Consider the following 72,089-nt stretch of genomic DNA (forward strand, 5'->3'; position numbering starts at 1 on the left):
GTGCGGCTGTCCCAGCTTTTTTCCTTCATCCTAACCCGCCAAAAGATATTTTGTTCACCCAGTCGGAGATTCAGGCCCCGTACACACGGCCGAGAAACTCGACGGGCAAAACACATCGTTTTGCTCGTCGAGTTCCTTGTTCGGCTGTCAGAAAACTCGTCGAGCCAAATGTTCCCATTGCCCAACGAGGAAATAGAGAACATGCTCTCTTTTTGGCTCGACGAGTTTCCCGACAGGGTTTCTCGGCGAAAAGTGTACACACGACCGGTTTTCTCGGTCTCCCATCGAGTTTCTTGCTGAATTCTGCCGAGAAAACCGGTCGTGTGTACGGGGCCTTACAAAGCTCAGCTCAAACTACTCTGGAGTTTAGTGTCACTTTAAGATGAGACCACATGTATACCATTTTTATTACTTAACCCTTATCATAGCAACGTTTATAACATGAAAACAATTAGGTCATGGCTGCAATTCATAAGAGCTATGACAGCATGTTATTAGATAAGTGTCAGAGTCCTCTAGCATAGAAGAACATTTTATAACAACCATTAATTCTGTCACCTCTTCCTAAGAGATTCAATGTAAAGTTACATGCTGCTTGTGTAACTCAGTCACGAAGTCTTGAATAACCTTCGAATACAGCAAGTTTGGAACTGCTGAACGCAAATGGAAAAAATACGCAGTTATGCAATTATATTAAACAACGTACACATACATAAAAACAAAGAAGCAAAAGTCTCCCTGGGAATGGACTCCACACTGTGCAGCCATTGTGCTCCGAGATGACTCCTGTGCATAGTTTGTCACAGCTGCGGAGATTTCCTCGGGACTCTGGAATGTATCTTGCGGTTGGTGCTGCTGTGAGGCCCTAATATGTAGTAACATTTGTCCTGCACATGCTGCTTGTTCTGCCTGCCAGTGTACCGCTGACTGGCATATTGTACTGTGTCAAAGGAGATTTGTAATAGCTACATGTACACATGGGAACAATTCTCAGCAAACATTCCACCCACACAAGGAGGCATGTAGCATGCCATAGATATAGTATAGGTCTACAAAACTGGGAGTGCCCTGCTGTGGTTGAAACCCACATAAAATATAGTGGAGGTAGTGTCAAAATATATCTTTAGCCAAAATGTATTTTTGTTTTCTTTACCCCTGCCTTTTCTGTCCCCACTACAAAGATCCTTCGCTTTTTGCCTGGCCGACACAGAAAATGAAAAATCCAAATTGTCACCAAGAACAAGAAAGAGGTAGGGGGTAAGTCATCCAATGGGGACACCTGTTTTTTTTTTTTATGACAACTGTCCAAGGGTGCACTCACACTGCACACAGTTGAACTGACCCATGGCCAATGTAAAATAAAAAGACCCAAATAATTAGGACACCATTGGCTGCTTGAGGCCGATCGACTCCTTACATTCAGACATAGTTTGTGTATAACTTACTAATGTGCAATGTGGGGATTGTCTTTAAATGTTGTTTTATGATACCTGTTTTATGTTCAATAAACACTTGTTATTTTTTACTATACCGTGTCCAACCAGTGCCGTGAATAGTCCCCCCCAAAATCCCCTTCCCCCTTTCCCTTGACCTAATCAGTGACCCATGGCCAAGTTTGATTATCCACCCCCTTGCTGGCCTGCCCCCACATTGGGTTGCTCCCAGGCATACTTATAGTACATCATCACTTCTGCTATCCAGACCACAGTGATCCCTGCTTCTGTGCTCAAGAACAGTTTGCACTCACACTGAAGAAAGCCATACTGGACCACAAATGAACAATGCTGGGACCACCTCTCCCAAGTGGTCCCAAACATTGTTCAGAGCACACTACACAAACTGGACCAAAAGGGGTGAACCGTACCTGGGCTCGGTCAAGATTGTCACTGTGGGTGCACCCCAAAAGGGAAATTCACCTATTTTTTGTTGCATCTTCAGGAAAGGAAGTGAAATTCCCTCCAATGAGACACACAGCATAAAATAAACTGAAAAGGTATCAACCCTGCCCTAAATAAAACAAACACATAGGTAGGCTGCATTTTCTGATGCTTTAAAAATGTTAGTTGCCATCATACTGATGTATTAACCACTTAAGCCCCGGACCATTATGCAGCTATGGGACCTGCCCCTTTTTTGCGATTCGGCACTGCGTCGCTTTAACTGAGAATTGCACGGTCGTGCGACGTGGCTCCCAAACAAAATTGGCGTCCTTTTTTTCCCATAAATAGAGCTTTCTTTTGGTGGCATTTGATCACCTTTTGATCACCTTTTTGCGCTATAAACAAAAATAGAGCGTCAATTTTGAAAAAAATGCAATATTTTTTACTTTTTGCTATAATAAATATTCCCAAAAAAGATATAAAAAAAACTTATTTTTTTGCTTCAGTTTAGGCCGATATGTATCTTTCTACCTATTTTTGTTAAAAAAAAATTCTAGTAATGGCAGCGATCAGCAATTTTTATCATGACTACGACATTATGGCGGACACATCGGACACTTTTGACACTATTTTCAGACCATTGTCATTTTTACAGAGAACAGTGCTATAAAAATGCACTGGTTACTGTAAAAATTACACTGGCAGTGAAGGGGCGCTGTAGGGGTTAAGTGTGCCCTAAGGGAGTGTTCTTACTGTGGGGGGCGTGACTGTGCATGCGACGTCACTGATTGTCTGTTCCCTGTCATAGGGAACAACGATCAGTGAAAGGCTCACTAGGAAGCATGGGCAGAGGTTTGTTTACACCTACCTCTCCCTGTTCTTCCTCTCTGTGACCCGATCGCGGGACACCGGCGGTGATCGGGTCCGCTGTTCCAGCGGGGACTGTCAAGGAGAAGATGTCCGCGCTCCCGACCCACAGCTGGGATCTTAAAGGGGATGTACATGTACTCCCTTGTGCCCAGCCGTGCAATTTTGTCGATGTATATCGTCGTGCAGCGGTCCTCAAGTGGTTAAGTTACGAAACATAAGCTGGCCGTACACAGAGCATATTTCAGCCAGTTCCTCATTAACCGGCCAAAATTCGAGCTGTGGATGGCCCCATTGTCACCCTCCTGCCCAATATACTTTGGATGCATCCACTGGTTCAGCAACCATTTTTCTGCCTACCTCCTTTTGATTTTCAGATGAAACACATAAAACCACTAGAAGCAAGAATGATGTCCAGATGGCCATACTCCCAAATGATCCACTTTATTGTACATTAGACATCCAAGGCAGGACAAGACACAGTGGAGGAGAGGTTGACACTGTTAGCGCTTATTTATAAAGCATGGGGTTATAAATGTACATAAAAGTGGATCGTTTGGGGTGGCCATCTGGACATTTTTCTTCTACTGCAGCCATAGGCGTGCACAGGGGGTGTGCCAGGGCACACCCTAATCCTGAGGTTGGCAAACCGTCAATCATGATCTACCTGCCGATTGTGGGCAGGTGACAGGTAAACCGCGATCCTTCCTTGCCGAGCCTCAGAACCTGGACAGAAAGGGCAGCGTGGGGTGGGATAAAGTGGAACCGATCTGTATTTTTCTGCAACAGCTGAAAGTAGGCTTCTCCTCCTCTCCCCGACATTCAGCTGCTACAGGAGCAAAATACAGGGGATCGGTACCAATATATGCCACTGCCGCCACCCCCCCTGTCCCTATTTCATCTCCTTATCCATCCCTTGCTCCCTCCCAGGATGGATAGTGGGGAAGAGGCCAGTAAATATGTCACATATGTATTGCAGCCTTGAGGTGCACACCCTAATGCAATAGGCTGTGCACACCCATGACTGCAGCATACGAGCTGGGTGAGTACCCCGCTACCTTTTATTTCCCAGATACAGCCACTGCTGTATTCTGACAGCTGTTGCAGGGGAGATTCTTCCATCCATGTGGCTTAGCATGGGTGGGGGAAATGATAGGTTTGTCTGACAGAAAACGTAATGTATGAGCAGCTTTCCTATAGAGGCAGAAGGTTCCGATTTATTTTTCATTGACTGCTGTGCCTTAACAAAACAGAAGTATTGAAAGTCGGCAGTAGCTCTGCTATGGCACCTCATTATTTCTCTCATGACAGGTGTTCATTAATGGGGAAAAAATATACAATACATTGTCATGGCATAGTAATGGGGGGGGAGATCTTTCTGGCTCTCAACCTAAAAGGGAACCCTGTCCAGATGGCACACACAATTGCCAAGTTCATTTGAAGCGGTAAGATCCATGTTGTTCCTTGCTTTCCCACTTACGTAAATCGCTGACCTAAAATAAAGTGTAAACATCAAGTGAATGAATGAATGAATGAAAAACGTATAAAGCGCGGCGCATGCGAACTGAATCGCTTCTGGGCGCTAGTTGTTCATGTCTCATGACATCAAAAGAGCAGAGTTTTGATCCGTCTTCTGAAAGTCAGGTGGTTTTCCTCCAACCGAATGCTGGTTGGTAAAGCGTTCCATAGTCTAGGACCCTGAAAAGCAAACCTTCTTTCTCCTTTGGACTTGTATTTGGTTTTTGGTACCCTGACCAGATTTTGGTCGGTGGATCGCAGAACGCAATTCGAATTGTGAGGTTCTATCTTGTCGCAAAGATATTGCGGAGCCTTCCCATGGATGCACTTATGTGTCAGGCAGAGTGCTTTAAATGCAATTCTGTCTTTTACTGGCAGCCAGTGAAGGGTTCTCAACGAAGGTGAGATTGATTCCCATTTTTTTTTCCCAGTCACCAGTCTGGCGGCCGTATTCTGAACGACTTGAAGACGGGAGATTTGGTACTTTGGGAGTCCGAGGTACAGGGCGTTAGCATAGTCCAGTCTGGAATTCACGATTGTTCCCACCACGACTGCTACGTCTTCTTTGGGGATAAATGGAATAAGTCTGCGTAGTAGGCGCAACAGATGGTGCGCTCCGCTGACTACTGACCCTATTTGTGCGTCCATTGTCATGAAGGTGTCGAAGATGACCCCGAGACTTTTGACTTTGGAGCTAGGGGTGATGATTTGGCCCAGAATGGGCGGGGGTGTCCAGGTTGTTGCCAGTTGACTCTTTCGGCTGGCGTGAAACATAAGGAGTTCTGTTTTTGAACTGTTGAGTTTAAGATAACTCTTAGTCATCCAGTTTTCTATCAAAGAGAGACATTTCTCTAAACTGAGATGATGATCCTTTTTGTTGCAGATGCGAAAATACAGTTGCGTATCGTCTGCATAAGAGTGATAGAGTAGTTCTTGGCTACTGATAATATCAAAGAGAGGGCGAAGATAGATGTTGAAAAGCACCGGTGACAGGGGGGATCCTTGGGGGACTCCACATGACACCGTGCGCTTTTCCGACGTGAAACAACCCAATTTAACTGTTTGTGATCGGTTTTCAAGAAAGGAAGAAAACCATGGTAAATCACCTTCTGCGACTTCTGCTACCTTGGCTAGTCGCATCAGTAACAGTTTGTGGTCTACCGTGTCAAAGGCTGCGCTTAGGTCCAGCAGAACCAGGAGACAAGATTCTCCTTCGTCTGCGGCCTCGAGGGCATCATCCCATATTTTGAGTAAGGCCGTTTCTGTCCCATGTCCGGGACGGAAGCCTGATTGTAATGGATCCAGTAGATTGTGGGTATCTAGATGCTGTTGCAGCTGTTGTACCACTACTTTCTCCATTATCTTGGAGAGAACATTTAGGCCTGTTATGGGACGGCGGTGAGTTGGGTCCTTGGGATCCAGGTTAGGTTTTTTCAAGATGGGCTGGATTGTGCCCTCTTTCAACAGGGATGGCACTGTGCCTTCCTTAAATGACTGGTTTATAAGCTGTGTGATGGGTGGTGCCAGGATGTCGGCACATTCCTTCAGCAGTTTGGTGGGGATGATATCATTGGGCGATGTGCTGTTCCACAAAGCACCAATGATATTTTTTGTGGTATCGATGGAGATCGGTTCCAGAGTGAACTTTGTTGATTGTAGAGCGTTTCTGTGGGTGTTTTGTGGTTGACGGTGGGGTTGAGGGGGGTATTGTTTTGCATGATGCTTTCCCGGATTCTTTCAATTTTGTTGATGAAGAAATCCGATAGTTCATTGCAGAACTCTTGGGTGTCTGAGTTGGGGACTTCAAGACATCCTGGATTCATGGTCTGGGTGACCATCTTGAAGAGTTTGCGGGGGCGGTTTAGGGCGCTGTTAATCGCCATAGAAAAATGGTGTTTCTTGGCTTTGAAGATTTCTTTATGATATCGTGTTGTTATTGCCTTGTAGATGATGAGGTTATCCTCTGCAGGACTTCTTTTCCAGGCGGCTTCCGCCCTTCTGCGCTCTTGCTTCAGAAGCGACAGCTGGTTGTTGAACCAGCCGGACTTTCTTTTTCGGATGCAGGCTTTGCGTTTCGGTGCTACTAAATCGGCTGACTGTAGCAGGGCTGCGTTTATGGCATCCAGTGTATCTGCGGCTGTTTGATGTGGATGGATTGTTTTGATTCTGTTTCCCAAGGTAGATTTGAAGAGTTCCGAATGGAGCTTCTTCTGAGATCTAGCCCAGTGTATTGTCACCGGCTTGGGTGCTTTTATCACTGGGGGAATTTTGGAGATTATGAAATTAATTGCATGGTGGTCTGTCCATGGCAATGGTTCATTTTCTAAAATGCTTATTTTCAGATTTTGTCTGAAAATTAGGTCGAGTGTGTGACCTGAAGCATGTGTTGGCCCGCATATAAGTTGCTGTAGCCCTAATCCCTCCAGGTGATCAATGCAGGCGTCCGCAATGGGATCCTGTGCAGAGTTGGCCCACAGATTAAAGTCCCCGAGCAGCAAAAGGTGTTTGCTGTTAAGGGTATAAGTGGATATAAACTCCGTTAATGATGGCAAAAACTGCGATTTTGGCCCAGGTGGCCTATAGCAGAGGAGAATGTGAGCACAAGTGCTGTGCATGCTGGTTCTGGATCAGTAACACATTTGATAAAAAGGATGAAGATGGACTGCACCACAGCAAGCACTCCCTTAAACCATGCAGCCCTCATTTCTTTGTTCTGGCAGGTTCCTTTAGACCTTGACTGGACCATGCTACAAGGTTGTACAGCTTGGTCCCTCCTTGTCAATGTTACATGCAATCAGACAAATCATTAATGTAATAGAACAGCCTGGATAGTCAGCATGTAAAAGGTAGAGCACTGAAGACCTGCTAGTGAAGCCAAGAGCAGCTCAGGGTCATTCCAGGACAGCAGGCAGATTATTTTCTTGGAAAACTAGTCTGCTCAGAGTTGCTGAAGAAAAATCTGCTGATTTAAACGACCACTAATCCTAAAGTGCAGTGTGCTTCATACACTGATGACTAAAATTACAATTCACAACTGTAAAAGTAAGCGTTTCAGGAGTTATTCCTGTAAATTGTGAATTTATGGCTCTGTTTCCAAAAGTTGATCACATGACAGGAGGCTACCTGGGACACTTTCAAAAGGTGTTCTGCAAATACCCCACCCTTGTGTTTTGGAGCAATATGGCGTGAAGATCAGTTTGTTTTCCCCCATAGATATTAAGGGAGCACAGTTTTTTCATTGAAGCCTATAGTTGATCCCAAAACTCCAATCTACCTAAAAGGGAAGCACCTGTACTTCTTGAGCTGGGGGTCTCCAAACTGCAGCACACTGGAAGATTCAACCCCACCTCCACTCTGATAAAAGGAGGAGCCTGATGGGAAAGGGGGAGGGGCCCCAACAACTCTGCTGTGGAATCTGACATAGGGGGATTATTTACTAAAGCTGGGGAGTGCAAAATTAGGCTCCCTTCTGCAGAGAAACCAATCAGCTTCTAGGTTTTATTCCCAAAGCTCAAGCTGAAATTAGAAGCCTATTAGCCACCATGCACAGCTGCATCAGATTTAGTAGATCAAGGACTGATGAAAAGGGGCATGCTGATGGGAGCCATGCTGCAAGGAGGGATTCTGATGTAAGGAGACCTTTGATGGGATTGAATTGCTAAAGGCAAGTGCAGTTGCACTCATTTCCCCCAGAGCTTAGTGCATGTGGTAAAACACTGCCGATTTCCATCATCCAATCATGTGCAAACAAAAATGTTTTTTATTGTCCTTGTACCGGATTGGATATTCTTTACAATGAAAAGCATCACCCCATTCACTAAGCTTTGGGGAAAAGAAGTGCAACTGCACTTGCAAAGTATTTGCTTTTAGTAAATCAACACTTAAATGCATTGTGGTTTCACTTAATTTCCTGGGTTATTCTAAATCATATTGTGCCGACTACAAAAAGGCTCCAAGTAAAATGTATTCATTTATAAAAAATGTTTTTTCAGCTCCTCTTCAGTTTTTCTTCTTATTTGTAAAACAGATCACAGTGCGGAAAAACCTGCTTTTTGTGAATGTTTTACCGCACTGCAGTTGTGATCTGCAGCTAATGTCCATGTTAAGTTCATGACACCTCAAACCCAATGAGTTTGCTTGCTCTGGATTGCATAGTACAGAAGTACCATGCAATCCGGGTTGCAGTGCTTTCAAAAGTAGCACTTGCAATTTTTTTAGTGTGGTTCAGTGCAACTCATCTCCGCATGTAAAATTGCACAGAAACACAGGATGTTCCTGCTTTGAACTGGCCCTAGATGGGGCTTTACATTGCAAATGTGCAGTTTTACCTTCATTAACACAGATTTAACAAAGGTCTGGGTATCATTTGTACTTTGTCCAAACTAAGAAAACTATTCTAGAATAGAACTTCCTTGGTACACATGGATTTGTTTTTGCCACTCACTTTTCAGCACCTTTATCCAGAAGCAAGTCAGTTTTTCTAATGTGTTGTAGGGCAATGATGCCAACAGGCCACAAAGGAATGAAATTTTGACTTAAAAAGGAGAAGCATGGTACACCACAATATAATGCTAATTACTACTGTAAGGGTAGATTTTGTCTGAATTCCTGACATTGGCTTTGAAATGGTAAAAAGGAGCAAGCTAGGCAGGACATTTCTTCCTTCCGCTACACAAGGCTGTTAATAGATGATCTATGAGAAGTCTGCACATAACTGCTTCTGACCTCACTCATCCGAGGGAACATGTAGCAATCAGTATTATTGCACACAGCAATGGTGCCATTCACATTATTCCCCCACTTCATGTCTCTATAGAAAACACGATATATGCAGTATACAAAGCAGTACGTGTATTTTTGCTCAGTTTATTTTGTAGGAAATGCATGTAATTGGCTGTTAACTATGTAAATTTAGGCAACAAACACTGAAGTAGAAAAATACATAAAACCTGAATTACAATAGACACCTTCCTTCAACTTGCACCTATGTGCTGCATAAAACGGCAAATACTGCTCCTGTAAAGGAATGCCAATACTATAATCATACAACTGTAAAAAAATAAAACTATTAGCCAATGTAGAAGGTCTGAGAACACACCATACAGAAAATAGATGAAACTATTTTAAGCTTTTCCAAAGATTTTTGGGATGTTGTGCTGGAACAAAAAAACAAACAAAAAAAACCTGACTTGTGGTCGAGCAGTTTTACCAAACATTACATCCAATCCAGTCTCCGGTCTGCCTTTTCCCAGCCTAAAATTACTGATAACACATCCATCACTCTGCTACAAAGCAAACAATCATATACTAAATAGGAGCTGCTCTCCTCCTGAAACTGGCAGTTGTTTGGCTGAAGGTATTGAGCTCAACGGCATAACAGTCACTGACCTGGAACAATCATGCAACCAGGCAAGTCAGAGCCCTTAAAAGGGTTGCAAAGGAAAAAAAATGTTTTCCCTAAATAGCTTCCTTTACCTTAGTGCAGTCCTCCTTCACTTACCTCATCCTTCCATTTTGCTTTTAAATGTCCTTATTTCTTCTGAGAAATCCTCACTTCCTGTTCTTCTGTCTAACTACATGCAGTAATGCAAGGCTCTCTCCCTGGTGTGGAGAAAGCCTCTTGAGGGGGGGGCGAGCAGGAGTGTCAGGACACCCAACACAGCTCCTTTCTCTATCTGCAAAGTAGAGAGCATCCTGACCCTCCTGCTTGCCCCCTCCACACCAGGGAGAAAGCCTTGCATTACGGTGAGTAGTTACAGACAGAAGAACAGGAAGTGAGGATTTCTCAGAAGAAATAAGGACATTTAAAAGCAAAATGGAAGGATGAGGTAAGTGAAGGAGGACTGCACTAAGGTAAAGGAAGCCATTTAGGGAAAAAGTGTTTTATTTTTTACAACTCCTTTAATCTGCAATTGTGTTCCCAGTCAGTTGCTCCCAAAGTCACTGAAACCAGCAAATCGGCATTATGGAAGTTTATTTCTCTCCGTAAATTGCACATTAGTGGCTATTATTGTTTCAGTTGACACAAAGGGGTTTATTTACTAAAGCTGGAGAGTGCAAAATCAGACTCCATTCTGCAAAGAAACCAATCGGCTTCCAGGTTTTATTGCCAAAGGTTAGTTAAACAAGCTGAGGTTAGAAGCCAATTGTTTTCTATGCAGAAGTGATCACAATTTTTCACTCCCTGGCTTCCATAAGTAAACCCTCAAATTTATTGGTCAGGTTTAGAAGGTCTGACCTGTACGGATTTATTTCATGGACCTTTACAAGAGAAAGTTTGCTCAAGTTTAAAATCTTGCTCCTGAATACCAGAAATGCCATATATTATATTTTAAGCTATGCCAAGCCCATAGAAACATCTTGCAGCTGACCATCCCAAAGAAATGTGAAACTGCAGCTGACACCTAGTACTGACAGCACTGATTTTTATATAAGGAAGCAGAACCAATGGTGGGAAGGAGAGGGGTTGGAATTTTCCATAACTTTAAAGGCTGCCATACACGACTCAAATATTGGACAATTTAAGCCCCTTTGGCACCAATGGGTATCAGATGCAGGTATGCTTGGGTATTCAAGCAGTCATGGGTGCTGACTGTCAGAATACAAGAGTTCACATGGAAGATTTGTCCATCCTTGTTTAGAATGGGTAGAGAAATCTGCTAAATGTCTTTCAATTAGCTTGCCAGCTCAAAGAAAGAAATCCATGTATGGCCACAGCATGGGCTTTCACTCAATGTATATTTTACTTATGGATTTTGTGGCATTTTCCAGTGCATGCAATATGTATGACATTTTGAAAAATTTGTTTTCCATTTCAGAAAAGCTTATTCACTCCAACGTGTAAAACCTCAGGAAAAGTCCCCAATGCTGTATTTGTGACGCACTTGCATGTACTTTGCTTAGTCAGTTGAATAAATGTAGATCTTTAAAAAAAACAACTGAAACTAAATTACAATGCACACAAAATAATGCAGCTTTCATGTACAAAAGGCATTTGAGCTGCTCTTCAGCATACAAGTGAATGAGAATGCAAAAGTAACAGTGGTAAGGTATATGACCGATCCCTTAGGACCTGCATTATGGGGTGAATGGGCAAAGCGTTTTGAAAGAACCTTACATAAGAAGCTGTCAGTCATCATTCATCATGAACATATATTCCCCAACCCCACTTCAATGAGAGCCTTGTATGATGAACGTTCACTATATGTGCAGGAAATTAACCATTTAGACAATCACTGTGTAAGCATTGGCCAGACTAGTAAACAGAGAGTGTGTTCAGCCAAAGGAACGCTCAAGAGGCTGATGTGTAATATTTTGTATACTGCATGCTCCCCCGCAGTGACAGCAGAGCCTCAGTTACGGCACAAATTAGAACAAAACTCTTCACTGTGCGGCAGCTTCCTGCTGGCTCTGCTACGTCTTTGGGAAGCCTTTGAACCACTCAAGTCTTTGGAAGAACAGATGCATTTCTTTTTATATAGAAAATCCTAGAGTTTGGCGCCCATTGCTTTGCCAAACCGTTTTAATGAAAAACATGTTATAAAGTTTTACAATAAAGTTTAACAATGTAAATACAAATCACTTTTTTCCTCCAAAACAATAAATAAATAACTTAACGGTCTTAATGGTTCATATAAAGAGGTGTTAAAGAGGACTGGCCTCTTCTTCCAATGATCGGTTTAGTCCAGGAATAAACTTTAAGAGTCTTTTGCGAAAGCTTTTGTGTTTTTTCCTGGGTAAAGATGCAAAGTTATTCTGCTCTTTTGGCTTATCCCAGTTCGTTGTGGGGCTTGCGCACTTTACACTTGAACTACGAGTTAGCGGTGACTTGTAAGGCTTGAGTGTGCTTTTGTTGGGAATGTTGTTTATTTCATCTATAGAGTCTGAGTTGAAGTAGCACGTCTGATACACAGCATCCTCATTGTCCTCGGCAGTACTCAAGCAACTTGCACTACTGCATATACTTCCAGTGGCCAGGGTGCTTGGCAGAGGTTCTTTGGTGCATTGAGGCACTGTCCCATAGATGTATGACCTGACAGATTCCAATGTGTCATATACGCTGGGGTCCTTCACGACAATTCCTAGAAAGTACAAGAAAATAATCATTTCTGCAATCCAACACAACAATCTCATAACTGCATCCCAAAAGAAACCCCTCCTTTGCAAGTGCCAATATGCGCACCATCTCACAGCAACTGTTCTAAAAAACATGGCCCTTCAAGCTTGCGATTTGGTCTATGCTGAATTTTCTGTCCAGGGCTAGCCATACAATCATCTGAAATTCCAACAGTGGGAGGCCATGCAATACTGAAATTGTTTTGGCCGAGTAGCTCCTTCAGTCAATTAGCTGCAGGCACTGTTCGGGTATTCCTTCAGCCAGTGAATTTGTCAACCCACACCATTTGTGTGTATGGAGAACAAAACCCTGAACTAAAGAAATCTATTAGTTTATGGGCTGTTTAGGCATCTCCCTATAGTAGTTGAAAGGTAATGTTAAAAATGGTGTGACTGAAAAAAATCAGGAGGTTGTAGGTGTGTTTTACCCCTCCCTCCTGTTCTCAAGCACATCTAATTCCAGCACATACTTTCTGACAAATCACCTTGCATGTAGGGGATGAACATAGTACAGAAAATGACTGGTGATTATGTCCAGCATGGTTGATAAAAGTGCAAATACATAAATATATTTTGACATTAAATGCCATTAAAATACATTGAGTCATTGTATATTTCGAAGACCTGTCAAATTTGATTACAGTGTACTTTCTTTACAAGGGCACAGATTGGGGGCATTCTGTACAGGTTACCCTGTAAAATAGAGGTTTCATTTTGGGTCAGATACTCTATGGCTCATCTTTGAAGACAACAATCTCAACCTTTTTAACAGAGGAACCCTTGAAATAACTTCCCAGACCTCTGCTATTACTATAGCTCCCGATACATGAATGTGATGGTCACTGGCAACAATGATCCTTACATTAGGGAAAAAGCCTCCCCCTTACAGATCAATAAAAAGATCATTGCTGTTAGTGGTTGCTTATCAGAGGCGCAGAAATTGCTCATGGCTTCAAGATAGTAACCTCTGGAGGACCCCTAGGGTTTTTAATGGAACCCCAGTTAGGAAAGCTGGTCTAAAGGAATGAAGACTGTAGCGTCTCATTAAAACATAGTTCAAGGCAAACTCCTCAATTTAGAAATTGGACATGGCATCACATATAGCAATTAACTGAAATTTTGTATTTATGAAATGGATACCATAACGCAGCAACATTATTAATATAGATGTGAAGCTGTAAATGGGAGGCAACTCATCAAAAACACACATGGCATGATAAAACATTTATAGCCATCAGTTACCGTTTTAAAAATTGATCCCCAGGCAGCAATGACAGAAGTCTATTCAGAGTCATGTGTTTTCAATCTATATATATTCCAGATTTTGTAGTATGAAATATGGGTTTTACAAGTGTTAAATCACAGCCTCACAAAACACTAAAGAACTTTAATTTCTCCAATATGTTATCCCTGGCATTGCATGACATGTTAACCTGTCCAGGTCAGCACTCCCAGTCAGACCATAATATAGTGTTCCCTAAGGCTGTCTAAAGCACAACAAAGAAAAAGGGCACAGAGCCGACATGTTTATGGAGTTTCCACCAAACATTTAACAATCCTACCATGTTCTGAGTCAAAGTACACAAGGGGCCACACTCATACCAACTGTTGGCGGCAGCACCTATGCCTGATATAATGTGATGTGATACCTTTCAGTCCGCAAAACAAAAACATTGCAGTAGGGACAAGGCAACGGCCAATAGGCAGACTAAAGAATGCATGGATCATTGCAAAATTGAGTAAGCACTATAGTAAAAAAAAATCTCCCCACTTCATGTCAAACTATTGTTTTAAAAGGTAGGCATTTATTGGCATTTATTGTTTTAAAAAAGTTTTGCACAGAGCAGGTACTATATATTTTTAAATATGTGAGCTAGTCATTAGAAATACCTTTAAAGTAAACAAATTGGCAATTGGGGAGAAAAGACATTATGTCATTGACTACAAACACTTATATGGGGCCATTGCATAACAGCCAAAAAGGAGCTGGGGGAAGGGGGGGACACTGGTATTTTGGGTCACACAGGAAGGGACAGTTCAACCCTGCCGAGTGGACTTCCCTCAAAGACATTGGCCCAGATTCAAGAAGCTATTGCGGTTGCGCGGCGCAATAGCCGTTTTGCTCCCGCGTAGCGAATGCCCCTGATTCAGGAACATCGCTACGCGGACTGCAGCCTAGGATATGACAGACATAAGCCTCCTTATGCCTTCATATCTCAGGCTGCATTCTTGCGTTGGCCGCTAGGGGGCGCGGCCATTGTGATCGGCGTATAGTATGCAAATTGCATACTACCACCGATTCACAAAAGATGCGCGGGCCCTGCGCACGCAAGGTACGGAGTTTCCGTACGGCGATTTTAGCGTAAGGTTGCTCCTACTCATAGTAGGAGCAGCCAATGCTAAAGTATAGCCGCCCTTCCCGCTCGTGAAATTTAAATTTCACGTCGTTTACGTAAGTGATTCGTGAATGGCGCTGGACGCCATTCACGTTCACTTAGAAGCAAATGACGTCCTTGCGACGTCATTTGCCGCAATGCACGTCGGGAAAGTTTCCCGACGGAGCATGCGCTGTTCGCTCGGCGCGGGAGCGCGCCTAATTTAAATGATTCCCGCCCCCGGCGGGATCATTTACATTAGGCGCCCTTACGCAGGGCAAATTAGCATAGCGCCCGCGCAATTTACGGAGCTACTGCACCGTGAATCGCGGGCAAATCGAAATATTTGCGTGGGCGCAGAGCAAAAATCGTTGCCCTTTGCCCACGCAAATATTGCGCGATTCTACCCGAATCTGGGCCATTGGCCTTTACGGCTATTGATCTCTACCTGGAATACACCAGGATTAATTGCAACCATGTACGATTATCAGTGACAAAAAAAAAAAAAAAAGGGAAGTTACATTAAATTCTGGGAAGCCTTACTAACTTACAGCACAGATCTGTGAGAAAAGAAAAACTGAACATGACTCACTAAAACAGGAACATTTTAGGGGAAGAAATAACTTGTTAAACAAAATACCATGAGCTAAAGGATTAATTGGTAACACATTGTAACCGGTTATATGACCCCTCTCCTGCAGGGTTACTAGCTCTGAAGTGGTTTGCTCCCAACATGCAATAACCACATGTGGAGTAAGCAGCAAGGAATTAAATACAGGACACTTACCATGTAGGAGTCTCTGCTCCTGCACCATGAGTGAGCGGTATTCCTCCCATTTCTCATACAAAGTTTGCTGTAGGGCAAAGAAGGACAATAAAGGACAAACATCTGTTAATTTTTACTCTTCTCCAATAATCTGGTTTACCAAACACATGTGCATATTACTTTGGTCTTAGCATTTTACACAGTTATTTAATCTGTAAATAGTTTGCTAAACTTAAGGCAGCTATTAAGAAAACAGAACATAAAAGAAGAAGTATTCATCAAAGGTAATTTAAAAGCGACTAGGGTATATTTCCCAAATTTTACTTGGTATCAGAAACCGAACACTGTTGACAGAACAAATTGACCATTTTATTTTTAAAAGATAGATTTATGTTCCTCCTTAGATCAGCCTTTCACATTCCAATGTACAACATAGCTCTGACTTGGAAGGGGAGGAGAAAGCAGGTCTGCTGGATTCTCAAATGGTGACAAGAAACAAGCTGACAGGAGAAAGTTAAAAGTATGAGCACATTAGTCTGTTCTTTTTTCATTGTTTATCAGGGGCTGACAGCAGGGCAATGACCTAGCTGTATTATGCAACTACTGTAAAGAAATGTTAGGTCACCAAGACTGCTCTGCTGGCTAAGTCTATAAATAATTCTGCAAAACAATCAGAATTTCAAGACGCATGGCACCGAAATGCTGGTGGAATCAAGGTTTGGTGTGAAATCTATACTTGCACACAATAGACCAGGGATCCTCAAACTACAGCCCTCCAGCTGTTGCGGAACTACATATCCCATGAGGCATTGTAAATCATTGGAAATGGAAGAGGCAAGTGTATACAATATACCTTACCTCTCATGGCAGGTCGATTTATGCTCCATGGAGTTTATAACGCTCTGTTTACACCTATGCAGGTACGACCGTGCATGTGCATTTTTGTGTCACATTTAGGGCAGCCCATGCATTTCAATGAGCTGTCCTATGCTCAAAAAGTGCACGACCCAAATATTTTTTTTATTAAACGCACCATGCCAAACATATACCCAGTGACATGAACAGCCTCAGATTATACACAGGGATGAAACAAATCTCCCTACATACGTTTTACATGTATATCTGCGGTCTTCAATTTTTTGTGCATTGCAGGAACGCAAGCAATTTAGCATGCATTCCCCCAATGCACAAATGTGAACCTAGCATAACATCTGTCTGAAATCATATGACTAACAGATTAGTATGAACAGATGATTAATGCTCAGCATCAGCTGCGGAAAACATTTAGGATGCCAAACATTTTTATTCAAGACTGAAAATATTCTAGTTAGTCCATGTGGCCATGCTCATCTCATTACTGCTACATACCTTTAAATACTGAAGCCTGGCCTCCAATTCAGCTCTTCTGATGGAAGAACCATAAACAGTCTCCAACCTGTCAATACAGACACACATTAAAACTGCATGCCTCAATAGTAGTTTACATGGCATTATATACATATGGAAAAAAAAAAAAAAAAAAAAAAGGGTTTTGTGTAGACGATCGATATTAAAACTATATATTTTAGTCTGTATTAAAAAGAAAAAAATATCACAATTTTTATGTTAAAAAGGTTACCTTATTTTGTTCCCAGAAACCTTTATCAACTCTACAATGTCCTTGTGCCTGATTCCTTCCACATTGAGGCCATTAACTCCAGCAATTATATCACCTAAAAAAATGAAATGGGACATGTGTAAGGAGGACATCCTATCATCACTCTTTACCCAAAAGATCAAAGTTGTTTAATGATCTGCTACATACATATTGCACTAGCTTTAGGAAAAAAATCTCAAAATAAGAAGGATAAAAGGTGTGAAATGAATGAGAAACCTGAAACCATAAAGTGCCAGCTTATGTATAATAAAAATACTTAAGGAGCCTTTAATGGTGCCATAAACCATTACTCCAATATCCGGTTTTTCCAGCCTTCGCTAATCCCAGAGTAACTCTGTACCGTCATGTTACCAACAATCTGATAAAATCCAGTCACTTCAGGTATTCCCCATTGGGCCGACATTCAAGTTGGTAAGGTTGGTTATAAAAACCTCTGTACGTGATAAGCTGGGGTGTGCCAAGGGATGACATATCAGGTAGCAAGGAATGAAGAAGTCCTTATCTGATCATTGTTATTAGGGGGTTAACAAAAGCTTTGCTTTTTCAAGTTTTTTTTTTTTAATTGTTAAAACAAACTACAAACTATGTGTCTTACTTGCAACTACAGTTTTGAGCAACAAAAATGACAATTTTGTTACCATTGTTGACCTATTTGACTTAGAACATTTACCTAAATGTGGTGGAGGAGTTCTCATTACCCGTTCACCTCCACTCCCTAGGCCTTACCCTACCTCTCATCCTTGCCCCCACTAACTCACCCTCTTCCCCACAATACTTGTATACTCCACATGTGCTGCCCAAGTAAGGGTACAGCAAGTATGTCTGACACCAACCTCAATTAGCTTGTGGGACTCACTTCTCCGTATTTACCCTATAGGGAGGTATTCCCATGACCATACATTATATAAAATTGCAAGCCCTCAGGCAGCTTGATATGCACAAATCGGGAATTGCAACTGCCTCCACTGTGTTGTGAATGAATGAATGATTGTATAGCGCAACTCATGCGAACTGAATCACCTCTGGGCGCTTTTTACAGCCAGAGTCTGCTTGGCTGGTGCGGTCATTTTACCCCGTAGGATCGTGACACACTTGAGACACAGTCATTCACACAGATATACATATATATACTGGGCCAATTTGGACAAGATCCAATTTACCTACCAGCATGTCTTTGGAGTGTGGGAGGAAACCGGAGTACCTGGGGGAAACCCACGTGTGCACAGGGAGAACATGCAAACTCCAGGCAGATGGTGTCGTGGTCGGGATTCGAACCAGCGACCCTTTTTGCTGCTAGGCAAAAGTGCTATACACTACACCACAGTGCAGTTGTGGCTACACTACTCATGTGACAAAATGTGTACCTATGCCTGGGCACCTATATATGCACAAAAACGACCTCACCCCGTCGCATAAGGAGCGTCACGAGTTGCTGAAAGAACCCGAACGGCGAGTTGGCGCCATACGGCGCCTGCGTACCGACGTTCGGCTTCTTTCAGCAACTCGTGACGCTCCTTATGCGACGGGGGGAGGTCGTTTGTCATCACGTCCATCACCTGCTGGATAGGAACGCCCACTCCCGCGGGAGTCCAGACCCGGAAGCCAGGGAAGAAAATAGCTGTACGAGGTATGTACAGCAAACAAAAAAAAAACGGCATACTGTGAATGTAGAGAGTGAGCTGGATGCAATGTTAGAAAATAGTTTTTAGGGTGAACCCCCACTTAGATACAATTTAGTCATTAATTTCTTGTGGGTTTATTATCTGGATAGCCACATGTTATATTGTCTCACATTATCTAGGCTACTTGTAGTTACCAAGATTGCTAAATTGATTGGAGAAATGGTAATCCCTAATAAAAATGTTGTACGAGTTGCATAAACAAAACACGACAACACATGGCGATTACCCAACTTTGAATACATAAATATGCTCAGCTATCTATAACTCTTTTGGCCTCTGCTCCTCTTGGCTGCTGTCACTGAATGTCCTCTGCACTTCCTCACAGATAGAGGATGCTAGGCAGGGACTGCAGCTTCATGTATTCCCTGAAATCTCAATGAAATCTGGCAAGTTTGATTAGAGCAGGAACAGAAGTTCGTGCTCCGTACATTACTGCATGGACACAATTGGAGGCTCCTTTCCAAGCCCTAGCTTGCCTGAGTCATTTCCTGCAGAGAACATGTTGGAGAACACAGAAAAAGCAACAGGGACTCAAAGAAAAACATTCCCACTGACATAGGCTTTATGCGAACACACTGTGCTTCAAAGTAAAAGATGGTCAAACAGACCACTGCTACAAATAGGAAATTTACTGAAAAGTGAGAAACATAACAGAATAACTGCATAAGAGAATCAGCTTTATTTTTTGGATGAAGTGGAAATAAAGCTGAGGAGAGAATCTGGGTCTCTCTATACCATGTTATGCGAGGACTTGACTAGAATATACCAAAACTGGAGTTTAAAATCAGACTAAAATCAGATCTATTTTTATTCCTGTCTTACAGGAAACAGAAAAAAAATACACAGGTTTCATTGCAATAGTGTCAAACCACACGTCTGCTTATTTATGCGACCAACGGTGAATTACAGATAGGAAAAAACCCCAGCCCCCCTAACCAAGCCACAATTTCAAACGACTGAAGGTGGAGACGACAGTGCTTGAATAAAAGGCATGTGGGACTTTATCTAAGAACTGCTGTCAGGAAGGTGTTCGATTACACAGGAAGTCACCAGTAAACCACTTGCATTTCTTACCAATGACAGCAGCATGATAATATGAGGAAATTCCAGATAAAAAAAAAGCATGCATACGCAGTTTACGTTCACCTCTTATCTTTTGGCTGGCGTGTCAGCAATTACCCCGAGGTAGAAGAAAAGCTGACTTACCAACTTTGAGGCCACACAGCATAGCGGGGCTTCCTTCATGTACCCGGCAGACAAATGTAAACATTTCCACTGTATTCTTGTCTTTATGGTGCAATCCATAGGTCTGCAGAAAACAAAAAAAAAAAAATTTACTTCAGATTTATAGCCAACGACACAGTGATCTCCAAAATGTGACTAGGCAAGATAATGGATTTGGTGTACATTACAGCCCTAAAAATAAGCAGCATGATAAAACGCAGGCACACCGATTCTATGGCAAAAAAGCACAAAATACTGCCAGTGACAATCACAGGTTCACATATCCTACCAACTATCCAGTTACAACTTGGTTTATCTTTTTCACTAAGGCCAGCCCATACACTGTTCAGCAGGAACCGGCCGAGATTCAAATTATTAATGGGCAGGCTGAATGTACCAAGTTGATCGATTAGAAGCGAATCCAGCAGGCTGGTTGTAACAATTATCGCAAGTGGCTGCTATAGCAGCTAGCGATAATCACTGTCCTCTCCTGGTGGGGACAGGTTCCCCTGCCGGGAGAAGACAATTGCTCAGGAGGGATTCCTTTGTCAGCACTGTGCCGAAGGGACAATCGTGCAAATTTCGTTCCTGCAATCCGTGTGCTGCATGATCTTGTTTTACTGCATGATTATATCTTAAAGTGGATGTAAACCCACATTTTTTTTATTTGTTTTGTGGTCACAAGTTTTTTTCTGAAGTCATGTGGTTACTTTTCTGGATTTTGACTGGATGATAGTGATCACAGCAGAATTTAGTGTAAGGAATACACAGGAGAAAATACATGTTGACAAGGGGAGTGTAGAGGAGGGCGGGGAGTCTACTGACATCACGACTCCACCCATGAGCTCCAGACAACAGACCCACCCACAAAATCTGCAGTTTTTCAGTTCTTATAACAGACAGAGGGGAGACATTTGACCGGTAAGGATACATGCAGGAGACATGTATATCCTTATAGATAACCACCATGGCAGTAGTTTAGAAAGGATGAGAGTGGGTTTACATCCCCTTTAAGCTAAGAAATTGTTGAGTAGTATTTTTTTGCGGGACATGGCAAAAGGTAAGAGTAAGGCCGGCCAGCCATACACAGTTCGAATCCCTTTCCTGCTGAACCAGCTGAGATTCGAACCATTATTGGACATGCTGAATGTACCAAGTTCGGTCAATTAACTTGGGTACAACCAGCCTGATGAATTATTTTACCATTATCACTAGAGGCTGCTATAGAGGCCCCACTGGGAGTGCACAATTGCTCGGCAGGAGGGATTCCCATCAGCACTGATGGGGGAATCCTGCAAATTGCTTTCCTGCAACCCATGGTTGCAGGAAAGCCATTTGCACCGTGTATGGCTACTTGTACCACTAAATGTCAAATTGTTCATACCCATCCCACTAATCATTCCTCAGTCCGTTTGTTGGCATCTGCTGGAACTACACACACTAGATCAGGGCCCCAATCCAGCTGAAGTGACTTACTTCATGTCTATGGACAGAGGACAACTGCCAGCTGGTCAATGTAAAGCTGCAATCTTTTCAGTACAAGTACATTAGTGACACTTTAGCAAAATGGAAATAAATAATTGCAGATAACCTTTGTATGCAGCACTGGATAATTTGATTTAGGAGACCTAAGAAAATAAACACCAGTCACAGGAATAGAAGGAACTAATGACAATATGCAAACATTTCGCCTGGCCACTTCCTAGCAACTGTGACAGGAGGCTGCCCGGGATGAACACCTCACCAGCTGCTTCTATTTGTTTAACAGGTGATAATCCAGAGCTCTGTGTAGGTGAACGGAAATCTGCAGTTACTTATTAACTGGCTGTTATATCCATATTTACAATGTACACTGAATAAAACTATTATTATATGTAGTCACTGCTGGTTAAATTAACTCTCTAGCACACAGATTGCATGACTTTCATTGGTACATGTAACCAAAGCCTCTTGTAATATGTTCAGTTCATACAAAATTAGTGCCATAGCAGAGAAGTTGAATTTCACATCAAATGCACTGGGCAACCTTGCCTAGCACAGTCCCAATGCAATACCGTGCAAAAAACCTTGTTCCATCATTTCAGATCATAACACTATGCTTTAGTGGGTGTGTAAAAGTAAAAAAAAAAAAAAAGAAGTACAGCATTAAACACTTTTCAGCAGAGCACAATGTGGCACAATTCCCCAGTATGCAGCCAACAGAACTTACTAAAATATTTTGTGACATTTCAGTAAAGTTTGCACAAAAGAAAAACAGAAAGGTAAACAATGTAACATGTCTGGATTGGCACATCAGTACGGTTACTCACAGGGCACATCAGCAGCCATGTGTTCAGCACGGCCGATGGTGTGAATGAGCCATTAATAAAACACCAGTCCTTTTAAATGGCAGAATTGATGGCTTGTCAGCCCAAGTTTGAATGCAGTAAAGGCTAGAGCAGGGGTCTCCAAACTGCGGCCGAGGGCCAAATGTGGCCCTTTGCTAGCCTTTACCTGGCCCTCCCACTGACACCAACAATGGGGCAATATTTCTTCCACCGATACCAACGAGGGGATACTATCCCTACCAATAGGGACATTATTCCTACTCCTATTGAGAACCAACCCTAAAGGCCATAATTATTCTCACTCATGCTGGACCCGTGACATCTTCTGGCCCTTTGTTTGAAAAGTTTGGAGACCCCTGGACTAGAGGAACATAACATTTCCAAAAGTAGATTTAAACCAAATGCTGGTCGATTTCTAAAAATACCAACTTTTACTGACATTTTGGATCTGCCGGTTAATGACCCAAAAGTAATGGAGCTTATGGTTCAGCTTAACCTGGTAACCATCATTTTCAGAAAGAAAAATGGATGATTTGTGTCTTTTTTTAAACCAGATTAACTATGCAACCAAGAAATAGCAGCCTCCACGTGAAGGGCTCACAGCCATTTAAAGCGGGGGTTCACCCAAAAAAAATATCGTTTTATAGATATATGTTCTCCGCGGCTTCCGGGTATAATCTGCGGGACTGGGCATTCCTAATTGATTGACAGGCTTCCGACCGTCGCATACAGCGCGTCACGAGTTGCCGAAAGAAGCCGGACTGCGAGTCGGCTCTATAAGGCGCCTGTGCACCGACATCCGGCTTCTTTCGGCAACTCGTGACGCCCTGTATGCGACGGTCGGAAGCCTGTCAATCAATTCGGAACGCCCAGTCCCGCAGATTATACCCGGAAGCCGCGGAGAACATATATCTATAAAACGTTATGTACGGCAACGATTTAAAAAAAAACAAAAAAAAACACCCGATTGTGCTTCTAACAATTTGCCTGAATCTAATGTTAAAAATTTTTTTTTTGGTGAACCCCCGCTTTAAGTTAAAGTGTAGAGGTACATCTATATTTGCGAGTCTGTAAACCTCTAGGCTGCAACTATACTGTGGAACCTCAGAAGAGATGATGAAAAAGCCCAGAGGAGGAAGCATTGCAGAAAACACATGCTGAAACATCATGTTGGGAAATGTTGTGGCTCACATGGTGGGGTCTGATGCACGATTAAAAAAAAAAAAAAAAAAAAACTTTAGGCAACTGGCTGGCACGCGAAAAAATCCTTAATGTCTAGACAACTCTGAAAGATGGAGCAATATTCCTTGTCCGACCAAGGTTTTGTATTGTCTCAGTAGAAAAGTTAGGCAGACTATGTGTAAGTCAAAAACAAATAAAAAGTTGCAAAGCCAAAAGTAAGTGTCAATGCACTGGGCAAGTGATAAACAAGGACTTGCTAATTAAAGACTTCTCAATTACTCACCACATGCAAGCATAATAAACCTAACCTGAACAGAGGCTGTGAGGAACTAGACATGCTTAACGTGCCTAATCCGTACCCTAAAAAAAGGTAACACCTTTCGCCTTAACATTCTTCCTGAAAAATACCAGAGCACTTTCCTGTATATGAGGATGCATCTGCTTACAGACTCAAAGCTATATATCTGCAGTGTGAAATCTAAGGCACTTCTGACTTTGTCTAAGTTAGAAGAGATACAAGCACCAGGTACATCTAACTGATCACATCATCCGTCATATTTCAAGTGACAGTGGACTCGAAGAAAAAAGACCCAGGAGGAATCCACTTTAAAAAAAAAAAAAAAATGTGACGATCCACAAGGCTTCTGCAAGAATGCATTACAGATGAAACATGGAGCTTTGAAAGTAAAGAACACTGTGCCTACTGTACTTCTGAACACAGGTGGTCACTTGACTAGCATGGGTGCTAGTCAGAGAATGCTTTGCACTCAAATGCAAAGCATTTTCTGATTGGACGAGGTGGGAAACATGTCATCACCCTGCCTCTCCACCTTATCCAATACACAGAATGCTTTGCATTCACTGAGAAAACGCAATGCCGAATTGACGAACGTCTTCCCAATGCAGCAGGTGCTCAGCACGGAACCCGGAAGTTACAGGAGATCACAGTGGTAGTGGTGTCTACTTCAGTAATTTCCAGCTTCTAGACGGATTTCACATGCATACTTCTATTGGTTCAACGTAACCATGTAAAAGAAACGCCTGAATTTGTTCTATAGAAATGGTAGGTATCACATAAAATACCATCTGGGTTTAAAAATCGCACGCGTATAGCTATGATCCCTGAGGAAGCCACGTGATCGGGACGATACAAGTTGAAGGAGTCGGGTGACGGTACTGTATTCATGGAACATACGAGAGCTGCTGCCCCATCAGATCTTTTAAAGTGCACTGTTTCACGTTTTAATGTAAGTGGATATTATGCAATAAATGTGAACTCTTTATATACACGACACAATGGGCGGGTAACTTTTATACTGAGGGGATGTGGAGGAAAGGAAGTCCATACAAAGCCAGCTAAGGAGAGTGGAAGGAGAGTGGAAGGAGAGTGGAAGGAGAGTGGAAGGAGAGTGGAAGGAGAGTGGAAGGAGAGTGGAAGGAGAGTGGAAGGAGAGTGGAAGGAGAGTGGAAGGAGAGTGGAAGGAGAGTGGAAGGCTGAGGAGCCTGGAATTAACCCTGGCAGGGAAAGGTCGACTTTAGACCTGGAAACGGGTCAAAACTGGAGGTGAGCACAGTGGTAAAAGGTGGTAGGAGTCACAATTGTATTAAATGAAATCCACAAGGGTAAAATGGTAGAAAAAAAATTGCAGGATATAAGAAGCACATTTAAACAAAAAAATATTTGAAAGAAAAGCACTACCAATTGAACTATAGTCATCTGGGACTGTCACACCTATTTTATTGTACACGAGAAAGTTTGTCACTGAATAATGAAAAGTTGTGGTTTGAAAGTAAGGTTTTCGTTTAAAAACATTAATTGGATTGCTCACGGATAGGCGCAGCCAATGTTTATTTAAATTTTGTTTACAGTTGTGGGAACACAATTATTTGGTTGCAGCCATCAGACACAAGTTTAGGGCCAGTTCACACCACATGCAGTCCAGTGCGTTTTTATATGCATCAAAACCGCATGGAAAGTAGGTTATATGGTTTTCAATGGCATAGTTCACACCAGTGCTTGCAGTTCCAGTGCATTCTAGTTAAAAAAGTAAAACAGGCTGCATTTTACCTGCACTGGAACGCTGTAAAAAGCATCAAAAACGCACCTAAATGCACCAAAAACGCACTGGAACACACCTGTCCTTATCCAAGGTTAAGGACCAGTTCACACCAGACAGTTGTGTGAATTTTTTTCTGCACTAAAAATGCATGCACAGTGTTTTCCATGTATTCCAATGGCTCTAGTTCACACCATGCAGTCAGTTTTCAGTGCAGAAACTGACTGCATGGTGTGAACTAGAGCCATTGGAATACATGGAAAACACGGTGCATGCATTTTGTGCAGAAAAAAAAAGAAAAAAAGCACACGAAATTAACTGCGTCTGGTGTGAACTGGCCTTAATAAAGAGGGGTAAAAAAAAAAAAAGCACTGGAACGCAACAAAAGTGTGCATGAAAAAAAAAGCACCTGAAACACAAACACGTATTGCGTTTCTATGGTGTGAACTGGCCCTAAAAGTGAGGGAAGCATTAGGTTGGGGAGTGCGGGATAATACACACCTGTTTTATTAGTACTGACTGGTGCTTTAGGCTGGGTTCACACTATAATACACGACTTTCATCCTACTTTGCTCTGCGACATTGGTCCTACATCCATCCGACTTTCATGAACAGGATACTATTTTGATCCGACTTTGCCCTGCGACTTGAAGTCAGACTTTCAATGAGCGGGGATCCCACTTGGATCCCTGCCAATATCAAGCACGGTGTTCGATATGAATCTTGAGGGGGAACTCCACGCCAAATGTTAACAAAAAAAACGGCATTGGTTCCCCTCCAAGAGCATACCAGGCCCATGGGTCTGGTGCGGATTTAAAGGGGAAACCCCTACCCTGAAAAAACGGTGTGGGATCCCCCCAAAATCAATACCAGACCCATATCCGAGCAGCAGCCGTCCGGTCAGGGAAGGGGGTGGGGATGAGCGAGCGCCCCCTCCTTAACGGTGCCAGGCCACATGCCCTCAACATGGGGAGGTAGGTGCTCTGGGGAAGGGGGTGCCCTGCGGCTCCCTCACCCCAAAGCACCCTGCCCCCATGTTGACGACAGGGCCTCTTCCCGACAACCCTGGCCGTTGGTTGTCGGGGTCTACCAGCCCCCCACCCTAGGTGAATGGGTATGGGGTACATCGTATCCCTACCCATTCACCTGGAGAATAAGGGTCAAAAAAAATTAACACAACACAGGTTTAAATCTTATTAGTCAGCTCCGGGGGCCTTCTTCCGATTTCTCCACTCTCCTGGAGCCTTCTTCTGACTTTGGGGGTCTTCTTCCGTCTTCTCCGTGATGCCCGGTTCATCTGCCGGGCTATGCTCTTTGAGGGGAACCCATGCCGTTGTTAAAATTTGGCGTGGAATTCCCCCTCAAGATCAGCAGAGTACAAGTCGCATGCCAAAGTCGGAGCGTGCAAGACTGCGTTCCGACTTCAATGATATTCAATGGAGTGAAGTAGGATCAAAGTCGGACCAAAGTAGTACAGGGAGCATTTGCAAAGTCACTCCGACTTGTGTCGGACCAGTTAAGACGGCTCCCACAGGGAATCATTTTCACATGTCATGCGACATGAGCTCCCAATGTCGGAGCGTTTGTCAGACTAGTGTGAACCCGGCCTTAAAGGCTTCAGCAAAGTGTCCTAAAGCTTGCTAATCTTAGCAATGGATTTAGAAAACCTTGCTGTACACACCGATCTAAGCTGAAGCCACATGTACAGACCCAGTTCTCCAATGTTGTGATGGAATCTAGCATATAGACTTCACCACACTGACACCTTTCCACCATCTTTGTAGAACTGTATTGAAGATAATGATTGGATGGTTTGAAAAATACCAATTGATTGGGCCAATGATCAATTCATATAAACAACCCAAAACACAATCAATACAGATTTTCCCAGTGAACGTTTCAGCACCCAATCAGATGTCATCAAAGGTAAAAAGACTGATGCTGAATGCATTTCCTTTGATGTTGTATTATACAATAGCTTGATATACGATAAAATGATTAGATCAAGAGTTAGATTGAATAAAAAATAAAAATCCAGGGAAAGCATAAGACTTTAGGTGGCAGCAGGACATTATGCAGATTTTGTAGGAGTAATATATTATTCACATTAACATACCAGATAAATACAACACAAAAGCCAATTATATTAGCAGTGCCTTCAAAAAAACACTGAAAGGTTTAGAAACTGGACTCACCTGAATCTCAAACCCAAACGTTTCAGAATCTTCCTTCTCCAAAGTAAGTATTTTTCTGCAAAGAGAGAAAAACAAAAAACGTATTGTTCCCATTTTTTGTATAGTGTCCGTGCCCCCCACCCCCTTCATCTTCACAGCAGTATACCAGTAGACAAGACAAAGCATATGGACTGAATTGCACAATACTGGTCATTGTTCTGTATAACAAGGCTTCGGGCCTCTCATTATCAAAGCCAAACACCCACCGTGCCTCAATAGGCCTTTATTGGGAGTCTCTTAAAGTCCAGTTTTGCACATATGTTGCCAATTAGATGCCATCATTAATGGTATTGTTTTCACACTTTGTCATTAGCAAACAGACTTTAGGAAGAAACACAAAAAAAAGAATCTAACATACATAAGTGACCTGCAGGCACCTTATTGTAGCTAGGGAATGTTCGAAAGCTCAATATTAAATTAGAGCATTAAATGTAATGCAACAAGAGTGATGACTCGATCAAACTTGATCTAAAGGCAAAACTTTATTGCTTTAGAATAGAGTTGTTATATTTTAGGGTTCGTTCACACCAGTCGCTGCATTGCAATTTTTTTTTTTTTTTTTTTAAATGAACCTTGAGCCGTCACACATCTCATAAAGTTCAATTGCCAGCCGTGGGAGGCAGTGGATTGCCTCGCGCTGCTGATAAAAAAGGTACTGCGTTCAGCAATTGTCAGTGCACTATGCCCACACAACCGAAATGCAGTGGCGTGAACCGGGGGCACATAGAAGGCCAAGAATTCTGCTTTGTCCATGCAGTGGGATTGCACTGGAATAGCCTCCAATGCAATTCCAATGCAGGTGGTGTGAACCTATCCTTAGGACCAGTCAGGTAATTTGCCGTGTCAATGCTACAGATATCCACTGTCTCGGTTTATCCTGGTGACCATTGTAACTGGGACAGAGTAGAGGAAAGTGCACATTTTAGGGTTACCCAACAGGAAGAAAATGCTCGTTCTGGTGACAACTGTCTGCAAACCGGTCACAAATGGAGCAAATTTTGGCCATTTCCTGATGAAACTTTCCAAATTCTTAGCAGTAAGCAGCCCTGACAGCATGCCCTTGCCTGGCATCCTTCAATCTAAAGAACTGGGGCTGCATCCAATCACTGTCCATGTATTCCTACAGCTGTGGGTGCAGGCTATCAGAAAATAGCCAACAGAAGAGATCTGGCCAGCTATGCAGTCTAGAATGGATAGATCAATTGATTGATTTTTCTCATTCATCTTGCGTGTATAGCCAGCTTTTGAAGGAACTTTATTTCACGCGTTTAAGAGTTTTCCCTTCACTTTTTGTCCTGTAGACACAACAGGATGTGAGATGTTTAATGTAACACAGATAGGAAGGGGAAAAAAAAAAAAAACTTGGCAGGTTTTTTTTTTTTTACTTTTTCCATCCAAAAATAAGAATTTTATGGGTTTAGATTTACTTTAAGATTTGTGGCTTTCTGCAAAAGATTTTGCATATTTAAATACAATTCTAAGAGGAGCATTGAAGGTGCAGCATCTACGCTTTACACAGACTGTCTAGTACAGTGGTTCTCAACCTGGGGTCGGGACCCCCTTGGGGGTCAAATGATGATTTGCCAGGGGGTCACCAAATCCTGGGCTGTTCCTAGAGCCCGCAGCCGCCCATTCAGTTCATGGCATGGCTGGGGGGCAGAGACTAGAAGTCAGCTGACGTGAGGTATGTTAAGTGGGAGGGGCTGGAGGAGACCCTATCTCCTGATTTCAGCATAGGTGTCACTGCTATGAGACACCACAAAGTCTGAGACACCGTGAATGCGGAGTAACACTACCTGTGATTATAGTTGCCATTAAAAGTCCCCACTACAGTTCTCAGATCAGCAGATGACCTTGATTAAGAGTACCTAAGTTGACTGATCAGAACTCCCCCCTCTGTATGAGTGGAAGGGACTCAGGGAGCGCTAAATGTCCATGGGTTAGTCGCAAAAATTACTTGCCTTGGATGCCGACAACCCACGGTACGAAAATAATTTTACCATTAGGGGTCCCCGCAACTTGGGGAATTTTATCAAGGGGTCACGGCACTAGAAAGGTTGAAAACCACTGGTCTAGTATATTTAATGGATAAAAAGGACCAGCAAACACTACCTACTTATAGAAAGAGCAAATGTATACATTTTAATGAATACAGTGTCTATTGTTTTCTATCAGAAAGACCTTATCTTTGAGATAAGAAGATCACAGTAGGAAACGAAGCATCCTTGCATAATGAGCAAATACAGCCATCCGCATTGTACAGACAATTACAAACTACACTTTTTTATTTAAGGCCTACCAATCTCAAATAATAGTACACGTGTACGACAGGGGGTGTGGAAGTCGTCCCAGCTGGGAGAACACAATGATTAGGTTTAGTGGCAATACTACCCTTGAGTAATCGCATGTAAAACATGATGGGCTGGTCGTACACCAGTTGACCGATTGATCAAATTTGGTACATTCAGCCTGCCCATACATGGCTTGAATCACAGCCCTGCTGAATGGTCTATGGCCGGCTTAAGCCAGGTCAGAAGTACCATATGCTTCATTTTACATCAAATAGCGAGACAATCTGATGGTTAAATCCATAGTGACAAACATACAGCAATACAAATAATGGCAATGGGATCATAACCAAGGTGATCCTGAAATGCTGAAAACACTGCTTCAACAACCACCTTTTTTTATTTATTTATTTTTAACCATTTACACCTATATAGGAGAAACAGATGGCGGAGATCACTTACCTGTGATGTTCAGATGTCTGGCTTGTGTTCTTCCAGCCCATTTGGGAACCCTAAATGTAGAAGAAAAAAACCATCAAGACATATACAATAATACACACACACACACACACACACACACACACACACACACGTTGGCTTTATTTCTGTGCCCAGCATAACCAGCAGAGATCTAGCTAGCAAGGTGCCTGCAGTGACCAGATCTATCAGCAGTTAATTCTTGGTCACACAAAAGGTTTTCCTTAGACCACCAACATATGAATACTTAAAGTACAGGCAACGTTTGTTTGGCTGTACTTCTGTGTATCACAAGAGTGCAGTCCATTTTGTACTCCTGTGACCTATTTTCAGCTGACAGCAGGCTAAAGTCCACCATTGGCCAATGTCACAGAGCTGGCCCAAGCTGGGGAAAGATCTAAGTCATTTGGTCAGGATACACCCAGGAGCCTGGACTAGCACCTGGCTAAGGCCGGCCATACACAATTCAAATCCATTTGAACCATTAAGTTTGATTGGTCAAGTTGGTTACAACCAGCCTGCTGGATTCTCTGTCGATTGTTGGGTAACGGCTGCTATAGTTGGTAGCAATGATCACTGTCTTCTCCCGACCGGGACAGCTTCCCCCACCCGCTGCAGACAATTGCTCGGCAGCACTATTGATGGGGGGAAAAAAATCATTCACTCCATGTATGGCAAGCCAAAGCCTCTCTGCTGTGCCACTGGGTGACCGAGCCAACCACTCCCTGCCCTCCCTAGCCCAGTGCTCCAGTGAGCACTGGAGGGGCAAAGAAGGAAGTCGGTAACTGACTGCCACAGTTCTCTGCCCAGAGTGGCAGGGAGAAATGAGCAATCAGCAGTGTTTGTTCACTCAGTTCTCAGCCTCAGAGCCGGCGTAGGACAGATGCAGCATTGGATCGATTTATTCCAAAATCGTACGTTCATAGCAAATTAAGGTTGGATATACTTTAAGACGAAATTTTGTATGAACGTTTGTTCAAAATCTAAGCGCATGGTCCGCTTTAGAGCGCATGGTCCGCTTTAGAGCGCATGGTCCGCTTTAGAGCGCATGGTCCGCTTTAGAGCGACTGCAAAAGGATCAATGGGATAGTCCAAACTTTAATAGCTCCAATTTGTTTTACATAATAGCCAATATTGAAAAAAGTCTGGGGTCCTAGTGACCTTTGTCACTTCTTGCTTCTGCAAACTGATCAGTGTTTCCCTTACCTAGGTGACCAAGTCTGCAGAGGAAAAATATTTGAGTGCAGATTTGGTTTCTCCAACACTAGATTAAAGCGATAAGGCTTTTTTTAAATTTATTTTTAAACAAAAAAAACATGTCATACTTGCCTCCACTGTGCAGTTCGTTACAGAGTGGCCCCGGTCCTCGACTTCTGGTAGCTCCTCCCCACATCATATAACCCCCTAGGAGAAGAGCTCTCCCGGGGGGGGGGGGGGGGGTTACCTTGCGGGCGAGCTCCCGAGGCCAGCATTTGCATCTATAGACACAGAATGTCAGTCACATGTGGTTGGACTTTTACAGGTTGGAACTTTTGACAGAACACCGGTCTCGTCCCCACGTCATTGGATTTGATTGACAAAAGCGGGAGCCAATGGCTGTGCTGCCATCAATCCATCCAAAGAGCTGAGACAACAGGCAGAGGCAAAGAGCATCTCTGGCGGGGGAATTCAGGACTCGGGTAAGTAAAACAGGGGGGGGGGGTGGGCGGCGATCAGTGACAGAAGATTTTTTCACCTTAATGCATAGGATGCATTAAGTTGAAAAAACATGAGGGCTTACAACCCCTTTAATTTTTCTTCTGTTGCTACAGAAAGCTGTTGGGAGAATGCACATTACATTTACATATGTGCAACCCTCTGGTGATGTTGGGTCTGTACTTGAGGCCCCCTACATCAACAAGTCCATCCTTGTTCGAGGGGGGGGGGGGGTCGTATGCTGGTCACCAAACCCACATAAGTGGTAAATATGTCATATAAAGGAAATCACAGTGCTGGAATAAACTAAGTGCTAAATAACCAAAGTCACTAGCATCTATTTCATAAAGACACGTGCCCCTTTGATGGTCAAATTACAGTTTATGCTACAATGACAATGATTTCATTGCATACATTATGCAGTCTAAACATCAGAGCTTTGGCAGCTGGGACAATCTAAGAGGCCACTGCCTACGTGCCCCAATGCCACATACACTATGGAATTATTGGGGCTTTTTCAAACAAAGACATTAATTGAGTGCAACAAGCTACTCTACACTAATCTTAAATGAGCTCCCTAGACAACAATAAGGAATTCAGAAGGTTAATCTGGGATTAGATACTTTAAATACATTATGTGTAAATGTCTCTGGACAAATTGTTAATGAGAGGTCTAATTAACACCGATAAGAATGGTGAGGTGGGCCGTAGACATAGGACATAGCCAAACTTTGTTTAGGCGAATCTCAGCATGAGTACTTATGTGACAATCAGCGCAATTTCCTTTTCTTTGGAAATAAAGTAATGGCCTGCATATTATGCATAAATTAATCTGCATCACCACACTAATTTCCTACCATTAAATAGACAAACTTCCTTCCCACTCAGGCTTTTAATATTTGTTTTACTTGCAGCAGAACACAGATATCAAGTCAATTAGGATGGCCGCCCTTGGATTTACAAATACTTTTAAATAAAACTTTTTGCAACTGTCATTTCAGGCACCAAAACAGAAAAGCAGGAGGAGGATATATTCAAGACATCGGACCAATATAAAATATACCAAACAAAAACACCCCCACTTGGAGCTACGCGAAGACCACACCAATTCTGGAGGGGCAATTAGACTGATGGAGACATACGTTATCTGTTTTCATATTACGGTGATGCTTTAAGCGCTTGTTTTTGCAACTCGTGTGTACAAACCCCTCAAAGTGGTTGCCGCTGGACATTTTTTACTTTAATGTGGAAGTAAACTACCATCTCTGACTTACCTATTAGGTACCTCCTAAACATGCACCGTTTAGGAGATATTTACTGTACATGCCGCTCGTGACGCCACCGGCACATGCATCTTGAACGGCCACCCAGGCCATTCCATCAGATTCCTGTGTCGCAAGCGACAGCTCCGCCGCAAGAGTGAGGTCATGTCGGCTCCAGACACTCACACAGCCAGAGTCCACGAACCCGGAAGGAAGACTGGGTGAAGATGGAAGCCCTCTCAGTGATGACAGCACAGTGCTGGAGGTCTTCGTTTTCAGGTAAGGTATGCATAGTAGCACATTATGGCTTTACCCTGCAGGCTGCCTGCTCGTCAGGGAATCTGTCCGATACTTGTAGAGCAAGCGGGTGACAGGTCCACTCTGCTTATGCATAGCAGACAGCCCCTTTCCTCTATGGGTGGTCAGAAACAGACCGCCTGTCCATTTCAACCAACTGTCATCAATCTGATTAGCCAGATAGGTAATGGATCTCCCATCCCCCTACTTTTAGCTGATAAAATTGGATGTCAGCAGGAGAGGGCAATGCATGGTCTGATCGGGTCCACCTCAAACTGACAGGCAGATCTGATTGGTTCACCCTTGTGACAGGGGCATTCAGGTAAAACATCCTTGTTGCTGTATCAGCTCTTGACCTCCCCTTATACTTACCAGAGCCTGACCCACACTGTGCCCATCTACAACAGCTCTCTCCGTTCTCTCTGCTCACTCATACTGCTGTCAAATTCTGTGAACAGAAGCACCGTCTATGGATGCAGACAGCAACTTGGGATTGAGCCCACAGGTGGGCCCCCATAGGAGGTGGCTTTTTTTTTTTTAAGTGAAGCTTTAGATAGTCACTTTAGGAGTATATGGCTTATTTGCCAGTTTCACAGTATATCCACTGTCCAAAGATGATCACGATACATCCTGGTTTTCCAAGGCCACCCTAAAATCTGAAGTCTTCAGCTAAACTGAAATCCAACAGGACTGATCCATATTTTAGGTGGACGTGGCACATCATGCAACACCTATAATATGCAACATATATTTAGCTTGTAGGGTCATATGTTCAAGTGACAAGCACAGAGTACCCCATTGCATACACTTACAAACAGTAACGCTGGGTTTACATTTTTGCAGTCCATTATTCGAGTAGCAGTAGTAAACAAAGTATTCAAAAAATTCAATCCGTTAACGCACAAGTGCAAAGAAAAGATCTGCAAGTATTCAAATTGCAGAAACAATGAACACATCAGCCATTCTTTCCTGACTGCAGTGCCAATTTCATTTTGCATGAAGCCGACGTATTCATTACACGTAATGGACCCAAAAATTTGCATGCAACATGTAAATGACGTTCGCGGTGGACAGGATTCTTCCACATATGCCACATTTACCCATAGTTTAACACTTGCCCTTCTCACAGGCCTATGAGGGAAGGTCTTTATTATCCCAGGCTACCCTTATAAAAGTTTCTTTCACGCTGCCCCGCATATATTTTAATAACTCGCAATTCATTTCCAGAGACAATTTCTTCCATTGTGTGATTTGAGGGTCACAGCTTGTAACAAGCGTCAGATACAGTAGGCAAAGAGACCGTTCCAAGCGCATTTATAAAATGTGAATAGGAACTTCAAACTTTAAAGTAGGCGTGGGGGGGGCGGCGAACGTGAGAGTATCGCTGGAATAAACTTCACACAGCCAGGAATGTGAATTATGCATTGAAGCTCTAAGTCAACTTAACATTTGTAGCAAATGAACAATTGTTGCAGAAATTTGAAGGATCATGTTAATAAACATGAACTCGATAGAGTATCTAGCTGGGTGAGCCACAGCACTTCGCATGCCAAAGTACAAATCTGAGTATATAGATTTACTTCACTTATGTGGAAAAAAATATGGCTTGCACTTAAACCCTTTAACTTTCCTCCATTAAATGCTTTTGGAAAGCCCCACTTTATTGTTTGGGTCGTTAATAAAGTACTAGGATGTGCCTAGTCTTCCCTGAATATGTGAAGTGTAGATGGCTATTTGCAGATGTCCTGCTAGCACAGCTTAATAAATGGTGATCATGTACACCAGGGGTATGCAATTAGCGGACCTCCAGCTGTTGCAGAACTACAAGTCCCATGAGGCATAGCAAGACTTACAGCCACAAGCATGACACCCAAAGGCAGAGGCATGATGGGAATTGTATTTTTGCAACATCTGGAGGTCCGCTAATTGCATATCCCTGATGTACACCTTGCCACATACACAAGACAGCCGCGGTCTGACAGCATTTAGCCATCTACCAACCACCATTTATGCCCATTTTGGCTTTCTACAAGGCAATCTGCCAACCACCATTTATGCCCCTTTTTGGCTTTCTACAAGGCAATCTGCCAACCACCATTTATGCCCTTTTGGCTTTCTACAAGGCAATCTGCCAACCACCATTTATGCCCCAGCCAAGCATTTTTAATTCTATAAAGTAAGCAACCGTTGGAACCGCTCTCTGGGACAATTTTTCTTTACTATATTGTTGGAGCAGAAATTGGGTGACTCCAGTGGGCACAGGCCACAACATTAAACTTTATTCAGTATTAAGTCGATGGGTTTACTCCTCTGCCTACCGTCTCAAGGACAATTACTCCCCTTACCTCTTGTCATAAGCAATTAAAATCTTGACGGTTAAGGGCTAGGTTCACACCTCCTCCACAATGGCCCTGGTGTGAAAGGCATACTATTTTACCCAAATTTTCATGCCAAATCTTAAAAAAGGTTCTTTTGTTTATCAACAGGTTGCAAACTTCTACAACCAGATTCCACATTAAGTGGACAAATTATTGTAACATAGCATCCGCAGACCAATATAGTCTAGGCATCGGCAAACAAATCCCTGAAAAAGTTAGATATTGGCTGTAATTTCTCAGGTATGATGGTTATATGCAGGGGTCAAGTCTGGGGAAAAAAGTGTGGGAACTCCCACCCAAGATCCACTCCCCCACCAAAAAAAAAAAAAAAAAAAAAAAAAAAATACGCTCATATGCATAATTACTAAACCGCATGTTTTTGTTTTTTTTCGAAAAAAGAGGCAAGTTCTTTCTAAATCCCGCGATAACTCGCGGCAGACCTCTGCAATGTCTCCTGGGAATGATGACAAAAGCTCCCAGGAGACATTGCAGCATCGAGGAAGTGACGGAATACCCGCACACTACCCGATGAATCCATATACAGGAAGCCGCCAGTAACAAAGGATTACTAAGGTTCGCCTGCCCCTGACAGTGACTCAAGCTGGGCATCGCCGCTTAGTGAAGAATTGGCTTGGGCGGCTTGGCTGCTCTAGTCCTGCAAAGTTCCCACGCGTTCCCGCAGGACTTGAGCCCTGGTTATATGGCTCCAGAAAGTAATCCAGCTTTGAAGTCACTGTCTTCAGGATACTTATAATTACATCCCATCAGCCTACTGATAGGACCAATTACACATGACTATGGTAACACAAAGCAGCAGAAGACTGCAATATTGAAGTATGGCCAGTTTGGCTACATTTCTCTTCTGGATCACAGGCGTGTACTTATTTCTATCATCTTGTAAGTCATTTATATAAAGCCTGCTGTCAGCCATCACAGAGCCCATCCAAGATCCCAACTTAAATGTCCAGATGCACCCAGATGCCTGACCGTCAGCTGGTTCAGTCTCAGTGCATCGCTGAGAGCCTGAGCCAGCCACTCCTGCCCCTCCCACAGCCCAGCACTTCAGTGAGCACTGGAGGGGCAGAACAAGGGGTGATAAATTACAGTCAATGCTCTGTCCAGTAAAGACAGAACTGAGCAATCAGTGGTCATGTGATCATTCAGTTCACAGCCTTAGAGCCAGCAGGGGACAGATGCAGCATCAGAGTGATGCTTTAGCCACATAGGGGAGTACAAGTTATCCTGCATGTCTCCTTTAATTAGAAACATTTCGCATAGACGTCCACACACCTTTTTCTGAAGTTCCCATTTTTTATATTTAAAAGGGACACAAATGAAAAAAACGAGAACTAATCACTTCTTGATATTCACTTGTCTACTTCCAATTTATCATAAACATTACATGCCAATGGCGAAGAGTTCTTTTTTTGTCATGCTACAGGCCACCTGTGGATTGCAGTTGAGGCAATGCACTGGGAGAATTAAGGTGATGTCACTTCCAGTCACGGCAGAGACCGAAGTTTGGATTCTGCAGCGTTCAGCTCGTTGTGACCCCCTCGGTCTCAGCTTTCACTGGATACAGCGTTTTTGACGAAGTCTTTACATTGTTTAAATAAAATCAGTTGTTTGTACTGCACAAGGATTAACATTGTGTTCCCTATGTGCGATCTGATCGATTACCTGATTGAGTGAGTGAAAGATTTTATAGAAGCCAGTGTTTGATCCAATGCCTGATATTCAATTAGGTGAGCTGCCATTGCAATTATTGGTGAATTATACTCATCTCCCTGAATTAAGCATCGGACTGCATGAGCCAATCCTTTTTCCATTACTGGATTCTGAAGCAACTATTTAGCACGTTTCCATAGAACTTTATAATATTCACTTTTTTCTGCACTGGAATATTGTTTTATCACATATTGTGGCCATTTCTGATTTGACACTGTTGCACTTTTGTTTTTTCACTGGATTTTGGTTTATAACGCATATGGTTGTTTATTATTGATACACCCATGTATATATTTTTTTGCATATGAACACTTTATTGGCCCTATTTAGAAACAGATTTAGCACCATTTCATACATTTTGTTTATCATAAGCAATTCCCACAGCTGTCGCAGCAGTCAGGGCAGGCCATATATAGTTCCTGATTTTATTTTATTTTTTACTGGTATCTTATCACCAAGTACAATTCAGGACACAGTCAGACAAATTAAGGAACCAGCAGGAATCTTTATGAAGCCAAGAAACGTCTGCTTCCTTTGAGGCAGGGCCGATCCTAGGCAGGGTGCATTGCACTCAGGCGCCTGCAGAGGTGGGGGCGCCGAAGTGGCAGAGTTCTCCCCTTCTTTCTCTCCTTGTTTGTGTCCATCCAGAACTGATGTGTCTCTGACCGTCTCCTGTACCATGTCTGCAGTCTCTGACCGTCTCCTGTACCATGTCTGCAGTCTCTGACCGTCTCCTGTACCATGTTTGTAGTATGTCTGGGGGCTCTAACAGACTCTCTAACAGAAGCCCTCTCTGTGTCCATCAGAGAGGCCCCAGGTCCCAATAAAGTACTCTGCTTCTCTTCCTGTATTTTGTTTATTGTTAAGAGATCATGTAAGGATCCCAGGGTAATGAAGACTTTGTGGGGGAGCATATCCGTGGTTGAGTCATTGCCATAGAAAACATTTGTAAAGGGGAGGGGTTAGTATAATGACCCATGTAGGGGCACCAGAAATATTTCTGCACCCAGGCGCCTGTAACCCTAGGATCGGCCCTGCTATGAGGACAACCGAAAAAGCTCATAACCCGAGGCATAAGCAATGGGTATTGGGCTACATGGGGATTTTTTTTTAAACCTTGTGAAAGATCGAAAGATATTGCAGAATTTTGCATACATAGTTGTCGGTCACCATAAATCCAAATTTTTTATATTAGTCGACTTCAACCAAGATGTAGAAGTGCCCTACTATTTATTTTTGGCATAGAAATAGCTAGTGTTCGAAATAGCTAGTGTTCGAAAAATGAAAGCAAAAAAATTCCAAAAACATTCCATGGGCACCAGGACCCCCAGCACCACCATATTATATAGACAGTGGATATAAAGGAAACAGACTTAGGGGGCACACCCTAAAATTGCTTTACATTTAAGATGGTGCAGCTATAAGACCAGACAGAACAAAAGATTACAGCGCACATACAAAAATGACATTTAATGACCGATAATCGGGTACTTTGACTTAAGTGGGCTTAAGCACTGTATGGCCATATGGTGTGACCAAATCCCCATATTTTTGCTTATTTGCTGAATATGTTCAGGTGCTTCAAAAAGCCTTGCAGGACTTAAATGTCATTTTTGTACGTGTGCGCTGTAATCTTTTTTTTCTAATAAAGAGACACAAATGACATGGTCACCTGTGGTCAAATGTGTAAACAAGTCTTCAAGGCATCTTGACTTGGCTTTCTGCAGGTGCTTATTACATAACAGATACTGGAAAACCAGTCCAGCTTTTAAAACCAGTCAGACCTGTGTCCTTTTGACTAGTGAAAACTAAAGCCTGATTATATACAGTAGCTTCATTCAGATATAACTGTCAAACTTCTAGGCAACCTGTCAACAGGTTAAAAACAATGCCTTCCCTACAATTCCTATTTATGTCAAAGCAAATAAAAAAAAAGTCTTAAAATACAGTTCTACGTTAAATATATTTATGTGCTTTACAGATCCCTTGGAACGTGTCCCAGCTTCTGTTTATTCACATCAAAAGCTCAATCTTCTTATTGTCCCCAACTTCATGAACCATCTGCTTCCAAAAGGATAGAGGCTAATGCAGCTTAAACAAAGCAATAATTCAATTATGGCAATTTAAAGAGACAGGGGTGTGGCCCACCATGCTGTTTCTTGTTTAACAGAAAAGAAAAACAAATCTATTATTAAAAAGGATCATGAAAAAGTGAGAGGCAGCAGTCTGAGCAAAGTGCCACCAGCAAAAAAACACAACTAGATTAGGACAAATAGGATAAAGGAAAAAAATGCAAATAGAAGGGCACAAAGCAGCAGACAAATCATTTACTAATTACCAGTGTAGCTTGCCAGAGAATATGGGTTAAGTGGTGCCAAACCTTTTCAAAGATTACTGGTGTCACAGCATATGCCATTAATTTAGAAGGTTTAATTACACAAAAGTGACCATGATGAGACTTTACATCAGAAGTCTGACTTGCATCTTTTATACCATAATCTTGTTTTGACACAAATGCAAAATGGGCGCATATGGTTAGAAAGGGCTGCCTGACAGACATGCATAAAACAGGCCATACACTAAGGGCCCTTTCACACTGGTGCGTTTTTGCGGTTAAAATAGCTCTATTAAAACGCTCATAAAACGCTCCCCATGCCCCATCCATCGAAATGAATTAATACCGCGGTAAAAACGGAGCGTTAAAATCGCGGTAAAACACTGCGTTTTTACCGCGATTTTACAGCGTTTTTACCGCGATTTTAATTCATTTCAATGGAGAGGGGCATGGGGAGCGTTTTAATAGCGCCATTTTTACCGCAAAAACGCACCAGTGTGAAAGGGCCCTAAGAAACCTATCTAGATAGACAAATCTCTCCTGCCAGCTATTGTATCAGGACAGCCGGCGCCCACAGCTGTCAGAATACACAAAACGCGATTGAATTTTGATCAGTTTATCGGGAACTCGCCAGAATTTCCATGTATGGCCAGCCTAAAGCCAGTCATACATGGATCAAAATTTGTCAGGTTGAGCTGAATCACAATCTATGGGCAGGTTTTATGTACTCAAGTCGATCAATTGACCTGGGTACATTCAGCCAGTATTTTTGCATGCGATTACTGCCGGCAGCTATAGCCGCTAGCAGTAATTGTGTGCCGCCACCCAGGAAGGCTCCCCACACCCCCCTCAACCACCTGGCCCGTGTATGGCCACCAGTCTGACAGAAGCTAGTCTGGACAACCAGCAGCCGAAATGCATCGATCGACCATTGGCAGAGAGCGCTTATCAGTGCGTTCTGGCAGGGGGGCCATCCCCCTGTCAGAACACACCAGCAGAGCCAGAAGATCACTGTACTAATGTTGGATCGTTGGTACAGCAGCTCCGAAAGGAGCAGTCCGTTTATTTTGTTCAACCTGCTAGGCTGAATGAAAACGGCCCAATAGTGTGCACCAGGTTTCACAGTTATGAAGCCAACAGCTAATCTAATAAGTACAGCGGCTCAGACCGGAGCATCAAGTTTTTTTTCGTTCAACCTGCTGGGTTGTATGAAAAAAAAAACTATGTGTACCAGGCTTTACAGTCATTAAGCCAGCAGCTAATCTGTCCTTGAAGATACCTGCAGGCTTTACATTGTGGTCGGCCCACCAAATAATTCCTAAAACTGATCTTTGCAAAAAAGGCAATGCAAGTTTTCACTGCATGGGGCAGCACATTGGTTTAGCGGTTAGCACTTGCAGCACTGAAGTCTGGGTAAAATCCCAGCCAGGACACCATCTGCATGGAGTTTGCATGATCTCCATGTGCTTGCAAGCGTTTTCTTTGGATACTCGAGCTTTCCATGAACTTTAATCTATAGGTCCACTTAGAGAGAAAACAGGGAATGCTACAGACTACCCAACTGTGACCCAAATATAACTGAATAAAAATGCAGTTTAATTGTACACTCACTATACAAGCCTCATGAATTAACAGCCATACTGTATACAGAAAGAAGTCTCAAAAACTAATCTCAGGAAAACATTGCTCCATCTATAGTCGCCATCAGTAGAACCAATTACAGTTTCGATGCACAAACTGTTGGCGCTATATAAATCCTCTATTATAATTTTAGATCCAAAGTTGCCCTTCTTGCCAGGCTGCTTAGCTTCTCCAGCTTTGTACACACAATGAGAAGATCAGACAAATGATTTCCAATTTTGCATGTTAGTCTTATATTGAAAACCAATAGGTTACTAAAGTTACGAAAATTCTCAGATTCAAACTTCAGAAGTGATGTAATGTGTTGTAATATATGCTTTCGTTTCCGAGCATCCGTCTTGGTCCTCCGATTTTTGGGGGACAAATCCGTTTCTGAATAAACGATCTGATAGAAGAATTGTTTTTGCGTTTGTCCCTTCAGATATTTTTGCATGAACTGTCGTGATCGTCTCTCGGAAACTGTGTGCCAACAACCAAATTATTGGACTATCGATTCGTCTAATCGCATGTACTAGGCATTAGATTAACACTTCGAAGTAGAGCTGCGTGATTAATCGTGAAGAATCAAAATCGTGATCTTTTTCCCTTCCCGATCTTCAAAACATCATGTCACGATCTAACAAGTGCAAAGTGCCACGTTTTAATACAACACGGGAATAAGTGGAAGCAAGGTAGCTTTTCGTTCTTTTGGCTAGGTTTACACTGCTGCGAATTCAAAATCGCGGTAAATACGCGATTTTGCCGCGATTTAAGAGACATCTGTGCAGGTTTCTGCACAGATGTCAATGTAAATCGCGGCCCGAAATCGCAAAAAGTACTACAGGAACTACTTTTTGAAATCGGTGCAGCGCCGCAGATGCAGCGTCGCACCGATTAGGACGGTGCCATTGCCAACAATTGCCGGCATATACTGCCGATTGGAGATGCGATTTGACATGTGAAATCGCATCTCAAATCGTACCCAGTGTGAACCTGGGCTTTATCAAAGGAAAGAACTCTGGTGTGTAGATTAAGGAAGTTTAACCATTTAAAGACCAAACCTTTTCTGACATTTGTTGCTTACAAGTAAAAAAAATATTTTTTTGCTAGAAAATTACTTGGAACACCCAAACATTACTTTTTTTAGAAGAGACCCTAGAAAATAAAATGGTGGTTGTTGCAATATATTATGTCACACTGTAGTTGTACATCGGTTTTTCAAAAGCAAAAAAAAAAAAAAAAAAAAAAAAAAAGAATACACTAATAAATAAAAAAAATAAACAAAGTTAGTCCATTTTTTTGTATAATGTGAAAGAAGAGGTTACACCGTGAGAATCGTGGATTTTTTGCTTAGAATAAAGACGCGAGTCTCATTTTAGCCAGAATAATGCAGCTCTACTTCAAACTAAACACATACGTAATGCCTACTGAAGGAAGTAACCAGATTTCAACAATACCCAAAAACTTTACGAAGAACATTATGAAGACAAAGACGTCAAATTCTTGAGAAATGTAAAGACAACGCTCTCCCAGTCTGAATACTGCTGTGCATGCCCTTACAGGGGGGCAACTAGCAAGCACTGCCTGCCATGGTGAGCAAATGAACAAGATCACTCCAAATGGTTAGAATGGCTGATGTGCTGAGAAAGGGAAATTTGCAAGATAACCAAGCAACCTGCATTTCCAGAAAGAATTGCCACCCAAAGCAACTCGCATTATTTTTGTCAGCACTTTAGTTGATCTCTATTATCCTACAATGACTTCAAGAGAAAACCCGACAAACGTTCTGCATGACAAGTCCCAAAACTGCTCAGCCAAAGATGGCAGCAATCAGGCTGCTGGTGAAAGGTTGGCTCTCAGGAGAGACACAATATGCACTGAACAATTAATAAGTCACCAATGTGTGCTCTTCTTATTTACTTAGGCAAAAGGAGCTCAGGGATCCTATTGAATAAGGATATTGGTGGAAAATAAACACTAGGAAACAGGTTGGCGAACATAAAATTCACATGGTAATCTCGGTCACGTCTAGCCATTTGTGTGGGCAGTTTAAAGCTGAACTCCGGGGAGAAGCACTGCAAGATTAAATGCTTGCTTATGCCTAGGGGAACAGGATCCATTACTTAATCCTTTGCTTCCACAATATCCTTCCACGCTATAAAAGAGTGCTACCTCATACCAGAACACCATGTGGAAAAACCTTGTTCCGCTACGTATTTATCGCACCGCTTTTAAAACACAATGGGTGTGCGATCTGCTGCAGGTGTCAATCGATTCTGAACTACACTCCAAATGTAGTGCATTTTCCTGAACTGTATTGCATGATATCACAACACCATAAGATCCAATTGCAGTGTGGCTTTTAAAGTAATGCATGTGCTACTTTTGATGCGATCCAGTGCAATTTCATCCAGTATGATTCATTTGAATGGGCTAAAAGTCATTTAGCACAGGAAAGCATTGCTGTGCGATTTCTGGAGCGAGCGGCACTAAAACTGGCAATACACCGGGGGGCTGCGGTGGCTCACCGCGATTGGCACTGCGCTGACAAGCCATTCACCTCTGCAGCTAGGGGTTCGGATCCCGGTCTCGGCTACATGTGAATTTAGTTTGGTGGTCTCAGCCTGGCTCCCGGTGGGTGTGCTATGCGAGGTAAGCCTGCGCTTAGTACGCCCACCCCCCTCCCACAAAAACCACCACACTTACACGCACTCGAAATTGGGTTAACATGCACGCACTTTGACCACGCGGTCTCTAAAAAGAGGCGAAGGACTGGTTGAGCGGGCTAGATCCTCTCACTCCCTTATAGGGAGTCCCTCTGCCCCGTTGGGCTTCAAAGTGGAGCAGGTAGGGCGGGCTGTGTGGGAGGACCCCCTCACACACCCACCATTGCCACCCGGGGCATGGAGAAAGGTGGCAGATTGCCTCTGGGGGAGGCCTGCCTACTCCCAACTCCTGCAGTCCGGCTCCTCTCTCGAGTACACGCACAAAATACACTTTAAAAAAAAAAACTGGCAATACACTGATCAAACTTCAGTCAGTTTAGCAGGGACAAGCCACATTTCAATCAGTATGACACATTCTGCTCATATTGCCTTATTTCAATTTAATGAGATACAAGATGGCACGAGTTGATACACAAGCATTTGTTGCAATCATCTGCAATCTGCATTTATATGTGATGAAGCCCCGGTTTACATTGGCATGATTTGATATGCCAAATCGTAGTCTATTGCAGGCAATGGCACCGTTCCAATCTGAGATGCTGACTTTGCCGCGCCGCACCGATTTCCTGCACTACTTTTGCCAACTTTGGGAGCAATTTCAATAGACACCTGTGCATGAACCCATACAGAGGTCTTTGAAATCACCCCTTGAATGCAGTTCAGCTAAATTTGCACAAGTTCAGTGTGAACGCAACCCAAAAAAAAAAAAAAAAAAAAAAAAAAAAAAAAGATACTTTCTAACCCATCATAAAATGTAGCCAAATTGGCTTGCAGAAACATCTGGGGTCTCCTTCAACTTAAATCCCTAAATATGCCTGCGGGCCACAGAAAACTGTGCAAGGGCCGCATGCAGCCCAAAAAACACGGGCTTGATTTACAGGGAGAACATAAACTTGACTATTAGAAGTGACATGCCCTTCAACTAGACAGCTGTGGAAGATATTTGCCTTTGCTCATAACCTTAGCTTCCTCATAAAAAATAAATAAAAAAAAGAGAAAGTCAAGAATGCCAATCCTTCAACCGGCTGGTGGGAACTTTACATAGATCTGTGAGCGAGCTTTATCACCTATATTATGGCTGGCCTTCCAATATTACATCACGGCTGCAGAGATGGAACAAAAAACAGGAAAAAGGAGGGCTGTGTGCCTTACATGACCGATCAGCTGGCCCTCTCACCTACTTTCGGGAGGCCATTGTTTCTGGTTATACTGCAGGAATTGTAGACGTCTGTGTCTAAGTAAGGTCCATACCGGCAATTTTCACCCAAGTGAGATGAAAGAAACGAGCTGTAATTTGTAGGGCCATCGCTTTTATGGCTTTAAAAACAGCATTGGCTCCTTAACGCAGAGTTCCAGACGTTTGTTTATTAAAAGACAGCAGCTACAAAACGTAGCTGCCGACTTAACAGCCACTTGCCTATCCCAAGGTCCAGCGGTGTACTCACCGTGTCCTCACTCATCGACGCTGGCATCTCTACTATGGGCCCCACAACTGACAGCTTGCAGCTTCACAGCTAGGAGCCCACTGTGCATGCGCAAGTGGCACTGCGGTCTGACTTGCGCCAAAGTCTTTTAGGACCAGTCATATGTCCCAGAAGACTTTGGGAGGGAGAGCTTCTGGTTGCCCTGGAACAGAAGTGGGAGCAGGTGCCTGTCAAATTCAGGTACTTGCCCCCCCACCCCCCCCCAAAAGCTCAGTTTCAAACAGGAGTCGGGAAGAAGGCCTTAAAGCTGAAGTTCAACTTTTGGGTGGAACTCCACTTTAAGGGACGTCTCTTGTAAAATATATGTCAATCTATTGGTGTATGGACACCGTGAGACTGGCCCATTGCAGACCAGGAATCAATAGGAATATAGCCCTAGAGAGACATATGTCACTCCGTATTTACTCTTCATTCTATAAGAATCACAAACACAGTCTTCTCTGAAAAGGTTGACAGATGCTCATCTACGTAGATGTGCTTTTTTTAGGCTCTCATTTCGGCATGCAAATTGGTAAATAATTAGGTCCTAGTTTGATAATAAAATCAGCCTAAAGCTTGCCTCACTCAACTCGAAACTCGATTTTCTAGTTTCGAGTTAAGTAAATAGCCAAACGTTTGCATAACTGACAACCTATCTCTGAGCCAAATGAAGGACCCAGCATGAAGCAATTATATTCCTCTGGCTTAGATTTCGTGTTTGTATATTGTGATACAGTACAACGCAGCACTTGGAACTCCAGGAAGAAGGAATCCTCCCCACACTTGGAGGTAAATATAATACAGAATGTACAATTGCCCTCATACATTGTACACGTGAACACTTGGCTATCAGCGATACTGCTGTGTAGGGACTGATAAACTTGAGTACTACCAGATTGTACTTGGGATTGTTCCTAGCGGCAACCTAAAAGCCTTGCTGATAGATGAATATAGAGAGTGAATAATTTATTAAGTTGGGACCCAAGACCAAGTCTAAACTGCACCAATCCAAGGACCCTTTCACACAGGTGCATCCGCTAAGTGGAATCTGCTTGCTCAGCAGGGGGGGGGGGGGGGGGTCTAGACAGATCACCACTGAGCAGGCTGATGACAGGTCTGTGCCTGCTCCGCTAAGTACAGCAGACACGGATACAGTCCCACTCTGTTATATGGGGAAAGCAGATAGATACAGACTACCTCTGTTTGCATCCGATGCCATTTGATCTGCCAGACTGATGGGTAAAAGGACCACCATCCGACTGTTTTTGGCAGATCAGATGGCGGCAGGTGTCAGCAGACATGTGTCCACTGACATTCTCCGCTCCATAGAATAGACTGGAGGGTCTGATCAGGTCTGCCTAAAAAACGGATAGGCAGACCTGATCAGACAGCTCATGTGAAAGGGGCCTAACTGGTGTTCTGCCATATTAGATAACACCTATAAACCAAGCTTTTAAACCACAGAACATGGCAGGACAAAGCACAGACATTAAAGCGGAAGTTTAACCTGCTTATATTTTGCCTTTCCTGCTAACCCAATCAACATGCAAACGGCATTTATAAATAAAACCTAATTTTCAGTATATACCTTATTTGAGGATGAGCAATGTCAATCACTGGGTCTCTGTGCTTCTCTATAGAACACAAGCAGATCAAGACACTTGGGGGGCGTTATACAAAATGCCAAAATGCCTTGTATGGAATGGGAGTTCTTAGGCAGGCTGCATTTCAGAGTTAAGGCTGGTTTCACATGGGCTGTCTGATCAGGTCAGACAGCCTGTTGGTTTTTCAGGCGGACCCGACAGGACCATCCATATCGCTCTATGGAGAGGCAGATATCAGCGGACATGTGTCTACGGACACCCGCCAGCGTCCAATAAGATCCTGCCCACCAAAAACAGCAGGTATGGACTGGATGATAGTCGGATGGAAACAGGTGGTCTGTTTCCACCTGATGATCCTATAGCCACTTAAGCCCCGGACCAATATGCTGCCTAAAGACCCAAGGGGTTTTTACAGTTCGGGACTGCGTCGCTTTAACAGACAATTGCGCGCTTGTGCGACGTGGCTCCCAAACAAAATTGGCGTCCTTTTTTCCCCACAAATAGAGCTTTCTTTTGGTGGTATTTGATCACCTCTGCGGTTTTTATTTTTTGCGCTATAAACAAAAATAGAGCGACAATTTTGAAAAAAAATGCAGTATTTTTTACTTTTTGCTATAATAAATATCCCCCAAAAAATATCTAAAAAAAAAATTTTTCCTCAGTTTAGGCCGATACGTATTCTACCTATTTTTGGTAAAAAAAAAAAAAAAATCGCAATAATCGTTTATCGGTTGGTTTGCGCAAAATTTAGAGCGTTTACAAAATAGGGGATAGTTTTATTGCATTTTTATAAAAAAAAATTTTTTACTACTAATGGCGGCGATCAGCGATTTTTTTCGTGACTGCGACATTATGGCGGACACTTCGGACAATTTTGACACATTTTTGGGACCACTGTCATTTTCACAGCAAAAAATGCATTTAAATTGCATTCTTTATTGTGAAAATGACAGTTGCAGTTTGGGAGTTAAACACAGGGGGCGCTGTAACATTTAGGGTTCACTTTGTGTGTGTTTACAACTGTAGGGGGGTGTGGCTGTAGGACTGACGTCATCGATCGAGTCTCCCTAATAAAAGGGATCACTCGATCGATGCGCCGCCATAGTGAAGCACGGGGAAGCCGTGTTTACACACGGCTTTCCCCGTTCTTCAGCTCCGGGGAGCGATCGCGACGGGGCGGCTATAAACGAATAGCCGCGCCGTTGTCCCGGATCGCTCCCCGAGGCTTACCGACCACCGCATGTACGGGGGGGGGGGGCGGTCCCGATCGGACCCCCGACCCACGTCAAGCAGAGGACGTATAGGTACGTGCATGTGCCTGTCCGTGCCATTCTGCTGACGTATATTTACATGAGGAGGTCGGCAAGTGGTTAAAGAACAGTGGGGCTGTGTCAATGTCCGCTCTGCATAGTGGAGCAGACACAGATCTGTCACCCACCTGCTCAGCAGGCAGATGCGAATTACAGCGAACGCCTGTGTGAAACCAGCCTAACACACACACGTGGCGCCTTCACAATTGAGGGTCAGTTCACACCAAAACAGTGTGGGAAACCCATGCTCTGTGTACGTGTCTTGCACCTCGTTGAAAACGCAATCTACAGTGGTGTTGGTGCAATGCGAACACCCCACACAAAGGGTGCAAAAGCAGTGCGTTTGCCTGCATCAGATCACATGGTACAGACGCATCATTTGATCCATTTGCTCTGTTTTTCTGTGGTCCTGCTCAATTTATGTCCATTTAAATAAGGTGGCTGAAATCGCACAGATCCCAGATCGCATGTGAATCGCACAGTGAATTTGTGGCCCTAAAAACGGAAATCCACAGATCTGTTACCATTTTGTATGTTGATAGAAAAGCACATTTAAAACAATGGAAAAAAGCTGAAATCCAATGAATGAAAGTGGGGAGAAAGGGGGAGACCTAGATGCTGGATATTCTCCAGACTTGATGCAGCTTCTAATGCACACTTTGAGATGCTTACAGTATACAGTAAAACCAGAGGTAGCAATTTCAGGACAAGAGCCTGTGCTACTGTACAAGACTGGAGGTAACCCTGGAACTCAGCTTCAGAGATGACATTGAACTGACATTACAAGTATCTATTATAGCAATGCAACCAAACCTCCCATTGGTTACAATGGGATCTACAAACACTGGCATGTAGCACATTGTCTCCTGTTGGCATAGAGCTGTATAGAAGTAGAGGGCTCCACCAGCCTGTCAGAATGAGAAGAGAAAACTTGTAAAACAAGAAGTCCCACTAGTACACTACTACTAGTACACTACTACCTACACAAGACATTTCACTTGTTGCTGGACCCATCTGACCTCACAACAGTTGTTGATGTTTACCAAACTACTTTTTGGAAAGATTAAACTTCTAAAGTACGTATACATTGTTGATGTGCGTTTGAGTACACCAAACCTAGACTGCTCAAATCTTGGCTGGTTCAGCAGGGACCATGTATGGGCAGGCTGGTTGTATCCAAGCTGATCAATCCACATGGGTACAATACACGTGCACATACAGGGTTCAAATCTCAGCTGGTTTAGCAGGGACCATGTATGGGCAAGCTGGTTTTATCCAAGCTGATCAATCCACGTGCCCATACAGGGTTCAAATCTCAGCCGGTTCAGCAGCAAGCTGGAAGAACACAGTAGCTTTTCCCAACAACTAATCGTATGTAAAATCCATCAGGCTGGTTGTACCGATGAATTTTACATTCGATTACAGTCGCTAGCAAAAACTGTTCTCCCGGCTGAGATTGGACCCATGTGTGGGCACGCTGATTGTATCCACGTTGATCGACCAACTTGGGTACAACAAGCCTGTGGGATTTTTGATGCGATTATTGCCAGCGGCTATAGCCACTAGCAATACTCACCATCCTGCCAGAATCGGCTCCCTCAGAGGGATTCCCCCATCAACACTGACTGTTGATGAGCAATTTTATTTCCTGCAACCGAAAGAAAAACGCACCATCTATGGCCGTCTTTACAGACTAATCTACTACTTACCCTGGACTGTGGAGATGGAACACAGGTAGGTGCTCCTATCATATAGTCTATCATAAAAGTCTTACTATATCTCCGTGATTGAGAGCCATGTTCTCCAATACAGATATAGTCTGATTATCTATCTTACAGAACAAAAGTAAAAAATACATTGGCAAGCATTGCATATAGTATAAGGGTAACGCATCAAAACTGGAGCAGCTGTACATGGCAACCAATCAGCTTCTAGCTTTCGCTTGTCCACGATATTACACTGACCGACAATCAACACACACATTGCTAGCTGCAACATAATTCCCAAAGTCTCTAGAAAGGACTGCTTATCCTGCTCTTATTTTGAGGAGTTACACAGTAAGGTGCCTATGAGGCACAGCACTACAAGTACCCAGAACGCAGAGCTTCATTAATATTCCGAAGGCTTCAAATAGGCACTGCCAAGAAAACATGGCAATGGGTAGGTGCCCACCAATTAAAACAGCGAATCACACAGCTGGCTATTAGTATGAGAGTGCAGCCATGGGTAATGTCCTATTTAAAAATGAAGTTTGCTGGTTGAACCACCATTACTAGAGAATAGAAGGAAAGCACTTTAAAGCGTTACTATACGCACAACAGTAAAATCAGTGTGTATGCAATAAAGCATGCTCGTTATACTCACTGTGGAACCTAAGGGGGTTAATGCTCAGCATTGTTTAAAAAAGGCTGCTTGATCCTGCTTTCTCCGATCCTCCCTTTCTTCCACAATCCCCAAACCATCTCCTGATAGAACAGAGGCTTGGGGGCACTCTGCACATACTCAGTTTGGTGTGTATTGTACCCTCCCTTCTAGATTGTAAGCTCTAACGAGCAGGGCCCTCTGATCATTCCTGTATTAAATTGTATTGCAACTATAATGTCTTCCCTGATGTTGTAAAGCGCTGCGTAAACTGTTGGTGCTATATAAATCCTGTATAATAATAATAATATTGCGAGAGAGCTTATTTTTCTTGGGAAGGTGCATGTAATCAGCACAGGGCCAATCAGCACTGTAAAGAAAGGGTGTGGGGTGCTGCAGCCTCATAGGACAGACAGATGAAAATGAAAACGCCTACAAGCTTTAACCAGAAACTGATAGAACTCACAAGACTGCTATATACTGCCGATGAGAAAAGATTTAGCACTTTATATTTACTAAAACTATTGCATTTCCATGTTGTGTGTACTGTGGGAGCCCAGATAGTGAATGGAGGGGTATGGGTTTAGTAACACTGTCTTCACAAACTGGTCAAGTCTAGCCACAGATTTATCCAAATTTTGAGCCCAAAGCCCTGGTTCACATCGGTAGGTTTTCACATGTCAAATCGGCGGCATTTGCCTGGCAATGGCACCGCCCCAATCGGTGCGATGCTGCATCTGCGGAGCCACACCGATTTCAAAAAAGTTTCTGTACCACTTTTTGTGATTTTGGGCTGCGATTTACATTGACATCTATGCAGAAACCTGCACAGGACTCAGAAATCGCGGCCAAAATTGGGACAAGCGGTTTTTAAATCATGCAAATTCAGCTTAACTCGCACAACTTCATTCCCGCAGCCCAGTGTGAACCTGGGCCAAAATATTACCTCTTAAAATGGGGTGTAGAATACAGCGCCTCGGATTACTCCTATTATCCACCAATTAGCTGGATAATAACCAACAGTGCCAAACCATAAGAGCAGCAGCTGTGACAGAAGTCACCCTGTGGTTTAACTGTCCCTAGTCTAGTCGCAGAATGCCTTGAGATTGGTTTATAGAAAGCAAGGCGTTCTGTGAATGGCCAAAAGTGGAAATCCTGTCATTAATCCACCCCTCATAAGGTAAAATGTTCAGGGGAGGTGCAATGTGTTACAATGCATTGCACTGTAAAAAAAAATTTAACTTTATTGGGTGTCACAACAAAGTTGGTGTGGTGGGTTGCACTACATAAAATGCAGACTAGGGTGACCACATTTCCAAACTACAATTCAGGGACACCCCATCCTTCCAAAAAATTTGATTGTGCTGTAACGAATCACAGCACAGTGATTGGACACAAGAGGCGGGATTTAGGATTTCGGACATTTTTGGGGGCATCAGATTGGCCCGGGGGGGGGGGGGGGGGGGCTGTGTCAGTTTCATTCTGGGACACTGTATTGTCCTGGAATGAAGGTGCCCGGGACAGACCTGCAAAATGCGGGACTGTCCCGGGCAAGCCGGGACACGTGGTCACCCTAATGCAGACATGTTGATTTACTAAAAGTTACGTGTGATAAATCTGGTGCAGTGCTGCATAGGCACCAATCAGCATTCAGTTTTATGGTGAAAGCTTAAAAGGGTTGTAAAGGTAAAGGTTTTTTCACCTTAATGCATCCTATGCATTAAGGTGAAAAAACATCCAACTGTACCGCCCCCGTTTTACTTACCTCACCCCTCGAAAGTCCCGGGCGCGTCCTAGTGATCTTCTTTGGTTCCCAGCATGGCCGTTGATTGGCTCGGCTGGACGGATTGATAGCAGCGCAGCCATTGGCTGGCACTGCTGTCAATCACAGCAGATGACGCGGCGCGCCGGAGCGATACAGTCGGCAGCTATGCCCGCCGCTGTATTACGGGAGCGCGCTCGCAAAAGCTTTCCACCATACGAGCTCGCTCGCATGAAGGTGGAAAGCTTTTGCGAGGAGGAGCCGAGACAGCCGCCGAGGGACCCCAGAAGACCAGATTCGGGGGCACTCTGTGCAAAACCAGCTGCACAGTGGAGGTAAGTATAACATGTTTGTTATTTAAAAAAAAAAAAAAACTGCCTTTAGCGTTCCTTTAGTTGAACAATCTGAAGTTAGACGCTGATTGGCTACCATGCACAGCTGCACCAGATTTTGCACTCATCCTTTAGTAAACCAACCCTGTTGCATTTTATATGCAATGCAATGTGAACAGGGCACACAGAGAACAATGGTTGTCTATGTGTTCTGGCATTCTGAGTCTGTGCAGATTTATGAAGAACACAGTTAGCTGGATGTGGTGTGAACAAGTCCTTGACAACAGAGGCCCAGAGGCAACATTCATACACACACACATAACTGATATGTAGTCAGAGCAAAACTAGATGTGGTAAGTGAGGCGCACCTATTACAGGAATCTGAGCCAAAACTGTACGCTCCTATACACATACCCCCCAACCACCAACTTCTCACGCTTGTATTAGAGTGCAGCCAACTCTAGTACATGCAAGTGGTGGTGTGATTTCTCACAGCATTTTATTTTTATCTTTTGTATACGTGCTCTGACGTGACCTTATAGCAGGATGTCAATCAGTGACATGCAAGATCCATCTATGTGGAATGATAACATGTCATAGCCCCCCTATGACATGTTATCATTTCAGGGAAGTCAGGTCATCAGACCATAGCTAGGAGTACAGTAAAAACGTTGGTCATCTCAAGGGACCATGTCAGACATTGGAGATCGGTGATCAATAATATCAATAGGAGATCGCTGATGTCAGGTGATCAGTGATATTAATAGAAGATCAATGCTCTCAGGTAATCATATACTTGGGGAATCAATGTCAGTTCATATCAGACATAGGAGATCAGCAAAGTCAAGTGATCCCATAGATAGGCGATGAGGGTTCGTAATGTCAGGTGATCACATGCATCAGATCTAAGACCTCAGTGATCCCAGGTGAAAACATCAGAGAAGTCAGTGATCTCAGGTGATCATATATCTTCTATCTTACAGCTCAGTGATCCCAGGTGATCACATCTGATCCAAGACCTTAGTGATATCAGGTGATCACATCTGATCCAAGACCTTAGTGATATCAGGTGATCACATAGCTTACAGATCAGTGATCCCAGGTGACCACATCTGATCCAAGACCTCAGGTGATCACACATCTTACAGACCAGGGATCTCAGATGATCAGGATAACCATCATACAGATCAGAGTGACCAGGATAATAAGCATCATACAGATCAGTGATGACATCAGACAGAGAAGTCTGATCTCAGGTGATAATGATAACCATCATACAGATCAGTGATGTCAGATGATAATAAGTATCAAACAGATCAGTGATGACATCAGACAGGGGAGTCAGTGATGTCAGATGATGATAATAACTATCAGACAGATCAGTGATGTCAGGTAGTAATAAGTATAATACAGATCAGTGATGACATCAGACAGGAGTCAGTGATGTCAGATGAGTGAAGTGCCCAATCTTCTCCATGCCCTGATCAGTCACACTGGTCCTGAGAAGACAGATAGATACAATAGCCCAACAATGGGCTCACATCCTCCCCCTCACCATAGCCGCCCTGTGTGCCCTTCCCCTCCGGGGACAATGCTATGACAACACAGGGAAGCTCTGCAGACACGTTCCTCACATCAATAGAGCTCAGTATGGGGTCTCCCCTCCTCCTCCCTCCGGGAAACGCTTCCATAACACCCCACACGTGCTCTATAATGACTGCTATGCCCGCAGTGTTGTACCTTCTTAGCTCTGGGAAGGGTCCCGCCGGAGACCATGAGCGCCTTGTACATGTCATCCGTCCGGTATGTGTCCAGAGCCATGTAGGTAGAGTCAGCTTTGTCCCTATCCCGGTATATGGTGTGCTCCGACGGACAGGTATAGTCCTCCTTATTGTGGAGCTTCTTCAACCTTCGGAAAGTCATTCTTATCCAGTCAGCAGCAGCTCAGCCCGCAACGTCCCGACCAGCAGCACTCGGCGCCTCGCTCTCTATTGAGTACAAGCACTGAGCGGCGGGCATATAACTGAGTTCGGGGGCGGGGCTGTGCCTGGGGGACACACCCCCTCTAGACAGGAACACAACATGAAAGTCTACAGGCACCAGAGCACGTGTCTGCTGAGGGAAGATCATACATGACACTACTACACCTAGGGGGGTCATACATTACACTACTACACCTTATACAGTACACTACTACACCTAGAGGGATCATACATGACACTACTACACCTAGAGGGTCATACATGACACTACTACACATAGAGGGTCATACATTACACTACTACACCTTATACAGTACACTACTACACCTAGAGGGGTCATACATGACACTACTACACCTAGAGAGGCATACTTACATTACACTACTACACCTTATACAGTACACTACTACACCTAGAGGGGTCATACATGACACTACTACACCTTATACAGTACACTACTACACCTAGAGGGGTCATACATTACACTATTACACCTAGAGGGTCATACATGACACTACTACACCTAGAGGGTCATACATGACACTACTACACCTAGAGGGGCATACATTACACTACTACACCTTATACAGTACACTACTACACCTAGAGGGGTCATACATGACACTACTACACCTAGAGGGGCATACATTACACTACTACACCTTATACAGTACACTACTACACCTTATACAGTACACTACTACACCTTATACAGTACACTACTACACCTAGAGGGGTCATACATGACACTACTACACCTTATACAGTACACTACTACACCTAGAGGGGTCATACATTACACTATTACACCTAGAGGGTCATACATGACACTACTACACCTAGAGGGGCATACATTACACTACTACACCTTATACAGTACACTACTACACCTAGAGGGGTCATACATGACACTACTACACCTAGAGGGGCATACATTACACTACTACACCTTATACAGTACACTACTACACCTTATACAGTACACTACTACACCTTATACAGTACACTACTACACCTAGAGGGGTCATACATGACACTACTACACCTAGAGGGGCATACATTACACTACTACACCTTATACAGTACATGACTACACCTAGAGGGTCATACATTACACTACTACACCTTATACAGTACACTACTACACCTAGAGGGGTCATACATGACACTACTACACCTAGAGGGTCATACATTACACTACTACACCTTATAAAGTACACTACTACACCTAGAGGGGTCATACATGACACTACTACACCTAGAGGGTCATAGATTACACTACTACACCTGATACAGTACACTACTATACCTAGAGGGGTCATACAATACACTACTACAATTAGAAGGGTCATACATTACACTACTACACCTGATACAGTACACTACTACACCTAGAGGGTCATACATTACACTACTACACCTGATACAGTACACTACTACACCTAGAGGGGTCATACAATACAATACTACAGCTGATACAGTACAGTACTATACCTAGAGGGGTCATACAGTACACTACTACACCTAAAAGGGTCATACATTACACTACTACACCTAAAAGGGTCATACATTACACTACTACACCTGATACAGTACACTACTACACCTAGAGGGGTCATACATTACACTACTACACCTAGAAGGGTCATACATTACACTACTACACCTAGAGGGTCATACATTACACTACTACACCTTATAACGTACACTACTACACCTAGAGGGTCATAAATTACACTACTACACCTTATAAAGTACACTACTACACCTAGAGGGGTCATACATGACACTACTACACCTAGAGGGTCATAGATTACACTACTACACCTGATACAGTACACTACTATACCTAGAGGGGTCATACAATACACTACTACAATTAGAAGGGTCATACATTACACTACTACACCTGATACAGTACACTACTACACCTAGAGGGGTCATACATGGCACTACTACACCTAGAGGGTCATACATTACACTACTACACCTGATACAGTACACTACTACACCTAGAGGGGTCATACATTACACTACTACTTCTAGAAGGGTCATACATTACACTACTACACCTTATAAAGTACACTACTACACCTAGAGGGTCATAAATTACACTACTACACCTTATAAAGTACACTACTACACCTAGAGGGGTCATACATGACACTACTACACCTAGAGGGTCATAGATTACACTACTACACCCGATACAGTACACTACTACACCTAGAGGGGTCATACATTACAATACTACACCTGATACAGTACACTACTATACCTAGAGGGGTCATACAGTACACTACTACACCTAAAAGGGTCATACATTACACTACTACACCTGATACAGTACACTACTACACCTAGAAGGGTCATACATTACACTACTACAATTAGAAGGGTCATACATTACACTACTACACCTGATACAGTACACTACTACACCTAGAGGGGTCATACATGACACTACTACACTTGATACAGTACACTACTGCACCTAGATTGGCCAAACATTACAATACTGCACCTAGAGGGGTCATCCATGACACTACTACACCTAGAGGGGTCATACATGACACTACTACACCTAGAGGGGTCATACATGACACTACTACACCTAGAGGGGTCATACATGACACTACTACACCTAGAGGGGTCATACATGACACTACTACACCTAGAGGGGTCATACATGACACTACTACACCTAGAGGGGTCATACATGACACTACTACACCTAGAGGGTGTTAGACCTGATATAGTACACGACTACGCCTACATGGGTAATACATTACACGACTACACCAAGAGGGGTCATACATTACACTACTACACATGGGGTGTTCATTCATTACTTTACTACACCTGCGGTGTTCATAAATTGCTGTACTACATCTGGAGTGTTCATACATTACTATTCTACACTGGGGTGTCCATACATTACTATTCTACACTGGGGTGTCCATACATTACTATTCTACACTGGGGGTGTTCATACATTACTATTCTACACTGGGGTGTCCATACATTACTATTCTACACTGGGGGTGTTCATACATTACTATTCTACACTGGGGTGTCCATACATTACTATTCTACACTGGGGGTGTTCATACATTACTATTCTACACTGGGGTGTCCATACATTACTATTCTACACTGGGGTGTTCATATATTAGCAAACCTCCCAACTTTTTGAAATAGGAACATGGGACTATTATTAGCAAAAGGGTGTAGGTATAGCACGCCCCCTGCCATGCTTCCTTAAAGGAGAATTATACAAAAAATTGATTATATGCCTGTGCAAGCTATTGGGGATTGAGCACAGGCATATCTTGTTTCTGTTGCACTAAGGCGGCACTGATATGCTACACTGATGAACCCTATTGGCACTGATGGGGCTGCACTGATAATCAGGACCCTCATGATCAGTGTAAATGTCTGCTGTCAAAGAAAAGCCAGTTATTGACTTTCCTTTCCTCACCCCAGTGGCGGCTGGTGCTCCAATTTTTTTTGGGGGGGGCAAACAAACCAAAAAAAAAACAACAATTGCAACCTTTACTGTGCCCATCAATTGCAGCCACTGTGCCCATCAAACGCAGCCACTGTGCCTATCAATTGCAGTCACTGTTCCCATCAATTGTCGCCACTGTGCCTATCAAACGCAGCCACTGTGCCCATCAATTGTCGCCACTGTGCCCATCAAATGCAGCCACTGTGCCATCAATTGTCGCCACTGTGCCATGCCATCAATTGTCGCCACTGTGCCATCAATTGTCGCCACTGTGCCCATCAATTGTCGCCACTGTGCCATGCCATCAATTGTCGCCACTGTGCCATCAATTGTCACCACTGTGCCATGCCATCAATTGTTGCCACTGTGCCATCAATTGTCGCCACTGTGCCATGCCATCAAATGCAGCCACTGTGCCACGCCATCAAACACAGCCACTGTGCCATTAATTGTCGCCACTGTGCCATCAATTGTCACCACTGTGCCATGTCATTAAACGCAGCCACTGTGCCATGCCATCAATTGTCGCCACTGTGCCTATCAATTGTCACCACTTTTCCCTGTAAAATGCTGCCAGATTGCCCCCTCCCCCCCCCCCCCCCCCCCCCCTCCCAGCCTTACCTTTCTGTGGTCAGCCATCCTCCTTCCACTATCCCTCGATGTCTTCTCCCGCCCTCGATGACGCTTCAGCCAATCAGGTTACCGGTAACCAGACCCGGTGAACCTGATTGGCTGAGACGCCTGTCAGTGTTAACCAGGGAACGCACCCCCCTTAACTATTTGGAAGCCGATTATAGCCCACAGGCTGTAATCGGGAAGCCTATCTTTGTTTCCAAAAACAAACCAACTGCTGTTATTCAGATGGCCGGCGCTCACCAGTGGGCAGCGGCGACAATACATGGATTCATGCAATGCATGAATCTATGTATTGTATTCAGTGCCGGTGCAGGAGAGAGGGGGGTGGTGCTGCCTCACCCAATGACAGAGTTGAGGAAAGGAAATGCCAATAACCAGCATTTGTTTACATGGTATCAGCTGTGATTGGACACAGCTTATCACATGGTAAAGAACCAATGTCATAGGCTCTGTACCCTGATCGGTGATGCGCCAGGTGTGACCAGGAGCATGTCATATGGTGTCCACCCAGACGGACGAGAGTCTGGTTAAAGTGTCCCTAAAGACAAAACTTTTTTCTTTTACTTTGAGTAGAGAGTTTTGCCATTAGTTAAACTTTAAGTTTACTTACAAAACATATTATAAAACAAAATTGTATTATAAATATAATAAGAAAAGCACAATCAGGCAATTATGCTGGTGAGGGAGAGTGAACACGGCTCGTCTTTGCAGGTTATGTCGTTTAGTAAATCTATCCTATAAATATTTCATTTTAGTTCTCTTCCCTATGAAAGCAGAAAGAGGAGCATGTCAACAATATTTCTTTCTTGTATCTGTTTATGTTTGTAAATACAACATACTGCTGTTTTTGTTCCTACTGATTTTCATCTTTCACTATTTTCAGTGGGATTTTTTTTTTATTATTGGTCATTTTACATTTTTAAGTCATTTTTACACTTCTGTGCAGTGATTAGTGAGAGGAAAGCCAGGAAAGCAAAAACAAATAGGGCTAGATTCAGAGACAGTTACGCCGGCTTATCAGTAGATACGCCGTCGTAACTCTGAATCTACGCCGTCGTAAATTTAAGCGTATTCTGGAAACCAGTAGGTAGATTTACAAAGAGTTAGACCGGCTTATCAGTAGATAAGTCAACCTAACTCTAAATCTACGCCGGCGTTTGTTTAAGCGTATGCTCAAACAGAGATACGCTTAAAAAAGCTAAGATAGGACGGCTTGCGCGGATGGCCGCTAGGTGGCGCTTCCATTGCGGCCAGCGTAGATTATGTAAATTAGCTTTTACGCCGATTCCCGAACGTACGCGAGCCCGCCGCAGTCGAATTACGTCATTTCCGCAAGGCCTTAGGCGGCCTAAAGTTATTCCACCTATGAGGTGGAATAACAATGTTAAAGTATGGCCGCCGTTCCCGCTGCGAGGTTCGAAATTTTTACGCCCTGGGAAATGTAGCCGCAATGCGCCCTGGGAAATGTAGGCGCCCGGGGCATGCGCAGTAAGAAAAAACGTAAAAAAACGTGAGGTCAAGCCTCATTAGCATTAAACACGCCCCCCCGACCCATTTGAATTAGACGCCCTTACGCCCGCCGTGTTTACACTACGCCGCCCTAAGTAAGGAGGTAAGTGCTTTCTGAATCATGTACTTTCCTCTCTTACTTAAGGCGGCGTAGTGTAAACACGCTAGGCTACGCCGACCTATTTTTAGGCGCCCCTACCTGAATCTACCCACAGATACGCTTACATTAGGCTAAGATACGAGTGGCGTAAGTCTCCTACGCCATCGTATCTTAGGGTGCATATTTATGCTGGCCGCTAGGTGGCGCTTCCGTCAATTTCAGCGTAGAATATGCAAATGAGCTGGATATGCCGATTCAGAAACGTACGTGCGCCCGGCAGATTTTTTTACATCGTTTGCGTAAGGCTTTTTCCGGCGTAACGTTACTCCTGCTATATGAGGTATAGCCAATGTTAAGTATGGACGTCGGGCCAGCGTCAAATTTTGCGTCGTTTGCGTAAGTCGTTCGCGAATAGGGCTTTGCGTAAATTACGTTCACGTCGAAAGCATTGACTATTTGCGACGTGATTAGGAGCATGCGCACTGGGATACGTTCACGGACGGCGCATGCTCCGTTCATGAGAAACGTCATTTACGTGGGGTCATGTTTTATTTACATAAAACACGCCCACCTCTTGACAATTTGAATTCGGCGCGCTTACGCCGGCAGATTTACGCTACGCCGCCGCAACTTACGGAGCAAGTGCTTTGTGAATACTGCACTTGCCTCTCTAAATTTCGGCGGGGTAGCGTAAATAACATACGCTACGCCCGCACAAACTTACGTCCCCCTACCTGAATCTAGCCCATACTGTATATATAAAATAAAATAAATGAACAAAATAAAAAAGAACCAAGGACTAAAACTGTAAAATGCTTTCTTTTCAAAGGAAGAATAACTCCACAAATCTGATCAGTGAAGTTTCTAGTGATGATTATTCAATACTCGTATTTGGACCTTGAGACAATGCAGCTACTAGGAGAGGTAAGCACGATGCCTACTACTTGCATAGACTATGGAGAGCATCCATATGCATATTGTTATGTGTCCTGGATAAAGAGCCCCTTTTAAATGCCTACACATGTCAGACACACTTCTATTATTAAGGAAAAGAAAGGGGTGTTTGCAGATAGGTGTGTCTTTGAGGTATATTAGTTCAAAGGTTTGTTTTTAATGTGGTGCTAGTAGGCACTCAGTATATATAAAGTGCTAATTAGAATGTCAAAAGTCAAAACACATGCAGACCACCTTGCCTTAGTCCAGACATGTCCAAAGTCCGGCCCGCGGACCAAATGCAGCCCTTGTTCCGGTTTAATGTGGCCCCCCTGGTAATTTGGATATATATATCTTTTGCGACCCCATGGCTACTAAAGATAAAGGGGCAGATTCACGTACCTCGGCGCATCTTTCCGCCGGGCACAGCGTATCTAAGATACACTACGCCACCGTAACTTTTTTTTTCGAATCCTCAAAGAATTTGCACCGTAAGTTACGGCGGCGTAGTGTATCTTTGGCGGCGTAAGGGCGCGCAATTCAATTTGATGTGATGGGGGCGTGTTTTATGTAAATACGTCCGTGAGGGTATCCCAGTGCGCATGCTCTAAATTAAATTTAATTAAACCGGAACAAGCCAATGCTTACGACGGGGACGTCATTCTACGCAAATTCCTATTCGCGAACGACTTACGCAAACGACGTAAAAAATTCAAAATGCGAGTCGGGAACGACGGCCATACTTAACATTGAGTACGCCACCATATAGCAGGGGTAACTATACGCCGGAAAAAGCCGAATGCAAACGACGTAAAAAAATGCGCCGGCCGGACGTACGTTCGTGGATTGCCGTAACTAGCTAATTTGCATACTTGACGCAGAATTCTTGTTGGGCAGTGTATTAGTTGCTCGGACAAACACACTTAGACCGAATTTTAATGGTTCAAAGAATGTCAGGAAAAATGGTCGGCCCTCACGCATGTTCACTTCATCAAATCTGGCCCTCTTTGAAAAAAGTTTGGACACCCCTGCCTTAGTCAAAACCCTATGCTGTGGTTCATATTTTAATACTGAAAATACTTGCATGCAAGTAACGTGGCATTGCCATGACCTTGCCCTGCACAACAGCTGTCACACATTTATGTCATATGGCTTATGTCCTACTTCATCATTTAAAGTGGTTGTAAACCCTATTAAAAAAAAAAAAGCCTGCAAGACAAAGGCATAATGAGCTAGTATGCATAGCAAACTAGCTCATTATGAATTACTTACTTTAGATTGAAGCCCCCGCAGTGGTTCTCGTACCCCCCTCCGGCCAGTGACATCTCCCCCAGAGTTACTCCGGCCAGTGACATCTCCCCCAGAGTTACTCCGGCCAGTGACATCTCCCCCAGAGTTACTCCGGCCAGTGACATCTCCCCCATAGTTACTCCGGCCAGTGACATCTCCCCCAGAGTTACTCCGGACAGTGACATCTCCCCCAGAGTTACTCCGGCCAGTGACATCTCCCCCAGAGTTACTCCGGCCAGTGACATCTCCCCCAGAGTTACTCCGGCCAGTGACATCTCCCCCAGAGTTACTCCGGCCAGTGACATCTCCCCCAGAGTTACTCCGGACAGTGACATCTCCCCCAGAGTTACTCCGGCCAGTGACATCTCCCCCAGAGTTACTCCGGCCAGTGACATCTCCCCCAGAGTTACTCCGGCCAGTGACATCTCCCCCAGAGTTACTCCGGCCAGTGACATCTCCCCCAGAGTTACTCCGGCCAGTGACATCTCCCCCAGAGTTACTCCGGCCAGTGACATCTCCCCCAGAGTTACTCCGGCCAGTGACATCTCCCCCAGAGTTACTCCGGCCAGTGACATCTCCCCCAGAGTTACTCCGGCCAGTGACATCTCCCCCAGAGTTACTCCGGCCAGTGACATCTCCCCCAGAGTTACTCCGGCCAGTGACATCTCCCCCAGAGTTACTCCGGACAGTGACATCTCCCCCAGAGTTACTCCGGCCAGTGACATCTCCCCCAGAGTTATTCTGGCCATTGACATCTCCCCCAGAGTTACTCCGGCCAGTGACATCTCCCCCAGAGTTACTCCGGCCAGTGACATCTCCCCCAGAGTTACTCCAGCCAGTGACATCTCCCCCAGAGTTACTCCGGCCAGTGACATCTCCCCCAGAGTTACTTCGGCCAGTGACATCTCCCCCAGAGTTACTCCGGCCAGTGACATCTCCCCCAGAGTTACTCCGGCCAGTGACATCTCCCCCAGAGTTACTCCGGCCAGTGACATCTTCCCCAGAGTTACTCCGGCCAGTGACATCTCCCCCAGAGTTACTCCAGCCAGTGACATCTCCCCCAGAGTTACTCCGGCCAGTGACATCTCCCCCAGAGTTACTTCGGCCAGTGACATCTCCCCCAGAGTTACTCCGGCCAGTGACATCTCCCCCAGAGTTACTTCGGCCAGTGACATCTCCCCCAGAGTTACTCCGGCCAGTGACATCTCCCCCAGAGTTACTCCAGCCAGTGACATCTCCCCCAGAGTTACTCCGGCCAGTGACATCTCCCCCAGAGTTACTTCGGCCAGTGACATCTCCCCCAGAGTTACTCCGGCCAGTGACATCTCCCCCAGAGTTACTCCGGCCAGTGACATCTCCCCCAGAGTTACTCCGGCCAGTGACATCTCCCCCAGAGTTACTTCCGGTTACTTCCAGAGTTACTTCTGGTACTTTCGGCACATGTAGGGGACAGGGGATATCTCCTAAACCATTCAGGGTATTGCGGGCTCCGGCGCTGTGATTGGACGGAGCCGCTGTGATTGGACGGAGCCGCAATGACGTCACACCCGCCGCCAATAACGGCATACTGACTAAAGCAATGGCATATACGTTACTTCGGTTTGCTTCAGTGCGCATGTGCCGATGACATTGGCACATGTAGGGGACAGGGGATATCTCCTAAACCATTCAGGTTTAGGAGATATCCAGGGTAGCTACAGGTAAGCCTTATTATAGGCTTACCTGTAGCATAAAGTGGTTGTAAAGGGTTTACAACCACGTTCAATTCTGAATAGCTAAATCATTTTCAATAAATCAAGTTTAGACTATCCTATTACTAATACTAGTGATGCTAGCATTTATAGTACATGTTGAAGAGGATATTTACCTGGGTATGGGAAATTGAAAAGTCAGCAGCTACAAGTACTGCAGCTGCTAACTTTTAAGAAATACATTATTACAGCCCAAGAAGTCCCGTGCAGTCTTCCAAGCAGCAAGTCTTCTGCACCACCATCTTGGCTTGGGTAGGTAGGTATCACTTGCTGATGACTCACAGCTGGCCACATACTACACATACACAAGGTGGCCGACCTCTGTAAGACTGGCCGGTAGTCTTCACTCTTCAGGGATGTGTGAAATGATTTCAGGAGGCTGCAGGGTGGTGGGCTGAGGGCGTGGGGGAGTAGACACCACCAAAAAAAGTATTCGCTCCCCAAAAATGAAAAAAAAAGTGGTGGTTTTGTTACAGGTTGGGAGGAGGAAGATTATGAGGGTAACTTTTATTTTAGATGGGAAGCCTTCTTTAAAGCATTTGTTAGCCCAACACTTCATATTCCTAATATGTGGTTGTTATACCATGTACTTGTATGAGAAAGTACTCTGTTCTCTTTGAATTGCTTCCTTCTCTGGTGTTCCTGGCAGTCCCTTTGCTTTCCTATTAAAAACTGACCACACTAAGCAGGGGAGCACACAGCGGTCAGTTCTCTAGCTATGCTAGTGTACTCTCCGCCAATGATCAGACTTGTCCTGACATGCCCCTGCTGCACAGCCATTCACTGGGGAGCTCAGTGTGCTGCTTCTCCTCCTCTAGCTCTTATGCAGCTGAGAACACAGGGGATGTGATCTTTTATTTAAAAAAAAGGTATTTATCATGTTTTTTTTATCTATACAAAAATGTATTGCCTTTAATTTCTAGGTTAAACTGATGGGTTGTTTTATAAGGTGATCATTTACAATCACATTAAGTTTATTAAACAAAGGTTTCAGAAAGGTAAGGAACAAAATAAAGGCACATTTCTAAAGCCTAAACCCCAGTATACATGTGCAGCAACATGCTAGTGTTGAGGATTTTTTGTTGTATTGCATGCTACCTAATGACCTGGAACAACCATACAAGACAGGTTTCACTGGCAGTTTGCTTGTTCCAGGTAGACCAGCCATGATAGTGAAGCTAAATTCACTGATTCAGCCCCGGACCATTTTGCTGTCCAAAGACCAGAGCATTCTTTGCGATTCAGCACTGCGTCGCTTTAATTGACAATTGCGCGGTCATGCAATGTGGCTCCCAAACAAAATTGACGTCCTTTTTTTCCCACAAATAGAGCTTTCTTTTGGTGGTATTTGATCACCTCTGCCGTTTTTATTTTTTGCGCTATAAACAAAAATAGAGCGAAAATTTTGAAAAAAATTCAATATTTTTTTACTTTTTGCTATAATAAATATCCCACAAAAATCTCTAAAAAAAAAATAAAAAATTCCACAGTTTAGGCCGATACGTATTCTCCATATTTTTGGTAGAAAAAATCTCAATAAGCGTATATTGATTGGTTTGCGCAAAAGTTATATCGTCTACAAAATAAGGGATAGTTTTATGGCATTTTTACTATTTTTTTTTTTTTACTAGTAATGGCGGCGATCAGCGTTTTTTTTTTATCGTGACTGCGACTTTATGGCGGACACTTTAGACACTTTTGACACATTTTTATGAGCATTGTAATTTGTACAGCGATCAGTGCTATAAATATGCACTGATAACTGTGAAAATGACACTGGCAGTGAATGGGTTAAGTGTAACCTAGGGAGTACTTCTAACTGTTAGGGGGCGTGGCTACGAGTGACACGTCACTGATTGTGGTTCCCGATGAGAGGAAACAGACGATCAGTGACAGTGTCGCTAGGCAGAACAGGGAGATGCATGTTTACACTTGCCTCTCTCCGTTCTGCAGCTCTGTGACCCGATCGCGGGACACTGGCAGACATCGGGTCCCGCGGCCACGGTGCTCGCGGCAGGGGCGTGCGCACGCCTGCACGGCAGGAATTTCAAAGTGACGTATATATACGTTACTTTGCCCAGCTGTGCCATTCTGCCAACGTATATGTACAGTAAAGGACAGGTAAAAACTATGTTGGTATATTTTTGGCCATATATGCCCTGCAGGGGAAACTAACCTCACTTCTTGTCCCATAGCCAAAACAGGAAGTGAGAGGAAATCCCTGCAAATTATAGGGAATTCCTTGGGGACACGCAGGCCATCAGAACTAGTGTCCCCGTTGGAAGACTTCCCCTCTGTTACTTTTCTGGGGACAACTCAAAATTTGGGATTTTCTTTTACTTTCACTTTCAAGGTTCCGATGGGGGCACAGACAGCAATAAAAAAAATCGATAGGGGTTCTAATCCTTCTCCTTGCTGTCCAAAACCAAAGAAAAAGTTTTGCTCTTAGACCCCTTTCACACTGAGGAGTTTTTCAGGCGGTACAGCGCTAAAAATATCGCTGCTATACCGCCTGAAAAACTCCTTCACTGCCCGAGGGCTTTCACACTGAGGCGATGCGCTGGCGGGAGAGAAAAAAATCTCCTGTCAGCAGAATCTTTGGAGCGGTGAGAGGAGCGGTATGTATACCGCTCCTTCCCATTTAAAACAATGGGAAACCGCAGCAATACCCCCGGCGTTATTAACCCTTTATCGGCCGCTAGCGGGGGTTAATACTGCACCGCTAGCGGCCGATTCCCGCGGCAATCCCGGTGGTATAGCGCCGCTATTTTTAGCGGCGCTATACCGCCACCGCGGCTCCAATGTGAAAGGGGCCTTAGTGATACTTTAAGAAAAGTGTCCCCAGTCAGCAGAGAGAGCTCCCTAGAAACGTTGCATCCTGGGTAAACTTTAATGAAATGAAGGAGGAAATAAATAACATGTCCAGGATCTACATGCCTGTTATGAAACCTTTTTAATAATATTAACCAAGGCCCTCTGTAGTGAGGTAACTGATCTAACCACAGCTTCAAGTAAATAATTAGTATAATTGGCAATCTGGGGCCTTCCTGCTGATCCACCTTATAAAATAAATGTGTTTTTCTTACCAGTCTTAATTGGAACATTCAGTATAATTACAGCCGGACCTGCATTGTCAGTTGCAGACACAGCTTTCTGTATTGTTATTGGAAGCCACATTGGGATGTACAATTATATCCCTAACATTTATCTGACCTTAGAGATCATGCACCTTAATCCTACTGCCATCTGTGCCCTTTACTTTGATACGGTGCAGCAGAGATCCCTGTATGTATCTCTTAAATTCATTGTTTTATTGAGATCTTAGTTTGTATCCATTACATATAAGAACAGATGGTTTGCAGTGCAATTTCCCTGATGGGAAATACAAAGAGCAGCTATACAGTACCTGCAGTACCATAGTTATTGTCCATTTTTATTTTGTTAAGTAAGAACAATACAAATAAAATTGCTGTATATATTAATCAACATTTGTAGTAATATCTATACTAAGAGCCGGTTCACACAGGGGCAACCCGACTTACAGACAGACAGAATTCTCACCGCTCCAGGTGAGCCTCGTGATGATCAGGGGTTGTTGAACCACCAGGGTGCTGGCAATGCGGTAATGGCAAAAAACAAAAGAACAAAAGCTGGACAGCCGCACTCCAAAATTTTCTTTAAAAGAGATGTCTTTATTTTCAACTGTGCATACAGTCACTGCAAGCCCACAAAAATCAGTATGGCCAACGTTTCGCACTGGCGTCAGTGCTTAGTCATGCACAGTTGAAAAAATAAAGACATCTCTTTTAAAGAAAATTTTGGAGTGCGGCTGTCCAGCTTTTGTTCTTTTGTTTTTTGCCAACCCGACTTACAGCACGACTTTGCAAGGCAACTTCAGCGCGACTTGGAGCAACTTACAATGTGACTTAAAGTGGAGGTTCACCCGGGAACTAAAAAAAATTTAACCTTAGATTAAGGTTAAATGCGACCGTCGGAAGCCTTTTGGAAGACTGTGAATCAAAATAGGAACGCCCACTCCCGAAGACCATACCCGGAAGCGGCGGAGAAGATCGCTCTCTACAACGGTAAGTACAGCTTTGATTTTAAAACAACTAGCCGATTCCCCTAGACAAAATGAGCATCAATCTAAGGGTAAACATTTTTTTATGTGTGAACTCCCGCTTTAAAGTTGCCTCCAGGACAGGTGACTTTGGCTGTGGCCAATCTCAGAATAATCAGCTCTGTGGGAGGGAGGGGTTTGCCTGAGTAAACTATTTTCTCTTCCTGTAAAGTTGCTTTAGTAAAGACAGTGATCCGACTTTGGAGGCAACTTCCATTGATATCTATGGGTTCAATTTGCCTACAAGTTGCCTAGAAGTCGCCTTGAAGCAGTACAGGAACCTTTTCTGAAGTCTGAGCGACTTCAGTAGTGTACATTAAGATGGCTCTCATTCACTTCAATTGAATTTCTCATGTCGCGCGACTTGGGGCAACTTGGGGCTCCCAAGTCGCGGTAGTGTGAACCGGCACTAAAGGTATTTAGTATAGAGTTGTTCAGATCTTGATGTCCTGGACCTGCCTACCCATAATGGGTTCAAACTGTAGGCCTAGGAGGTCACCAAGTAAATCTATAATTCAGCCCATTTTAGCTTTAAAGCGGATCTCCACCCTAAAGTGAAGTCGCGCTGATCGGCACCCTCCCCCCTCCGGTGTCACATTTGACACCTTTCAGGGGGGAGGGGGGTGCAGATACCTGTCTACAGACAGGTATTTGCACCCACTTCCGGCCACACGTCACGGGCAAAAGACGGGTTTTTTCCTGACATCCTGTCCGTCCCCCGTTGTGTGCTGGGAACACTCGGCTCCCAGCACACAGCAGGAGCCAATCGGCTGTCGCAGCGCGACTCGCGCATGCGCCGTAGGGAACCGGGTAGTGAAGCCGGAGCGCTTCACTTCCTGGTTCCCTCACCGTGGATGGAGGGGGGAGCAGCAGGGTGACGAGCGATCGCTCGTCCTCTGCTGCGGACAGCGCTGGACTCCAGGACAGGTAAGTGTCCTAATATTAAAAGTCAGCAGCTGCAGTATTTGTAGCTGCTGGCTTTTAATATTTTTTTTTGAGTGCACTACCGCTTTAATGATAGTTTTAATGGCTGATTAGATGCCTACAGATATTAAACAACAAACACCTGACCCAGCTATTCATATTCAAAGTGGCACATGTTCATACAGATCCGTGGGCCTAATCTGATAGCAGAACCTGCTAGGAGGGCTTGATCTGCCAGGATAGTCAATCACTATTGTTTTCCCTATTAACAGGTTGGCACCTACACCACATAGGTACAGACATGTAGCTTTTTCCTGCAGTGAGTTCCAACATGCTATTTATTACACATCACAACATGCTGCAGGGCACGTTAATAAAATACATAAAAAGAAAAAAAAGAAAAAAAAAAGGGATTTAAAGGGGTTGTAAAGCTTCGTGTTTTTTTTCACATTAATGCAACCTATGCATTAAGGTGAAAAAACACCTTGCACTTTCCAGTCCCCATTTTACTTACCTGAGCCCCGAATCTCCGTGGGCGCGAGCCCGCATCGTTCTCTCAATGTCTGAACGGCTCCTCTATGGATAGATTGATAGCAGCGCAGCCATTGGCTCCCGCTGCTGTCAATCAAATCCAGTGATGCGGCCGCCGGGGAGCAGGGCAGAGTTCTGGGCCAGATCCACGAAGAAGTTACGTCGGCGTATCCACAAAACAAGATACACCTGAAGCTGGGCTAGATCCGACTGACGTAGGTCTTAGTACGCCGTCGGATCTAAGGTGCATATTTATGCTGGCCGCCAGGTGGTGCTTCCATTGATTTCCACGTCGAGTATGCAAATTAGCTAGATACGCCAATCTACAAACGTACGTTCCGGCCGGCGCATTTTTTTACGTCATTTACGTAAGGCTTTTTTTGGCGTAACGTTACCCCGGCTCTATGAGGCGTACGCAATGTTAAGTATGGTCGTCAGGCCAGCGTCAAATTTTCCGGGTTAATTTGGAGCATGCGCACTGGGATACCCCCATTGACGGCGCATGCGCCGTTCAGAAAAAACGTCATTTACGTGGGGTCAAGACGTATTGACATAAAACATGCCCACAATTAGTAATTTGAATTGCGCGCCCTTACGCCGACACATTTACACTACGCCGCTGTAACTTACGGCGCAAATTCTTTGTGGATACGGAAAATACGCTGTAAGTTACGGCGGCGTAGTGTATCTGAGATACGCTACGCCGGACGTAAAAATGCGCCGAGGTACGTGGATCTGGCCCTCCGTGGCTATAGAGCCGAGTGTATAACACGGGAGCGTGCCCGCAAGGTAACCCCCTTCGGGATAGAGCAGAGGGGGTTAGCTCTTGTGGGGAGGAGCCGAGACAGCCGCCGTGGGACCCCAGAAGAGGATGTTTGGGGCCACTCTGTGCAAAACGAACTGCACAGTGGAGTATGATATGTTTGTTATTTTTTAAAAAAATATGAACCTTTAGAGCCGGTTCACACTGCGGTGGCACGACTTCGGGGGCGACTCTGCAAGTCGTCCTGAAGATCAGAGGCGATTAGCAAAATTACTTCTGTATAGAAGTCAATGCAAATCGCCCCGAGCCGCCACCAAAGTCGTACAAGAACCTTTTTCTAAGTCGGAGCGACTTGCGTTGCTCCTATTAGAACGGTTCTATTGCATAGAATGAAGTGTGAACCGGCTCTTAGTGTCCCTTTAAGAAATGTTTTGCAGCACAAGGTAAAAACTGCATGTCAGCGCATGCGTGTTAAGTGTGCACTATGGTGTGAATGAGTCCAATTGCTAGTAGTCTT

At 43.8% G+C, this 72,089-nt stretch overlaps 1 protein-coding gene across 1 annotated transcript; it reads right to left on the minus strand.

The window, feature by feature from the left end:
• Positions 1-11,713: 11,713 nt before the first annotated feature.
• On the minus strand, positions 11,714-55,523 carry TAMALIN (trafficking regulator and scaffold protein tamalin). Its single transcript, XM_040341225.1, has 8 exons — positions 55,263-55,523; positions 30,635-30,684; positions 27,846-27,900; positions 20,067-20,169; positions 17,140-17,233; positions 16,890-16,956; positions 15,543-15,609; positions 11,714-12,346 (listed from the first exon to the last, which is right to left on the minus strand). The coding sequence occupies exons 1-8, from the start codon at positions 55,443-55,445 to the stop codon at positions 11,910-11,912; spliced, it is 1,056 nt and encodes a 351-aa protein (XP_040197159.1). The 5' UTR covers positions 55,446-55,523; the 3' UTR covers positions 11,714-11,909.
• Positions 55,524-72,089: the final 16,566 nt, after the last annotated feature.

This window comes from Rana temporaria, chromosome 2 (assembly GCF_905171775.1).
Source record: "Rana temporaria chromosome 2, aRanTem1.1, whole genome shotgun sequence".
NCBI classification, from domain to species: Eukaryota; Metazoa; Chordata; class Amphibia; order Anura; family Ranidae; genus Rana; species Rana temporaria.

What these genes read in the sequence shown, in the direction of transcription:
- TAMALIN (XM_040341225.1), bottom strand. Translation starts at nt 55,445, where the DNA reads ATGACTTTCCGAAGGTTGAAGAAGCTCCACAATAAGGAGGACTATACC. An exon ending in GCTGTGTGGCCTCAAAGTTG is followed by an intron (nt 17,234 to 20,066) that starts GTAAGTCAGCTT and finishes TCATTTTTTTAG; the next exon opens with GTGATATAATTGCTGGAGTT. An exon ending in GTTTCTGGGAACAAAATAAG is followed by an intron (nt 16,957 to 17,139) that starts GTAACCTTTTTA and finishes CTGTATTGACAG; the next exon opens with GTTGGAGACTGTTTATGGTT.